We start from the raw sequence: 72,089 nt of genomic DNA on the forward strand, positions 1-72,089 counted from the left end.
GATGTCACCAAATTCTACACACTGAACCTTAAAAATTGTATCGAATTTGGCTGCAACACTGTTCACCCCTTAAACACTTCACCCACCCTTCCAGATAATGAGTGAATTCTTATTTTTGGTTGAAATATCCCTTTAAGTAAAAGTACATCGGTATTAACAACAAAACATCAAAACTAAAACTGCTACCCTTTTCTTACAGAATGGCCCCTAATGACCAGCAGCATTTAAATATCTCAAATCACTCCAGCTGTTTTAGTTTGGCTACTATAGATCTTAAACTGGGCTCAAGCTGTCAACTGCTGTTGTGCAAAAAGTACAATATGTGTCCCTGATTAGATAAAAGAATATAGCAAGTTGTGTAAAAGTATGAGAACTGAAGGATAAAGTAAACTTTTACTTTCCACCACTGCTCATTAGACTGTAATTGAAGGATTTATCTTGAAGTGTGTTTACATGGTCAGTGTATCTGCAGTGTGAGGACACTAGGGCCGCACGGACACCAGCTCTGCAGGCTGCTGCTCCGAGGTTATGTAGTTCAGGGGCCGACGTCTCACTAACTACACACCGCTCGGTACCTGTGGGACCCCATGTTAACCGGCTGCTATTATTGTCTCTACCATGAGGTCTACATATGTATTTACATTCTGCACATAGACTTAGACTTCACGTCGTGGCTTTGAGACATGAGTGGACTGACAGCAGTGGAAAGTGCTTCATTTCCAAACGGGCCACAAAAGGTAAGAACTTTCACTGAAGTTTTCAAAAGACATCTTGCTTCGTGTTTCAAGTGGGAAAACCACAAAAATCGAATTCGTCTATTTTCTGAATCCTTAAATTAATGTTCATCCTCTTTATGGGTCAAAACATAAAAGTAAACAAACTAATAGATAACAGTTAAATACAACTGAAGACCGTGATGGGGATTTAAAGAAGAGTACGTGGTCGAGAGTGTCGTAATGTGTCATGAAAAATATATTATATCTTACTGCATGACTATAAGCAAAGTTGTCCTTCACACACACACACACTTTATGTATCTATATATATATTACTACTATATCCTACCTTCTAAAAATAGCACATTGAAGTCTTTAGACTGAGAGAAATGTCAAAACTTTAGAAAAAAAGCACTTGTTTTCTGCAGCTAGGTGAGTGTAGGCTTTACTTTTTATATGACAATAAAAAACAAATATAGTTATTGACAGCAGTAAACTGTGTATGTGAAGTCTTCCAGGCTGACAACTAAGATGGGTGCAGTGGCCTATAAATAAAGCCTATAGAATGATGTGGCGATAACTGAACAGCTGTGGTGGTGAACTCTGACATGTATGAGGGCGTTCTCGCTTGAAAATGCTGCTTTAATGGGGTGCTGCTGAGCACCAGATAGTGTGTGAAGCCGGCCACCAGGGGGCTGTAGTCTCAACAGGTGATCATAAGTGCTGAGCATGTTGATATAATATCTAATGTACACACTGCTCTCAGACATGAACAACCACACTGACAATAGTTTGTGCATAACCGAAGTGTTGGAGAAAAGTTAATATACTCATCTTTTAAAAATACACAAGTATTATTCGTAAAATGTATTTGTAGTGTAAAAAGAAGGGTACTCGCTTCAGAAAAAGGCCCCTGTCAGTGTTATACTAGTATAAATCACACTGACGGATTCATACTACTAAAGTGTGAGTGTGTGCATAGCATTTTAATGATAAAGAGATGGAGCTATTTTAACGTTGTACATTGGATTCACCTGTAACAATGACTTCTGTTTTATAAGTGAATAGTAATAACAACTAATAACGAATCCCTGCAGCTTTCAAATTAATGTAATGTACTAAATAAGTGCTTTTCCCTCCAAAAGTTGTATAAGTATAGCAGACAATGTATATGCTTAAGTAAAGATGTCAGAATTGTGTTGGAGTAACTTCTTTAGGGATATTTTTCCTTTAAACACGTGGCTCCTATTGTGACTTTTTTCTCCTTTGTAGTGTTCATCAGTTATAGAAAATATTGGGAAAACTTTTCCAGCTCTTACGCTCCAGATATCGCACTTGTATTGCTATGTGGTTAATGTGGCCAAACTATGAAGTGAAGTAGTTTTTTCAGTGTTACTCATGAAATGCTTTGTGAACATCACAGCCACAGTCAGGCCTGCCCAGATATGTATTATGTTAAAACTGCTTCTCTTAACTTCATGGCAGAAAACAAAATGAGCATGTTTAAAGACACATTCTTTAATTTCCTGTCTATCTGTTCCAAGTCATATTTTCCGTTGGTGATTCATCCCAGTAATGTGCAGAGGACATATTTATTAGCTTCAAATTATTCAATCACTCAGGCATCACTTTTTAATAAAGCCTAATGTTTTATACTTGATTACTAAGTTTAGTAATGGTCAATAAATCATTTTAATGAATAATAAGCAAGAAATTAGCCAAAATGTTAAGTGTTTGTGTTAAAGTGTGTGAAATCAATTTGGTTAGTGTAGATCCTCCCTTTATTCACAACTTTCTTACATTTGCAACTGCACATGTGATGGCTTATTAGAAAGTCAGGAACCCATGGCCTGTTTTTAGGAAATTATTTATTTACCCATTATACAAAATGTTTTTTACAATACTCATGTACCTAAACTAACAGAACTAAAATGTTTAAGTATAGATAGGTCAAATCCTGCATTTTCAGTTCTAGTGCAGAGTCTAAACCTGCCTGTGTTAATGCTCTGGAGCTGCTTCACAATTATTCCTTGTCATTAGTGAATCCTCCTCAAACAGATGATATACTGTCACTTTTTAATGTTTGCATGCCGGCCACTGTGTGCAGAACTTTTTTTTATTCAATCTATAGTGCAGTGTAAAGTTAGAAAAAAACTAGGATGTGGTCATCCTGGTTCATCTGCATTTACAATGGTGAAGTCAGACTTTTGTTACTCTTCACTTATTAATAATGATTTACTTGACTGCTGATTTACTTGACTGCTTTAGTTTTTCATATGTTGCATGTCGAATATTTCAGAGCTTTGTTGAATAATTGGCACAATCTTCAGACCCAAGTTCACAACTTTTCTAAATAAAAGCTCTGTAATCCAGCTTGATGTAAAGCATTGCAGTAACATAGCAAATGCTGTGATTGTACTTTGAAGACTAATTGCCAAACAGGAAGTTTTATGCCTGGTGTATCTACGGTAGAGAGAGAAAGAAAGAAAGACAGACAGACAGACAGACAGGCAAGCAGGCAGGCAGGCAGACAGACAGACAGAAAGAAAGACACACAGACAGAAAGAAAGAAAGAATGACAGACAGTAAGAAAGAAAGACAGACAGACGGACAGACAGACAGGCAGACAGGCAGGCAAACAGGCAGGCAGACAGAAAGAAAGAAAGACAGACAGAAAGAAAGAAAGACAGACAGACAGAAAGACAGACAGACAGACAGATCTGCATTTTGTAGGGGTCATTTTTTAGAAACATTATTTGTTTTCAGATCCTCAGATGAGAGCATTTGCTGCTTTTCTTCATCATGTATCACAGTCAAGTCAAAGTGAGTGACTTTGCATGTTGGACCACTGGTCATACGAAACCAGCAACTTACAGATGTTAGCTTGGACCTTTCGGAATTGTGGTGATTATAATTTTTTCTGACATTTATAGACCAAATAATTGATGAATGGAGAAAATAATCATTGGATCAATCAATAACAAAAGCAATCCTGAGTTGCAAAGGGCAGATGTCAAAGGTCAGACTGAATTGCTTTGTGACCCTTCCCACAGACATTTGCAGTTTATGGGAAATTCAAGACGCACAAGATCATGACAATAAATCTACTAAGAGGGGGGGGGGGGGGGGGGGGGGGGGGTGATTCAGGCTGTGAGTGAATTTTGATCAAGCCTCCATTATTCGACAGGTGTAATTCAGAATAGCGAGACCTCTGGAGTCTGGGAAGGTCCTCTGGGGAGATCAGAGGGTCATGATGGAGAGATAGAGGTGATATGACGTAAGTGTGATGGAGAGAGAGAGAGGGAGAGAGAGAGAGATATGGACCGTGGCCAATGATCAGCAGGCAGAACAACTAAAGTAGAGACACAGAAGAAGAGATGTCTTTAGTCTTCTGCAGGCCTGAAACGCGAGCATGTCACATGGGATGATACACAGCCGGATATGAAGCAAAGGATGATGATGAGCAGCAGCCAGGTGCTTCAGTCCATTTATTCATTTCATTCATTAGTCCGGGTCATTCCATAGATGCGGGCGATACAGAAGGGTCCAGACTATATCCTGAAACACGCTCCAGTCTTAAACATGATGCCGAATGCCACGATCGCACACTAGCGGAGGCTGAGGAGGACGCATGAATTAAAGCATCACCCGCGCCGCACGTTTCCCTCCCTTGATGTGCTCTAACGGAGGTGAGCGGAGGACAGAGCGATTCCAGCCCGCAGCCGATGCCCGGAGCAAACAGCGGCCGCGGTCGACAGGAAGGTGGTACCCCGGCGTCGGTGTTCATTACCACGGATCCGACTCCGGAGGCGCGTCGCTCGCTGAGGCATGGGCTGCGCTCCCAGTATCCACGTCTCTCAGAGCGGGGTGATCTACTGCCGAGACTCGGACGAATCCAACTCGCCGCACCAGACCACCACCATCTCTCAGGGCACCGCGGCCACGCTGCACGGGCTCTTCATCAAGACCGATGCGGCCGAGACCATCCCCTCCGTCATCACCTACCAGAGCCGCCACTCGCGCAACAACTCGTGCCGGGAGCGCAAGGAGAACAGCGGCGGACACATCCGCATCGAGGCCGAGACGCAGACCAGCCACGCCAGCGTCAAGGTACAAGTAGCGCGGGGCTCAGCATCATCCGCATACATGATAGAAATCCCACGTGAGGAGGCCTCGTGTGTTTGTTTGTGTGTCTGATCGTTGTTACCTGTGGAGGCCCGAGCCCGCTGCTCTAAATCCATAGGTGTTCATTCAGTCTCATCTCATTCATGCCTTTATTCCTGCAGCCATCAGTGTGCAAGAGGGATCCCATTGTAGCCGCAGTGGCTGTGGCAGTTTATCTGGCACATGCTTCCATACATCGCCCAAACGTGCATGTGATGAATGACAGGTTGTCTGTCAGATTCAGTGCTTCATTAATAAAAGGACTCTGCAGCAAGGCATGGATCTCATTCCTCTTATTTAGCATCTATAAGCATGAGCTCTATAACTCTGTGATGTGTCTGTCTGTGGACGCACATATAAGTGCATTTGAAGTGTGTATTAATGCACAGCATTTGTCAACAATCAGAATTTCTCTCATTAAGACATATTTCATTATAACTGTGTTTTATTGTATATTCATTCATTATCAGTTTATGGCAAAACCTCAAGTATGAGTGACCAAGAGGGGTCATATTGACAAATACATTCATTAACACAAAATAAACACTATCTATTTAGCAAGTGCATTATAATGCGTGAGATAAATGCTAAGCGAGTGATGTTGTAATGTTCCCGTCAAGACTTGTTGCATATACAACAACGCAGACATGAGAAGTGTTGCTGAAGTTTTGATTTCCCTTCCGCATGCACCGTAGAAGGACAAGTTGTCCCCCAAGAAATCCCTTCTTTACATTTCTCTCTCAGACAAATGAGCAAAAATGTGCATCCAATTGGTTAGTTCTTAAGCAAAGGAGCAAAGAAAGTGTGCGTCAAAGTGCCAAGAGACGGTCTCCTCTGTAGTTTTAGAACGTGGGTTCATCCACAGGACAGTGTAACTGAAAAATTATAAGAAAGAAGAGTTTTTACTCTTTTGTGTGTCGACACAAAGTTTGATTTAAAGTTAAAACTTGACAAACAGAGAGGTATTATCAAATTCAGTCTGGGAGACAGTCGGTAACAACCTTATTAATCTAAGTCGGTAAAAAGTAAAAATGAAGTTAGCAGCTCATTATATCCATAGCGGTTGATGACTTAAAACTTTATGATTCACATGCTTTGAGGCTAAAATCTACTGGTTTGAAGACAAAGAAACTCACAGGGTTAGGGGTCCCTAGGGTTACGGTTAGGGTTAGCTAACCCTAAGTGTTTAAACTTGTGGACTTGTGTAGACGTCTTTTCATATTAATTGCGTGCTTTTTTTTACTGGCTGATGGATCCCTCTCATGAGGGAGCATGTGAACAGATACTTCCTTATATTTATGATCGAACCCCAGAGGATATGGCTGTGTTTTGGTAAGACGCAGTGCAGCAGATGATCGTGCCATCAGAGCCTCAGAATAGATTAACCCATTCAAGTCTGGATGGACAACTTTAACAAACAAAAAAGACACTTTCGAATAAAAAGCTTTTTTTCTACATTTGATTTGGGTAAGCTACACTTTCTGGACCTGGGGTTTAAAAGCTGCGGTTATTTGATGTTTGTTGATCTGTTTTTTTGTTGAACTAATGTAATTCTGAGTCTTTATAGAGTCCAAGTTCATTGCTATTTCATTCTCACTATTTATACATTTTTACACATTTGCCTTGTCTTAATATGGAGGAAAACTGGCCCAGTATGAGCTGAACTGAACTGAATGAAAATATTTAGTCGTCCAAACGATTCCAACATTGGAATATACCTTTTATAGATTTGTGTCATGAGTTTAGGGAGACACTAAATGTGTGTGTGTGTGTTGGTTTGTCAGCTGTTCCTCTGCTCTCCCTCAGTTCCCCTCAGTCTCTGAGGACTGAGCGAGGATCAATGATACCATTTATTATTAAAACAATCTGCCTTTCCCTGCAGGATCTTGATAATCTGCCATGGTTGATCACACTCCCATGTGTGTGTGCGCGTGTGTATGTGTGTGTGTGTGCGCATGTTTTTGTGCACAAGTCATTTGTTTACCCCTCTGGTCAGTACGGCCGGGGTGTGAAGAGTCACATGTGGAGGAGCTGATGCTGGTGGCCTGTACAGAGATCCCCCCGGGGCCTCTCACACAGTCACTGACTTAGAATATACAGAGAAGAGCAGTTTCTCAGCATCACGGCAAGCAGCTCTCGTTCAGATGTCCAAAAGTTCAGTGAACAACAGGTTCTTCGATCAGAGCATGAAAATACACCAACACCACACTAAACCAATCTAATGAACACAGCCCTCCTAACCTGTTGCCCTGACTGTATTTACGGGAACTAGTTTCAATACTTATCTTTATTTGCTTATATATTTGCAAACTGAAGTACATTATTGAGACTATAGAAATGGAATCATAACACAAAAAGGATGCAGGTGAGATTTCAGTGACAAACTCTTTATTACACATTATTTGTGACTAAAACATCAGATGCTCTGATCTTAAATCCCTCCGTCCTTGTTGCATAACTGTCCAGGTTTTAATTGTGGTTGACACATCACAATCATGTGACTGTATAAGCTGCAGCGCCCCTATCCTTTGTGTTGTCTCAAAAAACAAGGTCAGCGCAGTACAGACTATAAACATGTATATAATCCTCTGCACTGTGCAGTAACATCATTAGTGAGTTGTGTATACATACAACAATGGTACCATGAAAAACAATACAGTATGGATTTTTTTCTCGCGGATGGATTTTTACGTGAGAAAAACTGCTCAGATACCTACATGTATGTACAATCCATCAAAGCTGTAAGGTGAGGAAGACCTTTCTGCTCTGTGAGCATCATTTCAATTGTCAGTGTTGAGAAATCCTGTATCCTGAGGTGTGTGAGATTCAACCTCAACCTAACAAGACCCACCTGAACTGGTACCAGACAGAGCTCAGCCCTTTTTCCTTTGTTGCTCCTGTAGAAGCTTCTCTTCCTGGTGGTGTCAGTCGATATATGACAAAATATTTTACCTTAAACCTTCAAAATCATCAGTATAGGATTTATCAAATTATAGAGAATTCCAGAAAATAAGCAGCTATAGAAGAGCTGGTGGAATGGCTCGTTTTTGTTCAGAAGGTTTAACCAGCCCAAAGAAACTGTGGATGAGGGGGACGTCCACTGTAACGAGATGGTCAGCAGTTAAATCCCCATCTTCCCCGTTCTACATGTCTTTCGGCAAGATACTGAACCCCAGTGCCTTTCAGTGTGGTGTGTGAGTGATATGTGATAGAGAAGGTGCTGCGAATAGATGCACATGTGTGTGAATGGGTGAATGGCAAAGCTTTGAGTGGCCATCGACAAAAGCTGCTCCGTAACTACAGCTCATTTACCATTTAAGAAATTCAATTTCCTCCACTTAGTGTTGCAGATCACACAATTGAGCAGTCGGTATCTTTGTATTTTAAATAGTTTCTTGGAATATCATGATCATAAAATAGCAAATACCAGTTACACTAGTCACCATTAAATATTTGAGCTGCAGAAATCAATGAACAGGTAAATGAGACCACTTTGAGTTTGAGTGCGATCCACAGCTATAAGTAAGTGGTGAGGGAGAGCAGCAGGGTTTGTAATGGGACACGAGACATGTTGCAGTGTGGACAGAACTTGATCAGTGAGGGATGCACGTTGTTTTAAATGGTGTCTCGAGATTTAGCGGACTGACTGCGGATGTAGTCTGGGCCTGGATGGAAGAGGGGGTGTGTGAGAGCAGGAATGTCATGCAGGCTGTGAAGTGGAACATAGTTTGGATGTCATTCTGAGGAAACTGTTTACATGCAGGGAAGTTCCCGTAGGTGTGTGTTTCCATGCGTATTATCTCATTGGAGCACAGAATGAGTTTGAATCTTTTCATGTTTCCATGTTTTTTTCTAGTTTTTAAGAGATTTGTGCTGTTCAAATTGTGGATTTGATTTTTAGATTAGAAATCTGATCAGTGCTGAATATAACATCTGGATTGAAATTTCAGCCTTGAGCCTTGTTCAGATGCTGCAGAAGTTGGGGGGGAATCTACTCACCTCTGTTAGTGAGTAAATGCATCAGTCTTAACAAAACCATTTCATTTTACATGCCAGTGTATCCTAACATATCTTGGGCAAAATGAATAGAATTAACCAGACACTTTCATGACCTTACTGAAGCTCATAATACACTGATACTTTGGGCAAATTACACCGTCCAGTGTATTTAGTTTCTATCGTTATTATAGGAGGTTATGTGTTTGTCTGTGTTTGTTTGTTTGTCTGTTAATCAGCAGGATTATGCAAAAATCAACTGAATGGATTGCCACAAAACTGGGTGGAAGGATGCAGTATACAGGCCAGGGACAAATCCATTACAATTTGTAGCTACTTTCTTTAACATTGCAAGATTTAAAAAAATTATTTTGTAGATTTCAGAGAATAATTCATGCACCTTGTTGAATGAAATCCAACATATTTAGGGGACGGATATATGAGTGTTTGCAGATGTAGGGAATTTAAATGTGGTTTCATTAGACCGATGGGCCTTGGTGGAGGTACAAGCTCTATTAATGCCATTTTTGAATTTTTAGAATTACATGTAGTCTCGAACAAAGTGGTGGACTGACTGAACAGTGTGGCCAAACCAAGACCAAAACCAAGGCCAAACTCCCAGTGGATATTTGTGTTCTGACTGACTGATTGATCAGTGTTGGCAGGTAAAGGGATATTTCACAGAAAAATGAAAATTCACACTTCATCTACTCACCACTATGCCGACGGACGGGTGGGTGAAGTGTTTGAGTCCACAAAACACACAGGAGTGTCAGGGGTAAACTCTGTTGCAGTAGAATCCAATACCATTGAAGTAACTTCAAAGTATTGTGGACTCAAACACTTCACCCACCCCTCCATCAGCATAGCGGTGAGTAGATAGTTTTCATTTTTCGGTGAACTATGCCTTTAACATTGTTCAATATAAGTAAGAGTGTTAGTCTCTAGAATCATTTTCTACAGCCAATTCAACATAGGCATCAGAGGAAGGAAGATTTTATCCATAGCTTCTGTTCCATTAGCTTTGCCCTGTAATGTCCTCTGCGATGGGCTATTATTGGGAGCATGATCATCAAATTCGAAGGTTGCAGTCAAGTAGCCTGCTCACATGACAAAGTGTGCCCATGTCAAAATATCAGTTGATCAGTGAGAGCTTATCGTGTCTAAAGGATAAGAAAGATGATAAGTGTAGCGGTGTGTGCAGACTGAGCCTGACCTCAAGTCCATGGAGGCGCTACAGAAGGCCGCATGCACTGCAGATAAGCGGAGGCCTTGTTGCAAGGACTGTGGTTCACGTAAACACCAAGGCCCGCAATGATGAGTAATATAATACGATGAAAGCCAACTGCCTGGTATTTATCTGGCATTGTCCGCAATAAATCAACTGTCAAGTAACGTTTGACTGGTCGGCTCAGATACAGATGAAGGTGACATAATGCACAGGATCAGGAGAAGATTTAGCTCGGCTCTGAAGGGCCTCAGTAACGTCACAGTGTGTCAGTCTGCAGAGTTTCAAAGAAAGAAGCACAAGGTCAAGTCTCGATGAGAAGTGCACCCCCCCCTCTGTCACTTACTCAAAATGATTAGACGTTGGCCTGCGAGTGTAAACAGCTCTTTCTGTTCTCCAGCCATGATGTAAACCAACTTCTCATCTTTATTATCGGCAGTCATTGTAAACCGTGAGTCCACCTTCAAAAGAATACGTTAAACATATCGTAACTTTGTTAGCTTTATTGCCCTCTGAAGAACAAACCGCACAGTTATATGTGCAATGAAATGGAGCATTGTTTAATTTGTGTCCTCACAGTGTCTGTACATGTATATGTGATGACATGATGTACCTGGGCCCCAGTAAGTAAGTAAGGGTTTATTTATACAGAACCATTTAAAGCTAACATTCCAAAGTGCTTCATTAAAACGGACTAAAACAATCTAATTTCTAATTTCAGTCTAATTTGCTGAAATGAGGAAGGCAGCTGCACAGCAAAAAAGGTTGCACTGAAATTAAGATTTAATTCTGTGGTTTTCAAATAGTGGGGAGTGCCTTTGGTTTGCGGAGCGCAGAGGGAGAGATGTTCTGACAAAGAGAGATGTACTGACTGTTTTTTGATATTTTTTAATCAGGCAATTTCAGAGACTGATTTCTGTAAAGCTCCTTTCAGACATGTACTGAACTTCAGATAATCGGACATTCCGTGGAAGGGCTCTATGTGAGAAATGTCTCTAATGTCTCTCATGTCTGAATGAGCTCTTATGAGAACATAGCTGGAGATCCTCTGGAGGATTCACTACAAGCAAGTAGGAGAGTTGATGACATTGATGCAAAAATGAAGAGAACTAACAAAAAGAAAACAAATATCTAAGGATGAAAACGTGACGCCACACGTAGAAAATACAGACGAAGATGTCTAGAGAGTTTTTGGTGATAAGAGCAAAACTGCAGCAAAGAAAAACACATGATCTCTGCAGCAGAATTATTTTTATATCCTTCCTCTGTCTGCTGCACCACTCCTCATCTGAACGCTCTACAGATTTCTGTGTTGTTGTGAACGATTAGAGAATCTGCTTCTGCATTGTTCATGAGTGAAAGACAAACTCTGGAGAAAGTCTGGAGCCATTTGTGCGGACATCCTCCCGAGTTCATGACTGAAAACTGCTGCAGTGTATGCAACATTGGTGCAGCCTGATTGAATTTATGGGGCCTTGGCGGAGGTATCTGCTGAATTCTAGTTGTGTCTGCGTATCCATGGGTAAATTGCTAACAGGGACAACTAATTCTAATGGTGGCAAACTATAAACAAAGATTTGTTCTTAAAAATCGGAGCAATGAAGTCACAGCTAACTCAAAACAACATACATTCTGTTAGCACCCCTCACATGATGATATGAAGGTGTTGATGGGGGCAGGGTGGATTTTCCGCATATCCTCTCTCTTTATAATCAGAGAAAGTTAGTTTTTTCTTCATCACTTTCAGAACATCTCTGACTTCTTTGCTGTATTTCCCTCCTTTTCTGAATCCTTATGAATCAAGTGCCGACTTCTCCTTCTTCTCCTCATCCATCCATCTTTCTGCGACCACTCCATTACCTCTCCAAGGCCTTTGTCTGTTTACTCTATCCTGTATCCTCCTTCACTTCCTTCCCCCTCCTGTCTTTCCATAAGGATTTTGTCAGCCACCACCAACACTTCCTCCATCATCTTCTAACTCCGCCGGCGGATCTCTCTCCGTGTCCCTGTTACTATCACTTTACCTTCCTGCTCTGTTTCACATCTAGCTGTGTTTTAAATAAAACAAGATTGCTCATTTTCTCTCACGAAGCCAACCCTCAAGGACACAGAAATATTACTAACTGTTCTCACTGACACTCAGAGAGGATTCATTGCCTCGGCCCTACCAGACCAGACGCTCCTCATCTTTCTGACTGACTTGATGTGTCTGTAGCTCCTTTGGGCTGTATCTTTATTTGATTTACCTAATTTCTCTGACCTCACAATTAAAATGACATGAAAGTGATTTCTGCTCAGCTTTGCAATAATCCCTATGTTCACGGAGACAAACAGCTGTGATGTCAGGTCCCAATGACAACACATATATACTCTGATCAACAAACTAACGTGTAGGTCTGTAACAGGTTTAACCCCTGTTCTTGGTATTGACGTATGGGAGCATGCCTACTACCTTCAGTACAAAAGTGTGTGGCTGGACTATGTTAAGTTGATCTGGAGCATAATCAACTGGGAGAACGTGATTGAGCGTCTTCAGATCGCCATAAAGTATTTCTATATTCTATATTTCTATCTATATCTATATATATATATAGAAAGAGAGAGAGAGATTAGATTACACTTTATTGTCAGAATCTCTTCTGAAATTTGCTACATTGTTAAAGTAGTTGAGTATCAACAATTTGACCTTTTAATCAAAGCAAAATGCACTGATTGACAAAATGATGAAATTATTATATTTGGAAAAAGATATTAAGTTAACCATAATGATAATGCATTGATAATATCATTGTAATATGCGGTTGTAAGACCTGACGACCATATATTTATTCATTGTGCGTGCTGCAGCTAAAAATATCAATTCTCTATTGTTATATGCTTTTAAGTATGTAACACCAATTAAACATGTGTTAGTATTTATCAAAACTAAGTGTCAGACTATTTTCAGTATGTATATGTGCTATGTGTGTACTTCCCCATGCTGTGACTTTGACCTTTGGCAGATTTGAACAGCGCAGGTCCTGAACCTACCTCCCAACCAAGTTCCAAATTTAATGCAAATTGGATTAAATCTTCCTGAGTTATCACTTTGACAGACAGACAAACGCCACCAATTGCAATACACCTGCCTGCTACTACATAGCAGGTGTAATAAAAGCTGTTTCTGATCATTCTTACAGTTTGGTTTAGATACAAAAATGACTTTGTTGAGATTAAACTATGTAGTTATGGTTTAGGAAAACTCTTCTAACCCTAACCCACCCAACCACCCTGACCAGCTGACCTGCCTTTATAACGTCTTACTACTTCCTTCATACAGCCATTTGAGGACTTTGTCAGCAGAACATAAACATATCATTTTTAAATGTTAGCTGTTTTTTTGGGGAGGACAGTCTCCATATAAAGCTCCCATAAGTCACTTACCACCTTTGTTCAGCTCTTTAACAGTTAAAGACATGATCATTGTTTACATTTGGGAATTATTCATGTGAAGCAGCTCCAGGAAGTGTTTTGTTTGCATTAACAGCATATAAACATCACAGACAGCCTTCCCACACCTACTTCCTGATAACGGTTACTGTCGCGCTTCAGCGGCGCTGGCTGTGTCCACATGATTCATTTTGTTTATGTCAGTAAGAAATTCAGGCAGGCCTGTGTTTGATTTGGATTTGCTGACAAAAAAAAGAATCTCTGCACAGGAAATAAGACACACAGTCGTATTGGGCACATTCTGCCATGTAAAGGTCATGAACATTTATTTTCTCAATCAGCTTATTACTATGAGTTCCACAGACAATTTTCTGTCACTGTCAATCCATAATCACCCTGAAAGTCCTGCAGATTGAGTTTTTATGGATTCAACTGGATATAAACTAAGGATGTGTTTCATAACCAACAATGTTCACTTTGCATCTCCCTGTTTGGAATGGGCTGTTCTCTTGGCCTGTGTTAATTCTCCAGAGCTACAGTACTTCAGAATTATTCCCTGTCATTAGTGATTCCTCCTCGAACAGTTTCAATGTGGTTTTTATTTGTCATGTGCAAGTTAACACAGGGTCAACAGTATGATGAAAGGTGTTGGACGAGAAGAAGGTCAGCTCAGCAGTCCAATAGTTAAATTAAAATGAAGAGCAAAGGTACAAAGAGCTTAATATAAAAAAAGTCAAATGCAAAACATTGCACAATATACATTCAAAGGTGCAGTGTGACATTCAAGGATGCAAATGTAGAGACGTTAACTGTATGGAATATGAATGTAAAAGTTATTGCACATTTTCCAGAGGTGAGTTGAAAAAAACTGCAAACAGGCAAGTTAACAGATACACAGTGGGTTGTTGGATAAGAATAATAAAGATATTGTCACTTTGTATTGTCTGCAGAGTAAAGTTAGAAACCTTTGTGTCCATCCTACCTGCCCTATATGAGTTTCAATGATTTACTGAATGCTTTTATTTTTTCGGCCATTTCAGAGGTCTGTTAAGCAAGAGACACAATCTTCAGACCCAAGTTCACAACAAAATAAAAGCTCTGTAATTCCACTCAATATAAAGCATAGCAGCAACAAAACAAATGCTGTGCTTTTACTTTGAAGACAACCTGCTAAAGAGGAAGTGATTTTATGAATGTTGTTGCCATGATGTAGATCAACACCCGTGAAAGTCTTTGTCAGTCTGATATGGTGAAATACAAATTATGTGACTATCAAAATGCAGGTCAGATATTATTGCCAGCTCACAATCACTGCTCTACTTTGTCAAATCCAACTCGGCCCGCAGACCTGACCTTTAACATGTCAAACTGAATTTTGAAAAGGTCCTAAACAAAGTTTATTATTATTATTGTTCAGTTTTTAATCATATCAAACATACCGCGTGTTCTGGGCATTTAATAATACACCAAGTGTGAAGCTAAAAGATGAACGGTTTGCGTGATATGTCTTTCTCCTATTGACAGATGTTTTCGGAATAAATCGGTGAATATTGCTGCATGAGTTCATTCATACACTTGAAGAAACATGCTTGATACCACAAATTAGCCTCTTGAGGTTTCTTGCGTAGCTCCCAAAGGCTCTTGATGACGTGAGTAGTTTGACGGTGGTTGGTAGTGACCAGTTGAGACTAGATGTGGGTTGAGGTACGGCCACCTTTAAGCCCTAATTACCACTGACAAATGCGACTGTAATGATGAGTCCTTGAGTCACCAGCTCCTGTCTACCTCACACAACTCCTCTTTGTGCGTAGAATGCATTATCCGAAGAATGAACTGAAATCCCCCTCCCAGTTTTTTTCTCATCTCTCCGTGTGAATACCTCACAGATATTTCTCTTCTGCTGCATAGAGACCTTAATCTGGAGGATTCCCCTCTGGATGTGTTATGAGTGTGTATTTTATGAATATTTTACCTGGAAAAACACAACAAAACTCTTTCAATGAGTAAAGTGATTCACTGCTCAACACAGAAATACAAAACTGATGGCTAATACCCAGGAATAATACAAAGCTGATGATGCACCCACTATGATACAGTGTGTTCTGAGACACAGCTGATTCACTGTGTGGTGTAAGCATGTGTGTGCAAGCATATGCTCAATGGTGGCACGTGTAGCACAGTGTTCAGTGCTCCTACAGTAGGATTATGCAAGTAAACCTGTGACTTCAGTCTGTGGCTGGCTGCTAATACCTTCTAAAGAGGGTTTGCAGTGGGAAGCTCCATTCTGGGCGCTAATACCACATGTAACTACCCATGTCTGCAGTGATGCGATCACAAAACCTGCAGGGAAAAAAACGTATGCAGGGATATTTATTGTTTTGAAGGATATTACTGTCTCGTGTTACTCCTGACATCTGGCTCATGAGAGGAAGTACTGTCTTGTTGCTCTGTGAAGTCTTCAAACTATAGGAGGTGAGGGGGAAGATTAAACGTGGTGAAGTGAGACAGGGACAGACGGGTCGTGCAAGGAAAACCAATATGTCAATATGTTCCTGGATATCAATGGTAAAATGGTAAGAAATGTTCACATGGTTGTTTTGTTGTTGTTTTGTGAGTGTGTGTGTTTTATGTTTTTGGATTGTTACTCACACATCCTCATCTGTTGCCTGCAGGTTTCAGCTACAGAGGAATGTGTGGGACCGATGAGACTGACCCAAGAGCCAATTCAGGTAAGAATGAATCATTTTATTCACCGACTGTGTTTCATGGGATGTCTGATGTTAACAGATTAGGTTTTGAATTGCAGATGATGCAGAAAATGACCACTTAATTCTACCTGTAGAAAACAGAAGAACATACATTTCAGAAATGACATACATTTTAAATCTTGGAGCTAACCTGTGTTATACTTCTTGAAATGGTTATTTTGGTTATTGTCAACCTTGCTCAGATTTCTGGTTTTTTTTTTAATCCATCCATTTGTTTGTTTGATTGTTTGTTTACAAGATTAAACAAAAACAACTGAACAGATTTTCACAAAACCTGCTAGAAGGATGTGGTATGAGCCAAGGAAGAACCAATTACATTTTGGTGGATGCGGATCATGAGATTTTCAACATTTTCACTGTTTTCCCAAAGAAAAAAATCTGACCTATTTACTTGACTCAGAATGAGTGTGTGAATGTGGTGCAGTTGGATTCAATTTAAATGGACTGAGTCCCATTACAGTTGTTTTTTTGGGTTTGTGCTCCTTTCTGCATTGGATGCAATGACAAAGATAAATACAAGTAGCAACAAGTGAATGAAATCACCTAGATTAGTATTCTAATGCTATGTACAGGTCACATTGGCATTTATGCTGTTTTGTTCCACGTTGAAACCAGTGACCCTATCTTGTTAGTGGTAAATACAGCAGGCTGAACGTTGGAACTTGTTTTCATAACCTTTAAACGGTCTGATGCTCATGAGGAAACAGGTTTTGCTTGCTATAATCTTTCCTCCTGTTCAGACTGGCCATATAGAAATCTCAGTGTTGGAGGTGTGTGTGTGTGTGTGTGTGTGTGTGTGTGGTGGGTAAAGTTTATGTGATATTGTTTGTCCAGTTTTTCATTCAAAACCCATTCTCAGTCTATTCTTTAAACAGTAACTCGTATAGTTTGTTTTAGTTGATTTGAAAATGTAGAAAGACGAGTTATGTATAGATGGATGGATGGATGGATGGATGGATTGTGTATCACCAGTTTGCAGATCTTACTTTCATTAGTTGTGTCATGGTTGTGGGAGGATGCTGTATGTGTGTGATGGTTGAGGGTTGGCCTCAGGCAGACCTGGCAGTCGTCCTCTGGTGTCAGCCCTGCCATGCTCATGTGGCCTGTCTATAGAACAGGAGAACTGAATATTTCAAGGTGAGGCGGAGTTGAGTCAGGGATTGTCTGCGCTCATCCTTCTCTGGTCAGGGATTAGGATGTTCCAGTCAGATTTGGCCTTATGTAACAAAGAAAGTAAGAGCTCCTGTCGAGTTAGCTGGTCGAGGTGCAGGTACGGCAAAGCATTTCTCTTTTCTGGCTGCTCCTACGTCAGGAATCAGCTACTTTATTAGGTGCTTGTTTATCGCTTTGATTTAATTTGCTGCTTGTTGAGCTGCGCTGGTTTGACCGATTTCCAGCGGTTTCTGAGTTCAGCTCAGTTCTCTCTCCAGTGCAGTGATGTGAGAGTCCAGGCATGCCACTCATGTTCATACTGAGCTACAGAATCCTGCTCTATTCCCTCCTCCTCCTCCTCCTTATTCACTGCAAATAACATCTCACCAGGGATCTCTGGCAGCAGGCAGGTGAAGGGACCTGCAGGGGGCTTTATTAAAAAGACGTCTTAAGACCTCGTCTCATGCCCCATAAAACCCTTAAACTGATCTCCCAGAGCAGCACACTTCTTCTAGATCCACGACCCAACCTGACCCTCTCCTCCTTCGCTCCTTCCACTGGAACGGAGAGATGAAAAGAGTGAGATAAAATGCTCTGTGGGAGAGAGTTATATTGTGAGTTTTCCTTGACATTTACTGTTAACTGCCTCACAGCCCTGGAGAGCTTCAACCTCTTCCAGATACCTCCCTCCTGCAGCTTATCTAATGATTCATGTCTTAGAGCAGCACACATGTTGTATAATTCCCATGCACGCTCCTGCTGTGTCTATATATCTTGTTGAAAACTACAAATTTTGTCATTCTGCTTTATTGTTTTTTGTATACGCATTGTGGTTTCCATTGCAGGATGCCAGGAAAAGACCAAATTAATGGAAATTAATAAGAAATTGATAAAACCTTTTGTCAATCAATCGAATAGATCCACAAAAATGTATTGGCAAACAATCCGAATTGTTTGATAGTCATTTTTTAAACCTTTTTTTTCGTTGATGGGACTAAACAAACAATTTAAATATGTGTTTTAGGTTTTTTTCCCCTTGGGTTTAAAAGACTCAGAGGGAAATTTAAAACTTTATTTTAAAAATGTCTCAAATTCATTGAGGGTTGAGTGAAACAAAGATGAATTTACTGATACGACACAATAATCAGAATGTTAATGTCTACATACTGCAATGAATAAATATTTTCAGTAATTTTATCTGACAATCTCTTTCTATTTTAATCTTTCATTTCATGAACTAAGAGTGCTTGAGGGGTTGCAGGAGGTCCCTGGCAAAAAGGGGAATGATTTATTTTCACTGTATTTTCATCCGTATCTAACACGCTGACAGAATCTTGGTCCACATTCCAACTACTGTTTCATCCAACAACGATTAGAGAAACCCAGCAAACGGTCTACTGGGAAGCATGAGTGAGTGAGGGTGTGTTTATTTCTGTTTAAAGAAAGACACAGAAATGCTGCTGAGTCAGCTAATTCATAAAACCCATAGTTTCAACTAGATTTAGGGGAAATTGCTCAGCTGATATAGAGTTAAGATTTTACAATTACCACAAATCCTTGTTTCAGCAAGTCTTTGTTATGGGAGCATCACATTAAAATCTCATCGGGGGAAAAGACCCTGCACTCACACTGTCACTGTAACCTTAGCTGACTTTATCACGATTGGCTGCTTTGACTTTCATGAAGTAAAATATAGAAAAACTGAAAGATGTGACTTGGCCTCCTCTCCCTTCATGCACTATCTTTACTATCTGTGACCGGCTCAGACTATGTTACGCTCCCATACAGATAAAGCGCTCAGATCTAGTTAGCTCATTACACCTCTCTGCGTTTGGGAGTCTCCCAGCGTTGGATGGCATCTGGCCTGGGTGTGCAAACATGGCGGATTAACCTCTGAACTTTGAAAATGTGAGTCAGCTCGCAGCAGAAGTCAGCCGTAATCCACTGCGCCAACTGAACGCCAAGCAACTGTGCGCTGTTTTTAAATCATGGGGCCAAGTAGTCACACTCTTTTGTGTAGTCAAATATAATAAAAAGTGTATTTACCTTGAGGATGCTCTAACCGAGTAATTATGCAAACATAAGTTCATCTGTGTACAATTAACTTTAATCTTTAATTAAACACAAATGGGTGTATGTGTGTGTGTGTGTGTGTGTGTGTTTGTGATTCCACGACAGACATGATGGAGTGCAGCCATGTGTCTGTTTGACCGGGTGTACATATGATGGGGTATTAAGACCAACGGCGCCTCCTACCAGGCTTGTTGCTGGTGACATATTTGGGTGGCGGGTCGGAGACGTGTGCGGTCGGCGTCGTCCCAGGGTCGACTGGGTCCTCTGTGTGTGGAATTTCACATGCTAGCACCATGGTTACACAAAGCAGCGCCATGGTTACACAAGCCAGCACGGGATCAAAGACTGTGGACCTTTCACAGGCACTCACCAATGCTAGCTCATTTTCTCTCTCTATCCTCCTCCTCCCCTTCTTCTTCTTCTTCTTTTTCTTCTCCCTCTTCTTCTTCTTCACCTCCTGCCATTCTCACCTGTTCTTTTACATATTCTACTTTCTGTCAGCCTTATCTCCAGGTGTGAAGGACTTCATGGCTCAATATCACACTGCTCTACCTGTGCAGAAATTGGGAGTCATGAATTGGGCTCGCTCTCTTTCCTTCTCTCTCTCTCTCTCTCTTTCTGCTGACCCTCCATGCTCTCTGTCTGTCACTCTATCCTTTGTTGTCCTTTGAGGGAGTCAGGAGGTGATGCTGCTGCGAGGCAGAGCTGAGTACTGTTGGTTCTGGCTGCAGCCCAGCTGCCTGTGTGTGTGTATGTGTGTGTGTGTGTGTGTGTGTGTCTACTGTATGTGTCTCTTGCAGTCTTGTATTTCCTCACCACTGTACCAAAGGTGGCTGGTGTGCTCGTGGTCAAAACACAGTGTGGGATCAAAAACAAGGGCTCTGCAGGCTTCATGTCCGCTGGTGTGAAATCCAGAATTCACATTGAAATACTCAGCTCAGGGGTATTGACATGAAGTTTACATGATGTTGTCTGTCCAGCTGTACCATCCATCCGGCTTAAATACCCCTATTCATGATCATTGAGGAGGCTGGAGTCTATCCCAGCATGCACTGAGCAAAAGAAAGAGCAGCAACCTGCACATGTGCACGGGGAAAACAAGCAAAGAGGAACCCACAGTAATAGACAATATATACTGTAATCATCTATTCTCCGAAGAGGTGCATAAGATGATATAACTAAGAGGTGTAATGCCACTCATCAGTCACCCACTTGATATTGACAAAACAAAATGTTCCACCACTGCTGACTCTGACCTGTTTAAAGATAAGGTTTGTTTTTATTCCATAATGCACACACCCTTTGCAATAACCATACAGCACCCTGGATTAAATTATTCAAATTTCCCTCAGTTTGAAATGTTAGGAGACAAGAAATCCTTTAAATTGTTTTGAAATTCCACATTATTTTATAGATTTTAATATGCACAATCCATACAGACTTTTAAGGTAAATGATGTGGTTCTGTTCTCTATATTGGAAATATTGTTGTTGCTGCAGCTGATGCCAGTTGACATTTTAATCTGGCAGAACAGCCATATAATACAACTTTATTTTTAAAGATATTGAAAGGGTTTAACAGTCATGTATGCAGTCTCATGACAGCTGAGGTCTGCAGCTCTGGATGTCCTGTCTGAAGTGTAAATGTAGTGTAGACATGCTCACCTACAGTAGATATTCTGCGAGTATCACCAGTAGCATCCCTCCCTGACCTTCCCTTCTGTCTCCTCAGGTCCTGCTGGTGTTCGCCAAGGAGGACAGCCAAAGCGATGCCTTCTGGTGGGCCTGCGACCGCGCCGGGTTCAGATGTAACATCGCACGGACGCCGGAGTCTGCCGTCGAGTGTTTCCTGGACAAGCACCATGAGATTATAGTCATCGATGGACGCCACTCACGCTACTTTGAGCCTGAAGCTGTCTGCCGGTGAGCCTGAACTTTGTGACCTGGCGCAAATGGTTGCCCTCACTTTAACCGACTGACATTAGAAGAAATTGGAACTTCTAACAAATTTTCTAGGGCCAAAATAAACATTCTGCCATAATATGATAATCTGGGACAGGTCACTTAAGTATAATAAGTATTTAAACAAGCAATCTATCACATTTTTTAAAAATAATCTCAAAATGCATTTAAAAAACAGTCCTTGCAGGTGAGAGACCATCATAAAACCTGAAATCAGCAATATACAAGGACTTTCATGTATCAAAGCAGTTACAGTGATGTGAACTGTGGTGGAGGGCTTGTTTGTGCCATCTAGTGTTCACTTGTAGAACCACAGGTGTAGGTAGCATATGGAGCTGCACACAGACTGACAGCTGGAGGTCTCCTTGTTGCTAAATTCTGTGTTTTGCACTAAAACGAAACAGCATTGGATAAAACTGCAGGTCACACGTTATAGGTCACTGCTGAAACACGCAGGCATTTGATTGAGCTTCAACTGCAGACTGAGAGTTTTTGACTTGGAAGTTGTTCGGTTGTAGATGGATGTATTAATGCCTATGTGAATGCCATCTATGTGTCATTACAAGGATATCAGTAATGAGGATAAAAATTCATTTCAAAACACAGTTACAAGTTAAAAATGAAAAATGAAATGCAAACAACAAGGGACACTTGAAGATCACACAGCAATAGAGCACAAATTACAAAAATAAAAATGTGGCAGATGAAAATCGAGTAAAAAAATACATAATAAATCATTATAAAATTGAAGAGATCAGGGCGAGGAGAGAGGACACCTTTAAAGATATACAGTATCTTTAAAAGAGGAGGAGTTTGCCAGACAGATCTCCCTGTGGAAATGAAATGTTAATGTAACGTAAAGATTTTGTTTCTGCCTAAACTCCCTCACCGTGGTATTAAGGTGAAATAGTCGTATTCCTCATTATCTTCAGTGAAGACTACTTCTGCGGTCATGATTCCTGCAGGCTGTAGTTATTGTTAGAGACTGCACTGGTTACACTAAAAGCCACCACTGTGTATTTTGTAGAGGGATTTATTGTAAGTGCTTCATTATTCCTCCAAATAAAGGAGCAGACACATTCGTCTCTGCTGTTACCACCATTTGGCCACTCCTCCCTGTTTGTCCTTCAGTCCTTTCCTTTCTCTCCCACCCTTGTCCCACCCACGAGGATCTCTGCCATCATCCGTTCCCTCTCTTCCTCCTTTTCATCCCCCATCACTGTCACCCTGTTCCAGTGGTTGGGCTCTGCGGTCAAACCTCTGAGGCAGATGTGTTGGTGTTTCTGTGTTCAGCACAGGAATGTTCCGCCCATCTTTTGTGGCCATGACATCACCCCCAAGCTCGGCCACAGTGTTTACCCTGTACCTGAGCGCGAGCCACTTCTCATGAGCTCACAGTGTGGATGAAACGAACTCCTGTTGTCACTCCAGACTTTTAATCCTCGTCTGTTTTCTCTCCAGGTTGATTCGTGCCACAAAACCCTCAGAAAACACAGTTATTCTTGCCGTTGTGCCACAAAAGTGAGTTCGATTTCTTTAGCTTTCCACATACTGTTGGTGTGGAGCAATACATGCATGTTTCTGAAAAAATGGCCGTGGTTGCAGATGGTAATAATTCTTTCCTTTCATTGTATAGACCGCCTGACCAGGACGAGCCATCTGTTCTTCCTCTCCTCTGCGCTGGATTTAGCAGAGTACGTCCGACAACTTGCTATGGCTTGTGACTGTGTGTTTGTAAGAGACAAACGTAGGCCTCAGTGTGTTGCTCTTGATTCTCATAGAAGCTTTTCAACAGGCACCTAAGTGAACTCAGGCTACTAAAATAGCAGCATGTTGCCAGTATTGAAAGAAGCACTTATTGTCAGCTGTCTTTGATGGTGTGAAAATGACGTAGGAGGCTGCAAAACAAGTCGCCACCGAGTGAATCGTTACTCATTCAATTTTCCACTTGTCTCTCTCCCTCCCCTTCAAACGCTGTTTAACCTGGTTTGTTCTCCAGAGGTTTGTGGAGAACAGCAGTGTGTCAGCCTGCTACAATGAGCTCATACAGATGGAGCATGGAGAGGTGCGCTGCCAGTTCAAACTCAGGTACAGCAGAAGACAAACACCTCCACCCCACACGTACATTGTGCATGGATATAAAAGGTCGTGTTTGCAGTAAAATTCCTGAGTTGCTGTGGTTTTATTCGTCCTCAGGGCTTGTAACTCCATCTTCACTGCTTTGGAACATTGTCAAGAGGCTGTGGAGATCACCAATGAGGACCATATCATACAGGTAGAGACAACACACAAGGAGGACAACATTAAATCTGTCCTCTAGCATGAGGACATTATTCTCTCTGGTTTTTTTCATAACAAATCCACAAAAGGGTGTCGGCCTGTCTATCGATCGGGACTCAGGCACATTTGTTCCTCCTGATGACGTAAATCTCTCAAAGAGCTCTAGTTATTTCAACTCACGTGAGCTTTGTGTTTGCTGGGGACTATTTTTAGCTGTGGATTTGATGCAGTCATGAGTCTTTACAACAACAGGACATTGTGGAATCAGTATGAAAGAAACTACATCGCTCAAGCGTTTCCTAACGCTCCACCTCCACCAAGGCAGTTCTCTATATCATTGTGAATTATTGTGGGAAATCAACAGAAATGTTGAAAAACGGCAGATGTTGCAATGTTGAAAAAGTGAAATGAAGAAGAAATTCCTGGATCCGGCCCCTGATCCACATCTGCACCAAAGTGGGTGCTCTGACCCATACCTCATCCTTCCACCACGTTTTGTGTAAATCTGTCCTGTAGTTTTTGTGTAATCCTGCGAACTAACAAACAACAAATAAAGATTCACTGATGCACCCCCCCTTTGGAGGAGTAAAATATTAGGCTTCCATTTTTGTAACCTTTAACACCTTTATTGTTTTCTCCCAGTATGTGAACCCAGCGTTTGAGCGGATGATGGGCTACCACAAGGGGGAGCTGATCGGGAAAGAACTGACTGAACTCCCCAAGAGCGACAAGAACAGAGCCGACCTGCTGGAAACCATCAACACCTGCATCAAAAAAGGAAAGGTCGGTAACACATCCATCCATCCACCCATCCATCTATCCTCCCATGTATCCATCCAACTATCCACCCATCCATTCATCCATCTGTCCGTCCACCCATCCATCCGTCTGTCTCTCAGGCCATCCGTCCATCCATCCATTCATCTGTGAAATATGAGCTCTCTGTTACATTCCTGACTCTTTCTGTTGTCTCTTAAGGAATGGCAGGGTATCTACTATGCCAGAAAGAAATTAGGCGACAGTATACAACAGCATGTGAAGATAACACCCGTCATTGGCCAAGGAGGGTAAGAGGACATGAATCAAAGTGATCACATACTGTTGATGTCGTTGAGCAATCATCACTGACACATTCTTCTCTCACTCTCTACAGTAAAATCCGACATTTTGTAGCCATCAAAAGACCTCACGTAGACAACAACAATCAGGTGAGTCAAATAATACCCCAATGAATTTCTGAGTTTTCTTTCTGTCGCTGGGCCTCATGATTTAAGTCGTCACAAACTGTTTAGCTACACTCTCCCTGAGATCAATAGGAGTTCCTACCAGAAGTCAAACAAGAGCTGTTAAACAAAGCAGTAAACATCTCAGTCGTTCGGATAAAGGCTTATCCAAGTACCCGAGGCAAGAATTCAAACTTGAAACACTTTTTCCTTGCCTGCCCTCCAGCCCATAATAAATAGCACCTGCACATTAGCAGCACTTTGAAAGCTGAAACCACATACTCTGAAATCTGTCCAAACTGCAGATTTGCAGGCTCAGATGATAAATCTTTAGCTTACAAGCCTTACTTGCAGCTGTTTGGTGAAGGAAAATGCTTAGACACAATTTGATTTACAAATGAGCCCACTTTTGAGGCTGAAAGGTTTTGCTGTCGTGTACCTTAAGTAAATGTCGGTCCGTCAGCAGTTTTAATGCTACAGTACAACTTGGCCCAATCAAGCCGGGTGGAGAAGTGAATGACTGAGGCCAATCTGGACGTGAGCATTGATTGAAAACTCTGCTGGCACCAAGTTTTACATTAATACTTGAAATGAACTGTGGGCTCAGGTGTCAGATTCAAATACTCCATTGGGGCATGTAGCCTCTCAGGCTGCCAGCTCTGCTGAGGAGTGTGCACACATACTCTGAAGCAGGTGAGTCGCTGCTCTCAGCTGGCTTCCAGGCCAATAACGTCATACTATGCTAAGCTACGGCTAAGCACCAGGATCCCCCGGCTAAGGCCTGGGAGGACCATCAGCCAGGCGCCAGGGCTATTTATACCTCAGGCAAAGCTGCACAGGGACTATAGCTTTAGCTCATTGCTCTCTTTCATCGTGTGCACATAAGGTGAGTCAGCCGTTGGCATCTGCCTGCCAAAGCCAAATAGCATTCATTCCCGTTTGTTGGGATTGGAAAACCTCAGACATGGCAGTGACTGATCCCGTTCCCGAAATCAGGGAAGTCATCCACCACAACCTGAATTGTGCGCTGTCAAACTGAATGGTATTATCAGGGTGTCGTCATCATGGATGGGAAGTGATGCAAAGAGAAAAGTTAAATAGTCAGTGTAATTTTAAAGTAAATCATGTCGAGAACATGTACCACACTGACACCTTTATCCATTTAAGAAGCCAGGGCCACAGAGGTCCTCTCAGGATACTACTCATCTGATTCTTGGGACATTCTCCTCTGAGCACTAACAGTCTCACATTATTCCTCATCTTTTCCCACCCAGATGTTTGGCGGAACACCACGGTTTCCATTTCATTGTGTTGTTTAGTCACTAGTATTTGTCTAAGCAATCCAGACTTACAGCAGCTTTAGGGTCAATGTTGTTTGTCTTTCCCTCTCAATTAAAGCTCATCATAATCTCAACTATTCCCCAGCTTCAGTGAAGTTCAATCAAAATATGTTTAAAAAAAAAAAAAAGTTCATGTCTGTTTGTGCTTTGCAGCCCAAGAAGCCCATTAAAATGCAGCCAGCTAAATCTGGCAACCTTGTATGTCATTAGAAGTGTTTATACTGTCTTAATCCTATTTACTCTGTATGGGACGCACTGGAGACCTGAGAGCAAGCAACTTAGATAGTTAGAAAGGAAAAAGAGAAAATAAGCAACAGTGTGACAGTGACATGGATCCTGAACATGATATTTGATACACGGACAATTCAGGAACCACATCAAAATAATATTTCTTACGATTTCTTCTTTTTCATTAGAATGAATTAATACATTTCATTTTTTATGTAAGCGTTGATCATCTCATGAATGTGCATGAAGCAGTGTCAGGAATATGTTAAGGTGCAATGAAATCTTCTGTAACCGGATTGGAGACTGCAAATATCAACACATCCTGAGTGTGACTAACAGGATGTTCTGTACACGTTGTCACCTGCATGGAAATATATTATTATGGACCTGGGAAAATGTGCTGAGGGGTTCAAAGTGGCAAATGCAGCTCAGAAACACTTTCAAATGTCAGCTTATATATCTTGTATTATTAGACTCTTGTGAAACTAAATATGCTATTTAATATTGTATTTTTCTTTTAAAAAATGAGATAGTAATATATAATTTGACCTCCTCACGTCAAGCTGCTTCTGTGCGCACATGAAACGTCTGCTCTCTGATTTGTCCATGAAACAAGTCTGTTCAAATTCCCCAACCAATAGAGTGCTAGGTAAATTGATGACCAAAGAAATGTCCTCACCCTCGTTTTTGTTGCCTTTGCTGCTGGTTCTGTTCCCATAAAATACTAGGTGTAAAGACACAGGGTGGTGTCTATTTTATCCTTTTAGTTGCTAGCAACAGTCTTCCCATAATGTAAAAAAAACTTCCTTGATTTTGCTGTCCCATGTTGACCAGCAGTCTACTGGACAGGAGACAGGAACCTAACACATCCACAACAGGAGCAGGACATCTTTACTTGTTAAACACTACACCTGGTTTTCTATTGGCTGGGGGGGTTTGATCTGTGGAACAAATCTTTGTTGAGCTAAAACAATATGATTGCAGAAGAAAAAATCTGAGAGCAGAGGTTTCACACAGATGGAGGAGAGGAGCTAAAGCTGGAAAGCAGGAAATGTGAGCACAAGCTGGTGTGAGCTCAGGGTTTTGAGTGAGAGCATCACGGAAAAGCAACGTGAAATCAATAAGTCCTGCTGTCAAAGTGAAGGACCACGCTCCGGGATAAAGAGGGGATAAAACTGCCAAAGATTCTAAACACTGGAACAGACCACAACGACTCATAACATGACACTGCATCCTGTCTTTGGCTGATCTTCAGCAAATGTAAAGAGATCATTCAGTACATACACAAAGGCTGTTCTTTCAACTTTCTTGTCCATTCATAGTATTTTATTTTTGGGGGAAAATAAATGTTGATATATATGACTGGGTAAAAATAGCTGTAACTTACAACCACAGGCTAGTGTGTTGGTTACCTTGGTACTGTGGTAGTCATGTACTGTAGATTTGAGATGTTTACACATATATTACACATTTTTATGGAGTAATATTTTTAGACAGAACCACTGATTTTAAAAATATATATTCTGGTCTTTGTCTTTGTAGGGGAGTGATGTTTGTATCTGTTGCCAGCTTCGCAGGTCTTCAGAGAATCCTTGAAATTAAAACATCTCACTGCTTTCAGATTGTGCACAAACATGCAAACACAGTATTCAGTGTAATACAAAATGTATGCACTTTTTGCAGTTCAACTCAAACACATCAATACACTGAGCTGTACTTGTAAATTCCACTCAGCTGTTGAGGTAAGATGAAAAGATGAAAATATAAAGTGCATCAAATCGCTGACTCACATCAACAGAATAATAATCCTGCCAGCATGTTGCTTTGAAGGAGCAAAAAAAATCAGTCATATTCCTCACAGAGGAGGAGAAGTAGCAGCGACTCTTGGTCACAGTCCAGGCTTTGACTTTAATCTGCTGCTGCTCTCTGTCCCACAGATCCACAAGTTCAACAAGGAGGAGCGCTGCAGTGGGGAACATTCTCAGTCAGGTAACTTATCGCATCATGTTTTTAATGTTAACAGGGTCTCTTCATTTGTATGTGTTGGTATTTAACACTGACTGTAAAGATGATTATAAAGCAGCGTGGTTTAGATCCGTTCTGTGACTCTACATGTGAGTTTCAGGTCTAACGTTCGGAGTTCCCAAACTGACGATATGTAGTGATTTAAAAAATTCATATCTGCATGCATCAAATCATAATACTTTTAGTTAATATTTATAATAGAGTGCACATATAAATCTTGTTTTAAAAAAAGCAAAACTAATTGTTATTAAATATATTGTTACTGATATATGGTCAACTTTTTTTTTTTAATATAATATCTGATTTGTCTGACCATCTGTTTCTCCTTAAAGAGAAAATAACATGAGATATTTTAGAGAACTTTTCTTGTGGTATTTTCAGAATTGTCAGACTCTTCTAACCACCTGGAAGTAACAAAATCACATCTGCTGCACTTGAGAGATTTTTCTTTCTTTTTTTTATATTTGTAAATCTTTTCCAATCCAAACAAACGTGGTAGCCAGAAGTTTATTTCTTCTTTATTTGCTCAATTGGTAAACATCTAAAAGAAAACATTATCATGTATAATTCTCTATATTTATTGTACTTGGCTATTATATATACAGTATTTATATGAGTTTAATACTTTTACATTTTTCACTGGTTAAAGGTTTCTCCTATTTCTTTCAAGGAAATGCCTGTGAATGAAAGAATAATGTCATAAATAATGTTTTCTGAATTACCTTTTATTTATTTCTACTATTTCTATACCTTTTATTTATTTATCAGAAAAAGAAACATAATTAATTATAAAACATAAGAGGCACAAACCCAAGCAACACTTAGACGTGTTATATCAGCAAAATGTGATATCTTCAAAATAAACCAGCGAACTGAGGGCCACCTACATCCGTCTAATCATTCAGTGTACGTGTAATATCCATCACTTCCCTCTACCTCTCCACAGAGTGCCATTCTCTACGTCACCGGGACCGAAGGAAAGACTCCATTGATGCCAGGTCGCTCAGCTCTCGCGGCAGTGACGGTGAGTCCTTTCAAAGTGCGGTTTGATAAGGGAAGACGAGCAGGAGAGGCAGAGAAAGAAAGCGTGAAGATGATGAGGGGGATGAAATTAGTACGTAGTGGGAAGTCAAACGACAAAGGCGGGAACACAAAGGAAGAGACGCAAAGATAGAGATGAAGAATGGAACAGGAGACGAGGAATTGGAGAATGAGTCAGACTGTGTAATGGGAGGTACTTGAGCTGAAGAGATCTTTAAAGAGATGTTGTGAGCTGATGACATCACGAACGTCCCTCCTCAACTCACTTTGACGCAGCTGCTCCTATTTTCAGCCGAGTGCTGCTTCTGTAATCAAAACCTAACTCTTCTAATCCTAACATCCTTTTATTTACACGTTTTATATTTACACTTCCTCTCTCTTTGTGCATTTTCCATAGAATCGTCCCTTTTATTCACAAGCCTTTCTAAGTTTGGATTGGCTAACAATCAGTGAGGCATGATTACCATTATCAAATCATTCTTTTCTGAATTACAGCTCCCAGTTTACAGAATCGAAGATACTCCTCCGTCGCCAGGATTCACTCTATGACCATTGAGGCTCCCATCACCAAGGTATGCTGCTCAGAATAAAATAATAATAATAAAATAATTTGTTTTCAACACTTTCAACTCATAATGTTGGGGCTTTTTTTGTACATAATTCCTTTTTTCTATTTACATATGTATGATTTATTTTATTTTGAGCTTCCAGCAAATATAACATAAAATATTATAATACAATATTTTTTTTCTCTCTCTATTTTAGTGTAATTTAAGACCATATTTTTTTGGGGACATGAGGAATTAGCAAAATTTGACCATTTAGTTTAGTTAGTCTTTTTATCCATGGAGCAATGCTTTATAATTATTAAGGTAAGAAAAGTATTTTCTACTTCAGTATTGAAAAAAGTTGCAGCACCCGCAGTGACTTGAGTTGTCCATCTCCACATCTGTTTTTGCTCAAATTGGCTTTGTTTAACCATTATTAGCTTTATAACACTGGATTTATCAATTTAAAATATCTGAAAAACTATATTGATGGAACAATTTTCTAGAGATAATTACTTTTATCATTAATGGAGATCACAACTGATTAGAGTCTGATTTTCTGATCATTCTGATCAATACACTCTCTGAACACACACATATTTGCACTAGTGATGGCTCCGTTCAGATTGTGCAGTAAACCTTGCTGCAGAGGTGTTATTCTTCCAATGAACACTTTCATAAGGAATCTTTTTAACGCAAGTTCGTGCATTCAGCACTTTAAAAGTCAAATGTTTCTCCCAGTAAGGAGAAATCACTCGGCGCTCATTCCTCCACCAGCAATCTGCAGGTTTCATCGTTGATTTTTAAGAATGTAGTCACGTTACCAGCTTCTATTCACAGGAAAATGCACAGGGTTTCTCTGCAGCCCCTCCATTCAGACATGAGATCTGTTTGCTCTACTCCTGGCACTTTGAAGCATTTGAGTCCATTACCCCAACACCACAAAGCCATTCAGTGTCCATTAGAGCTGTCCTCACTGCCTTAATGTTGTTGGACTGAGACAATAATGGAGGCTTCACCTCTCACAATTGCTAATAGGACATAACATTTGGCTCAGAAAAGGCTTGTAACAGACACAACAACTAATATGATTTCCTGTTAGTGAGATGTGTCACAGCCTCTTTTTCCTCAACTTATATTTAAAGGTCCAGTGTGTGAGATTCAGGTGAAAGGGAACTATTGGCAGAAATTTAATGTAGAATAATTCTCATGATGTTTTCACTAGTTTGTTTCATCTAAATTGTATGAATTGTAGTTTTCTTTACCCCAGAAAAGACCCTTTATATTTACATCGAGGGGGTCCTCTCTAAGGAGGCCATGTTTTTTACAGTAGCCCAGACTGGACAAACTAAACACCTTTTGAGTTTTTATGACAACTGAAGCTACCACAGGTTCTTTTTCATGTTTGGAAGGAGAGGGTGAGGTGAGGGGTGTTCAGCTGTGACATGCAACTTCAACACTAGATATCACAAAATTCTACACACTGAACCTTTAAACTTTCTTACCGCTGACTAGACTGTGGAAATCTTATCTTACTTGGAAATATTTTGAGAATTCCTTCTAATCGGAGATTGTAGTAAACAGATAAGCAAAAACATGACCCCCCCACACAACCCTGGGCTTTGTTTCTGGGTGAGATGGTTGGTTTCAGGACATTGTACAGTCCCGAGAAGACACATTTCTCAGAATTGATTACACAATAAGAAACATTGCTGTGAAAGAGCATGACGTTTCTTGGATTCATTATTCCACACCAACTCTCCATGGTTGACGTTGGGATTTTTTTTTTGTGCGTGTGGTGACGGGTGTGTTTTTATGATCAGTGTTCGCGGAATCTTCCGTAACCTGCTGTCATGATGTTCAGAGCCCCGGGAGCAGACGCTGTGAGCAGGAATAAACCGGAGTTCAGCTGTAGGCTGGGTCATGATTTTATGATATACAGTGTTCAATATGTCAGACTGTCTCGCTCTGCCTCCTGCTGCATGTCCTGTGATTCTCTTGTGTGTTCGAGACAAGGCTTTTTTTAGCTGTTTTGCCCCAGTCTTCTGCATCACATGCACATCACCATGACACATGCACGAAGAAAGGAGCGCTCTGTTACAGAAGGCTCTTTATGCATTTGTTTGTATGTAGCGTATCTTTTGCAACAGCATGTTTATTTATTCCCCCCTCCCCAGGTAATAAACATCATCAATGCAGCGCAGGAGAGCAGTCCGGTGACAGTAGCCGAGGCTCTGGATCGCGTGTTGGAGATCCTGAGGACCACCGAGCTCTACTCCCCTCAGCTCGCCTCCAAAGAGGATGACCCCCACACCAATGACCTAGTTGGGGGGCTCATGAGTGTAAGAGTGTGTGTTGATACTTCCTGTGTGCTCTTTCAGTCTTAGTCTGATTTATAAAGAAAGGTTAGAGCCAGACTTCTTGTAAAAACCTTCTTACCTCACGCACGTGACATCGAAGGTGCATTATTTATGAACTAAGAAAGTTTTGTATTTTTGGGGTGCCACCTGAGTCTTTGTTTATTTCAAGATTTCCTTTAACTTTATGAGGTGAGTCTCTGCAGGCAGATGTTTTCTAGATCTGTCAGTCGAGTGCAGCAACATCCAGCAATGATATTGTTTTGAGTCTGTTTCAAAGATAAGTCTGGTGATATATTTTATTCATCACATTAATATTATTACAAACATATACTGTATTATCTGTTTATCCAAAGCATGTGTCTCATTTATCTGTGTCTTTTCAATTTGTTGATCATTTTTTTGTTCACATATAATTGTTTTATAGTCTCAAACAAATTCACCATTTACCCCAGTTTAAGTCGTGTTTGTTAGAAACCACGCTGCCCAGTTGTTTTATGATATTACTGAGCCATAAAAAAATACACTTGCACATGTGAGTTTTCTAAGCGGAGTAAAGCTTTGGGGCTGAGAACCACAGAAAGATCGGGGAAGTGATAATGTAAAATTAGAGATGGACTAAATTTGTTGGTTTTAGTCATTATTGGATATTTTTACTTTCGAAAAAAACAAAAACATTCTTTATTCTCCCATTCCTAAATATCTGTCTTTGGCTGGAATGTTGTGAATGGAGCTAATATGTGTAATTCATTGAACTGTTTTTGTTTCTGCAGGACGGGTTGCGAAGACTCTCCGGAAATGAATATGTTTTCAGCAAAAGTACGTTTTCAAGAACCAAAGACTTATCACAATATGCCACTGAGCATATATCATTATCATTATAAAACAACATAATACAATAAGATTACCTAGGCTACATCCATACTAATGCAAACACCATTTTCGAACTAAACTGATCTTGACACAAGCGTCTTGGCTCCCTATTTGTTTTAAAATGGGGCAGGCAGTGTTTCCAAACCTCTCGATTTTAGCAGTTCTAAAACTCCAGAGTAGATGCATTGTCAAAGGAAAGCATCATAATGTGGATGTAACCTCGGCCTTGCACACTACAACATGCGTTTTCACTTATTGTGGCTGTTTATAGCTATAGTCAGAGCTTGTCAGAGATTTACTATGTTACCTAACATACCATATAAGTACTATGCACCAATAAAAGGGGCAAGTGGTCCAGCTGCAAGCAGGTGCAATGAAACGAACAGGAAAGTGAGGATGATGTCATTCAAACTCTGAGTACTGAGAAGAATGATGTAAAAAGGATTTATTATGCTCTTTGAACAGGCTGAACTTCAGCAGCACTCCTGACTCACATTTCTTCACATTAGAGCTAAGAGCAGGTAGAGGTGCAGACATTTCAGCCTGTGGCCCTCATCCTCACAGGGATCATGGAGCTTGAGGTCTGCTGCCTGGAGTGAATCTCATGCTGAAAGCTGCACAATGTTCTGATGAATTCTTCCATCTGAGTTTATTATGTAACCCCATTATGATGATTAAAGTCACAAGAGCACTTAACTGAGAGAAGATCTAACTCAAGAGTCTGTTTTCCAAGAAACTGTCTTCTTTTTCATCAAGTTAAGGACGGTTTTCGGCTCTCGTCGCTTTTTTCGAAACAATCTAATCACACACCATCTTTCTGCCACAGTCTCAAAGGAGCAGATTTACAACGTGAGACACCTAAGCAGTATGTCTGCACATGTGTATGGATATTAGAGAGAGAGACAAGTTTTGTACACTCACTGTAGTATTTATCCATTAAATCTCAATCTCTCTGCTTGGTTTGCCCCCTTTTATGGTCAAATCACCTTGAATAATGTGTGTCTGTGTGTGTGTGTGTGTCTATCTGATAGATATGAGCCAGAGCCAGCTGGCCCTACCAGTCACTCTGAATGACGTGCCTCCCTCCATCGCTGAGATGCTGAATGATGAGGAGTGCTGGGAGTTCAACATCCTGGCGCTGGAGGCAGCTACGCACAAAAGGTACAAAAAAGAGAAACTAAATGAAGCAACCAAAAAAGAGGAGGAAGACTGACAATTTCTTACGTCAAAAAGCAGCTGATTACATGAAAATCATTGTCTAAATTGGAATTTCATCTTTCTGCCTTCCACAAAAGTGAGTACTCATCGAGTATTCTATTAAAAATAAAATACATAGCAATGATTTGAGAGAAAGAAAAACCCACTGTAAATCCTCTATATGCTTCGTTTTTCCAGCTGTTTCCCCTTTTTCAAGGCAAAAGTATATGACACCCAAAGAAAGTCAGCTTTACTCATGTTCTCAACTGTATACATTCTGTTTATATATATATATATATATGTAAAAAAGAAACATTGAACTAGATGAGTGTCCAATGAACACAAGATAAAATTTGATGTATCACAAAGACTAGAATACAGAGGTATTGGGTAAAGTTTGGAAAACACTGATTTGCTGTCCATTCAACTTTCCACCGTCTGACCCCCCTGCAGGCCGCTTACTTACCTCGGTCTGAAGATCTTCACGAGCTTCGGAGTGTGCGAGTTCCTGAACTGCTCCGAGGCCATGCTTCGCTCCTGGCTGCAGCTCATTGAGGCCAGCTACCACTCCTCCAACTCTTACCACAACTCCACGCACGCCGCAGACGTGCTGCACGCTACTGCCTACTTCCTACGCAAGGAGAGAGTCAAGGTTAGTGGAAAAACACGCACATTGGAGAAAGCAACATCTGAACAAAGTTTCATACCAAGGTATATTCTATATGAGAACATGTTGAGATACAAAAATAATTCTCCTTCATGTCGATTTAGGTCATATAGCCTCACAGCTATTGTTACAAAAGATGATGCATCCATTTATTCGATTGAGCTGTTGCAAAATGTCAAGGATGTAATAACCACTACATAGATTATGAGCAAGCTGGTTTTAGCTTGCTTTGCATCGAGGCTACGTTATTGGCACTGCCGTCCAGAACAGGCCCAACAATGAGTCAAGCTGACGTCCCCCTTTGCTCTGCTGTCTCATTCAGAGCAGTCTGGACCAGCTGGATGAGGTGGCCGCGTTGATAGCAGCCACAGTGCACGATGTGGACCACCCGGGCAGGACCAACTCCTTCCTGTGTAACGCCGGCAGTGAACTGGCCATCCTCTACAACGACACCGCCGTGCTCGAGAGCCACCACGCAGCCCTCGCCTTCCAGCTCACCGTCCGGGACAGCAAGAGCAACATCTTTAAGAACATCGACAGGTCTGTGGTCGCAGTCTGTTGTGGCGGTAATATTTTCCCTATGCTAAGCTGCAGGCATCCATCCGTGTAAAACTATTAACACTGACCCAAATCCTTCTTTATCCCCTTCATGCTCTTCACTGGTGGCAGGAATCAGTTCCGAACACTGCGGCAGGCCATCATCGACATGGTGCTGGCCACAGAGATGACGCGGCACTTTGAGCATGTCAGCAAGTTCGTCAACAGCATCAACAAGCCAATGGCTGCAATAGAAGAGACCAGCACAAGTGTAAGTGTGGGTGGGCTTTGTTTGTCACAATGTAAGATTCAGTATTTCCTAGGAAGACAGATATATCTGTGATTAGTCATTAATAATTAGTTCATCAAGTCACATTCTTGCATGTTAAGCTGACCCACTTCTAAACAATTAGTATTACAGTATTATTACAGTCTGTGTGTCTCTGCCAACAGCGTGCATTGAATGCTGTGTAAGTGTGATTTTTTTCTGTGTGCAGATGCTTATGTCTTTCATGTCTTTCCAACAGAGCATAAACAGTGACTGTGAGGGTCAGGCGAACATCAGGAACTCTCCAGAGAACCGTCTGCTGATAAAGAGGATGTTGATCAAATGTGCAGATGTGGCCAACCCCTGCAGACCGCTCCAGCTCTGCATTGAATGGGCAGGACGGATCTCTGAGGAGTACTTTGCACAGGTGGGTGGACACCATCAATACAGCTTAGTAACACGCAGTTCAAATCTGATCTCATATCTAATTTAACGTCTTCTGAGTATGCATTTGTCTTCACTTGTGATCTCTCTGTGTGTTTCCCTTCAGACAGATGAGGAGAAGAGACAAGGGCTGCCAGTGGTGATGCCAGTGTTTGACAGGAACACCTGCAGCGTGCCCAAATCTCAGATCTCCTTTATAGACTACTTCATCACCGATATGTTCGACGCCTGGGATGGTAAGACCAACATATTCTGTGGTGCAGTCTGGATGTGGAGGGTTTTTAGATGCCATGTCCTGTTCCACTTCAGTTTCAAGTAGGCTACGTACTCAGAATAAAGTCACATACTTGACACTTTGATTTGGCCTTTAGTTATTTCTTCATTTTTGTTTTTCAAAACAGATAGCAGGATAGGAAATCACAGGAACAGGTTAAGGAGGAGGAGGAGGAGGAGGAAGAGGACAAGTCAAGGGAAACACTTGTAGCTCCTCATTCCCACTGAATTTCCTTTTTAGTTTAGTCTTCCCAAGAGGGAACTTGTTTACTGTCAACACTGCTCTGATGTCACGGAAAGATTCCAAATGCCAGTGGGACGGAGAGAAGCTGCGAGGGCGTCAGGGGAAGGGAAGTTGGGAAAATAGTAAAGGGGATGGGGGTTTACGATCTGTGGGTTGGGGAGAGCAGAACTCCGCTCACGTATAAACACAAAAACACACATGCAGCCGATTTTCAATCCACCAGGGTCACTGTCAGGCCACAGCGGAGTCGCTGTTGGTTCCCGAGACGCAGAGTGGGCCATCAACAAGGAGATCAGGATGTTAATAACACATTCTGAGGGGGTCACGCACACACACTCTTGAGAACACACACTCTGCAAACCAAAATCTGTGTGTATGAGAGAGAGAGAGAGAGAGAGAGGCAGAGAGACCTCTCACCCAAGCAGCCCTTTTATGTGGGAGCCACATTACAAAGTCTACACAACATAAGCCAGTTTACATGAACTAACCACACACACACACAAACATAGATTTTCATGCTTAATAGCTCGTGTGGAATGATAACAGGAAGCGGCTGATGGCAGGTGTGTGGAGTCAGTGCAGGCCTTTCACTGTAGGTGTTTGTGTTTGTCTCTGGTTTCCTGGAAGATTCATATTTAACTCGCCCTGAGGCGCCCGCTTCATAATGTTATTTGTGTGGAGGGGATGGAAGACGAGACAGTCGTCTTTGCACAGTTATATTATACGGTTATATTATGTCCCCAAGTTATTGTCTTTCCGTTACAAAATTATGCATCAATTGATAATTAATCAAATTTCTGCAGTGAGTATCACAAGTACTCACTGTAACATTGCATTCTTTAAACATGAATGGATTCATGATCATTCCTGAACAGTCACTTTAACAAAGATCTGAGGCATTGCAGCAGAACCAGGGATTTAGCTTTGTCTCAATTCAGGGGCTGCATCCTTCAGATGCTGCATTTTAAGACCATATGCGTAAGAGTGGCACGACTAGGCCGTCAAATTTCAAAGGTTCCTTCAAACGTGGCTGACAAACGCATCCTTTCCACCCCTGAGAAACGAGAGCTCCAACCGGTGGATCCCTCCCAGAATTCATTGCACCTCAGTGATGAACCATTTTGGAAAGATGTGAAGGCGCCGGCAAGCGAAACAAAGACATCCAATGCTCGAGTACCGTGCTTCCACTTTACCAAACAGTGAAAGATACATATGTTAATAAAAACAAGAGGTGTTAAACCTTTCTCAGCATGAACAACTGCAGCTCTGTTGCTAGGCAACGGCAATAAGGGGAGGGGAAGCAAGTGACGCAGATCACGGAAATGCTATGTCGACCAAACTGTCTGATTTCGGTTTTTGGCCTTCATGGTCTACGCGGCCCCATGAAGGAGGTGGTCGTCATCAGCTGAGTAGACTCTGTCCTCCAAAGAATGCAACCCCTGAATTGAGACACATCTGTTGTCTCTTTTTTCTATGTATTCTTCTTCCTTATCAAAACCTGGTGCCAAAATTGCCCACAATGCAACTTGACCATCAACACTTTCCTCAGAGATTTTGGTTTGTCAAGCTCTTAGCAGCTGTAGCCTTAAGCTGCCCACCTCAAACAGCTGGTGAATTGGCCGTAGAGGTTTAGTAAACTCACTTTATACACTGCGATTGTTCTACTTTTAAAACTTTTCAAACAACACAGACTCCAGTGACCTCACCTCAGGCAAAGGGTCATACAGCTGCTTCTCGAGACGCTCCAGCTTTGTGCAACTTCTTCACACATATAATAATACTACCGAAGGCCTATGAGCAGACTTCAAATCAGTTGACTTCCTCTTTAACTTTTACTGAACTTTAGAACATATTTCTGCATTGCACAGGCAAACTGGACAGACGGGATTATTACATCCAAAAGTGAAAGTGAAAAACTGACCGTAAACCTCTTAATCACCTAAAATCAACCGAAGCATTATTGTTTGTGTCTGTTGTTTTTTTGCACTCTCTTCAACCCGCTTCGTCTTTTTTGGCATCCCCTTGCAGCCTTTGCCAGCCTGCCTGGTCTCATGGAGCACCTGTCAGAAAACTACAAGTACTGGAAGGGCTTGGATGAGATGAAGTGCAAGAGCCTGCGCCCTCCCCCTCCTTCTTGACCAATCCCTCATCGCCTTCTCGCACCCATCACTCTGAGCTTGGTGGGACAGCGGACACGGCCCTGTGGTGGAACAGTTCGTCTCATCTTGGCCCTGGTGAAGCCGAGACGCCGTTTCCATCTCAAATCACAGCCTCTTTTCTTGTGTGGTTGGAGTCCAAGGTGGCGTTCTGCCAGTGGAGAACAGGTTGTCATTTGAGGCCCGTGTTGTAGTACTCCTAATAGCAACTCTATGAAACTGTGTGGACCTCACAGCTCACCTGACAATCTGTACCATACAGTGTAACACACCAGAAACCTGCACTTTAGCTGATCAGGACTTTTTCATTTTGCTTAATGGGCTTTTCACCATTTTCTTTCCCTAAGTTTGAAAGTTTCTTAAACCAAATCCTTCCGTTCTGCATCTGTTTATTGCTGTTAACGAATCAAAGTTAATAAGATGGCGACCAAAGCACCAAAGCTGCAGGTACTGACTGAAAATAAGGACCTAAAGAGATTTCTTCTTTTCTGCTGGTGAATGTGCGTGTACTCAAAAAGTTCATTTTCAAATTGCCGACCTGTGAAGGTGCTCAGCTGGATTGATCAACTTTAACAAAGCTGTGGCGTGGCCTGCAGTATGAGACACAGTTTGACTCGTGTCAGGGGCCAATTTCTTACCAGTCAGACATCCCCTGGGTCCTACAACTTGTGGGAAGTGAAAGACCCAGAGACAGTTAGTCCGATGTTCCAGTCGGGAGGAGCGAATCACCCAGCACACAGGCTTCCTAAATGTCCAGCCCCATAATCAGAGGTGGCACCAAACACGATCCGTTTCTGTTATCATGTCTGGATTTAAAGTTCGTGTAGTCACATGGCGGTGAGCTTTCTCACCCAAATATCTGCTGTTAAAGTCATTTTCCTTTACATCATGGTCCTGCGGGCAATGTGAACGCTGCCAGTGATGATCTGCGTCAAATAAAGTGAGACGTGTGTGTATCAGAACAAATGGAGGAATTGAATTGCACTGTATCCGAGCTGTTTAAGTCTGAGGCATCAGATGTTACATACCTAGCTCTGCGACACTCACTGTAGACGCCTGTACCCAAAAACAGTTGAATCAAATCTGAATTGTGACAATATGTGACTGTTGTGTGGTGCACAAATCTGTAGTGTTTTTACACACTTGTATTTATGAGGCAGAAATGGACCTTGCATCAGCTGGGCAGATGTGTGGAGGAGCAGCAGATCCATGTTCAGGCCAGGGTCCATTCAGCTCTGCCCCTCACATGCTTTCTGTTCAACTGATTTTTTGTTGTATTTTAAATTTTTCACCTTGGCTCTTTTTCTTTGGGAGGGGAATTATTGTTGCATATGATTTTTCCTACAAAGGCCCTCAGATCTCATGAGGTTTCTATGATGTGTCTGCCCTCTGGTGGCCAAACGGGGGAGTTGCATAAATATATATACATGTATGTCAGTGCAACGTTTGAGGGAGCATGAGAAGTCGGATCAGATCCACAGGAAGTATGTTTTTACCCCACAGATAAATGGAATGAGCATTTATACACCAATTATCAGCTTTAATATTTGAGAGCTGAAGCAGGTACACGTGTTTTAATACTTTTGATTAATTCCTGTATTTTTCAGAGCATTCTTGCTTCACATGAAGGTGAGAAAAGCACTTCCACCACATGGGGAACCATTTTGAATCAATTTAGAAATTGATAAAATAGGATTTGCAGATATCAATAAAATACCACTGCTGCTGTTTCAGTGGAGCGACCTCCATTACCAGTTGTTGTTCCAAGGTTGCATTTGAATGAAGTAGGACATGCAGCTTCGTGTGTGTTTACATCATGAGTGTCAAACCGGGAAGACGCACATTACAGTATATTAACCAAAGGCACAGAGAGCTCTTGACAGGTGCCTTATTCTTTGGTCATCTTTTCAGAAACAAGTCGGTTTTTGGTTGAAATAGTTCCTGTTCTTAAAAACAACACAAGAAAAAGCCATACAAGTTTTAGATATTTAAAAACAAAAGACTTTGGGTGCGTTGTGCTGAAGCTTTGAGTTGACTTGGCGAGTCAGTGTTCACAGTTCCGTCCCGATGCTCCTGACGTTCTTTCATTTCTTTTGCACAGCTGAGGCTTTTACACGTGTACGACACAAACCGAATCAGGTGCAGTTGGCTCCGATGTGAATTTCACAGTTGTTTCGTCAGCTTTCACTTCAGCTCATTTTTTGGGGAAGAGACAGAACCGGTCACGTCCATGTTCAATGTGTTCACCATGATGTAGTATTTGATTGTTGATCGAGGTCTTAATCAACGCCTTAATCTTGTTTCAGTGTTTAGGTCTGCTCATGTTGCAATACACTGTAAAGCACCTGATGGAACTGCTGTTCTTGTAAATACTCAAGCCATTATATCACTTTTTGCTTTGCATTCTAAGAGATTTGCGTATGTAACTCGTGTTGAGGCTGTTATATGTTGCAGGGTTGACTTCCTCACATCTCTAAAACAAGATTTTTTTATTATTATTATTTCGAGTGACTTTAAATGTGGCTCCAGCTCTGAATGTTTGTATGTTTCATGACTGCTCTCACTGACCACAAGAAGATATTTTTGCTAGATTTCTATTCACAAAGACAATTTTAAACTATTTCAGACTCGGACAAACTTGCCTTTTGCTGTGTAGAGCAGTGACTGGAATGTAACCATGTGAATGAGATCTGATTACAGCCAGTCGCTTGAAGCCTGGCTCTGAGTGTCCTGAGGCCGAACAGATTGTAGAACTGCTTGTTATGTAATAAGCCTTCATCACTTCCAGTGATTTCTATATATATATATATATATATACGCTCGTTCATCTTCGACACTGATGGCCGTGGCTGCGACAACGGGCCGATCCTGTGTTGTTTTATATCATTCATAAACAGAACAATAATTAGATGGTGATAATGTTATATACAAATTATTTTTCAAAGAAGAAAATGCATCATCATCCTCAATGAGAACTGTACTGTGTGTTTGAAAGATTTTACTGCCTCATGCATAGTAGTGACACAAGCTTTCCGTCAGTCACTTTCAAATCTACCATGTCTGTTTGAAAAATGTAATGTATTTTGCTCTCTCTGGATTATGAGGTTTTATTTTGATGTTCCCTGTCAAACACAAATGTATTGTGAGAGACAATTAAAGCATTCTTTAAATATGAGCCTGTTACATGAATGGCAGCAGCGTGTTTAGAAGAATCTGACATTTTTTCCCCACTCATGCCAAGAATTAGATGAGGAAACTGATACAATTCTTATAGAGGAAATATTATGGTTACAACGCACAGTGTTTGATATTAAGAACAAAAAAAAGGGATAAATAACTGTGCCAGGCTCTGTCCAGAGGCAAAAACAAAACGACAACCTGCCAACACAGTAAAGCACACTATTAATTATATATTTTAGTTTAATCCTTAATGGTTTAATGGTGGGTTTGTGCTGTACGTATCGAAAAATGATATTCAGGGCTGGACAGAGCCAGGCTGGCCATTTCCACTGTTACAGTGCTTGTTCCAAGTGAAACTAAGTGCAGGAGAACAGGTGGTCTCAGATCACAATGGGGCTTTTGGTCAAAAAGATGATGGGCAAGAAAAATCTCTACAGAGACAGATGTGAAACATCAAACACCAAGACGAGAAGCAGCAGCCAATGATATTCACTCAGTGGAAACTTTATTATGTACACTCTAATGCAACCCAGTACAACTGCTATGTCATCGAGTCATCTTGTATGACGACTGAAATATTCATTTTTGTCACCAGGCATCAATTCCAATATGTTTTAGCAGAGCTCATAGCTAATGATGGAGTAGTTCTGCTTCAGTCTCACTTGTGTAGGAAAATATAATAAACGCAAAGAAGTGGCACAATCTTAAACTATGGCTCCAGTAATAAACTTATCACATTGTTCATAAAAACTGAGTTTGATAAAGGAGGAATTTATGATGAAATTGTTGTATTTATAGAGATCGTACAGGTGTACCTAACAATATGGCCACAGCCCAGCATCACGGCACTTAAAACACACAAGGCTGAAAGTAAAAATATTATAATTTGTTTCTGAGATGAGGTATTTAATGAGTTTTTCAAATTTAAGTTAAATACTGGTTTTCAGTCAAAAGGCAAACAACTGTTACAAGAAAATACAAACAACAATCAATACACTGAACTTGAATTACTTTTTCACCCACATCAACCATCGACGTCCCACCTCTCCTTGTAAAGGCAGGGAGTCAAAGGTTAAAGGTCAGAGTCCTCCATTCTCCTCCAGTTTTTGAAAAAGTGCCAGGCTGCGGAGGTGCATCTGCCTCTCTCCGTTCTTCCACAGAATCAGCAGGTGGTCCGTCGAGCACGTGACCAAACCGTTCTCCTTGAAGCTCACAAACATCTGAACAGAATGCAGAAGGATTTTTGTTTTTAAATGCTACAGTCACACCATACCGAAGCGAGACATACTGTATGTTTGCACTTCATGACTGGCATCGTACCTGCACTGCCCCGGAGTGTCCAATCAGGTCTCCTGTCAGCTCCAGAGTCCTGATGTTGGGGACATCCATGATCTTCTTTGTCGGAGGACCGGTCTGTTTGTTTGAACGGCCAAAAGTCCACATCCCAAAGAACCCTGAGGCGTAGAATATTGAATGAAACTATTACTGTTACTACTGAAGAGAACATCAGCCTTTTACCAGTGATTGAGCCTCTGAATTTAAAGCTGCTTTATTAATATTGAAAATGTATCAAATGGTGACATGTGTTGTAGAAGACATGTTAACTTGTGCTTTTAGCCATCATGGCTATTAAAGCTACTTTCAACACTTCATTTTAGTCAGACTGCTTTGAATTGATATGGTTTATATGTAAATCTGTGGGAGGCTCATGCAGATAACCCAAATATTCACTATCTACACAAGTCATTTCCCTACATTTCTACAACAGAGGTTTTAAATGCTAATTTATCAATTTCCATAGAGTCACAATGACCACATTAAGGAGAAATACGGCAGGTTTAAACATGCCAGAATTTTCCTTAAACCAGCAAATGCTATGCTTTAGGGAAATGGAATGAAAAACTCATAATCTCAAAATATTTGGTTATTTACACATCCAGCTATTAAAGAGAAAGATGATCATTTAGATTTGAGTTTGTGTTCAGCTGATGAACAGAAGTCCAGTATCCCCTTTCCTTTAGCTCTGTTTTAGGAATCTACCTACTCCAGGAGAAATATCTGTGTAATGAGGCTGAAAACCAAAGCAAAGAAATACAAGGTGCTAAAAAGCTGCATAGAGCTGAGAGGAATTGCGGAGGTTGGTGAAAGTTCTTTGTGTGATTTGCCCCTTTCACATAACGGTGTTGTTTTGTCGTCATTGCCAAGTGTAATTGTTGAAATGGCCACATTCGTGTGAAACACGCAAGATTGAAACATACCAACTTTTTTCTTTAAAGACCACAGGAGATGTATTTAATTGGTTTCTGGTTTGCTACAGAGACATAAACCAAACAACAGGCCTTTGGTGATGATCCAGCCAAGATCTATTCAGAATCGGCACAGCCCTGCACTGACTATAAGCAGCCAGACCATCAAAGACAAAATGTACGCACAGACAAACACTCAAGTTAAGACCACCGCACTCAAGTACAACACACTGCCTCTCTGAGTGCCAGGAGAGAACCCTTTTCCTTTGATAAACACGACAGCACATCTGGACTGCATTAGTGCACCTCCACACATCAAAACTCTCCACTGTAAACACACATATGAGTTGAGTGGAGGCAATTTTTCCTCAGTCTTTGAACTTTCTGATTCATACTTAGGTATGTGATCAATCACTGGGATTGAAATCCAGTGTTTTTAACAACACAAATCCACAGGAATAAAACCGGACGATGGATTACTACTTGATACGTCTGTATGTCCGCATCAGCAGTGTGAGGTCAGACGTGAAATTGTTTGTGTTTTCTTGTTGTGTCCGAATATTAGAACGCTCCACAGGACCATCATGCTGATGACATGTTGAAGATACAAAAATAAAAAACATAAGAATTTAAATATCCCAGGATGGAAAAGAGGAATGAGACATGTAGAAGACACAGACAAAGATGTCCAGAGTTTTTGGGGATAAGGGCCGTCACAGGTGTCAATGTATTGTTAACAAAAATGAGATCTCTGTCTCTGCCTGCTGCTCCACCCCTCACCTGAATCCAGAGAAAGTCTAGACCCAATTGTGTGGACATTCTCCAGAGTTCATGTCTGAAAATGTGTGTATACTACGTGTGTGTGTGTGTGTGTGTGTCACCTGGAGAGGCAGGTTCCCCAGGCAGAGGTAGGTCCTGGATCTCCCACATCCTCACGCTGCCGTCTTCAGAGCAGGACATCAACTCGCTAAAACAGAGATAGAGTCAGAGCTTGAATGTGAATCACAAGCTGTTCTATTTCTGGTTATTCTTTCTGTTAGGACACAGACATGCACTGTGTTGTACACAGGCTGCCACTTCTGCAGGCATCATTATGTACTGTATGTTTGTATTGTTGAGGATATCTGTCATAAACCAAAGCTGAGAAATTACTCTGAAATCAAAGACGTTTTCAACACAACATTTAATTTACAGAGAGACTAGAGGTTCCTGTGTTCCAGGTTAAGACTGTCATCTGAGACAGAGGCAGATACAAAATAAAGGCAATCATGACGAGCAGCGTTTGTGTTTTTTGTTGACGGTGAATTTCATTATTAGTTTCATTGCTCCATGTAAAGTAAACTAAAGAAAACACGTGACGGCAGTGGCGGCAGAACCAGAGGACTCTTGTTTCTGACTGTAAATCTAAATCACTACATCTCATGAAAGGTTATCTTGTTGACCTCTGAACCAATTTCCAATGTGATCATTTTGTCAGTTGCTGCTGTCTAGTGTTTTGTCAGTTCAAACAATCTGGACATCATCTGATGAAAGACACTAATATATACCAATCAATCAATATATTCTTATTGTGTTATTTATTTTCTTTTTTTCATTAAAAAAATTAATTGATTACAGGAAAAATCTGGAAAAAATGTATCTTTGGTCAGCTGCATCTGTTGACTTTCATTTTTAAGCAACACATATTCTGACAGGTGCATTAGAGGCCTAGATGACATAAACTCAAATAAACATGATCAAATATATATCAAATATAAATAAACCATAAAACATAGTAAACTTACTGAGCGTTTATTTGATAAAGTGATTTTTCAGAGAAGTTATTTTCAAACTATTAAAGGACCGTTGCATTTTACAAGAAGCTTTGACATGAAGCTTCCTTAAAGCATCTTCGAAATAACAAGGGCGGTGGCACACTGATGTGCATGAAAACCAGAGTGCATGTTTGTTTCACTCTTCAGTCTAGATAAGTCTGAGGCGTTTAATATTCTACTAAAAAGGAAGAACATCTGTCTTTGGCTGAACTGGCCACGGAAAGAGGTTACAGGAAGGAGTTTTATGGTATAAAAAGGGTCACAAATCACACAGCAAATATTTATTAAAATAAAATACTTTGAAGGCAGGGACAGGAAACGATGAGAAGAATGTACGATGTGTTACCTGTCCGACAGCAGCATGGTGTGTAAGACATTTGAGTCATGGGCAACCTTCCTGTAGGCCACCACTGATTTGGTCCGAATGCTATAGACATACAGACCACTGCCCACCGCTGCCAGGATGAGCTACAATACACACAAACATTATCTACTTAGTTTTTGTATCACAACAACAAAACATCATGTCATTTTCTGAAGACAGAAAACTACATCCACTTCTTCACCTTCCCATTGGTGGTTAGATGCTGAATGGACATCTCGCTGGGTTTGGGAGCCCCCAGTCGTATTTCAGCCTGAGCGCAGGTTTGCGACTCCTCCCACAGGATGTGCTCGTAGGCCAGAATGTTCCAATCGATCGCATCCCATAAGATCAACTCGCCCGCATGGGAACCGCTCACAAAGAGCCCATCTGAGGGAGACATGGTAGCAAACAAAGCAACACATAAAGTTGTATGTAAAAAGTCAGAGTCACTTTAAATACCTCTGCCAAGGAGATTATGCTTTCATGAACGATTTTTTGTTTGTTTGATTATTGGCAGGATTACGCAAAAGCTACTGAAGCGATTTCAATTCAATTCAAGGGGTGGGCATGACCCGAGGAGGAGCCCATTCAATTTTGGTGCGTATCTGGATGAATGGGCTGATCCAGGGTGAGATAGGGTATAAGCGCACTCCAAGTACCCTTCAAGTTTTCAATAATGTTTCCCAGAGGACACTGACCATTGACGTTGATAAGAGCTCGGATCTGGTCCTGGTGGTCGGACAGACAGCGGATTTCAGCCACTGACAAGGAGGAATCAGTAGAAAATGTCAGCCTGTAGATCACTGCGAAAAGAGGGAGGAATGCAAATTCTTTTAAGCCACGTGCTTTTCCTCTATACATGCATGATATACCGTTAGTATCAAACAACCCTGTCAGAGGAAATCATTACAATCTTTCTCTTACTTATTTCTTTATCCATAGCAGCAGCTATGCAGTTCTTGGGCAGTTCTATCAAAGCAGTTATTCCTGAAACATTTTAAAATGTGACAACACCAGTAATTAGCATGTGTGCAAACAGCAGTGTCAGAGGTGAGCTCAGTCGGTGCAACGAACGACAAACGAAAGCTGTTCTGTGACAGTTTCTCTTGGTTTTCTCCTCACCAGTGTCGCTGTGGTTCTGTCTGTGACACTGCAGCTGAAAGTCTTTGTTCCACACACACAGCTCCTCCCCACCGGAGAACCACACACACAGCCGCTCCAGCACCAACAAGCACTGAGAGAAAGACACACACACACACACACAGCTGGGTGAAATAAAGATGTGCTATTTTTAAATTGAACACACACACACACACACACACACACACACACACACACACACACACACACACACACACACACACACAAACACACACACACACACACACACACACACACACACACACACACACACACAAATCCAATGAAGAAAAAATCAAATAGCAGCAACCAACAATTAAGTCTGTAGAGGAGGAGGAGTAGATGCCATGACATATACAAGACAATCTAATGTGAAGCACCAGGATGTAATTCACATTTCCTGCCTCATACTTTCAATTTTGTATTCATTTAATACAGTTTACAGAAATATAGATATCTTTGTATAAAGCTTTGGATAGTGATGGTGAACACGGAAAGCAGACGCACCTTAAAGCCTTACATTTCAAAAAGATTAGATTACTAATTAATCAGAATGGAAACTTCGGTTTATGTATCATTTAGACATCGCATAAAGAATTTATATATATTATATATTTTACTGCTTCTGAGATAAAACTGATATTTACATAAAAAAGTAAATACACATTTTGATATTGTAAATGTTAATTATCGTTTTGCTTCTGTTTACAATCGAACTGATAACTAGTGAGCAAAGTATTGTCATGGATTTCATATTATGACAAATTTCCGAACAGTTGGCTCATCTCGAGAACGACGTCGTGTCTTAGACTGACACATTTTTAAATAAACATCCCAGTGACTAATAATAAACCTGCGAGATACATTATCTTAATTACTTGATGTATATCAACACAAACTGTTTTATGACATGTTAGATTATAAAACATGCAGACAACCTCTACTCACAGTAGATGTTACCTTTGTGGAACTGTAGTTTCGACAAAATCCTGACGAAGGACCAAAATGTTCCAAATGAATATATCACTGCAAGTAAGGCTGCGTGCAGGAGTGTTTCAATAACGTTTGGTCCACTTACAGTTTTTCCACATAGTTTAATTTCAGTTACTTTTTTGTATGTGTGCATTAGGGATGATAGTTAGGGGGTGAAGTTTATTTTGTGTTCCTAATAAGGCATTATAAGACATGAGTTTGATTCACCTCTGTTAGTGTTTTATCAAGGGCTGCTGCTGCCTTCACCTTAATCTGAAAGTGGTCACTTCAGACATGTGTTGGAAGGTTTGGGGGCGAGTTACTACGCCGAGACAACAGCGATTATCCAGACACGAGACCAATAAGCAAAACAATATTCACATTTATGTAATGAATTCTATGTCTTGACAGGAGTTTATCACATTACCTTCACAGATGACTGAAGATCTGAAATGGTCTGAACCCTGTTGCCTGTATCAGGGTCCCATAACTGAAAAATTCAGGATTAAGGAAAATCGAATTTGAATGACAAACACAACAGTTACATGTGGATGAATCTCATGTAATGGTGTTTAGTGTGAGGATACACTGAGACTTCTGTCTGAGGAGGCCGTGATGAGGGAGGTGTGCGATGTGAGTCCATTATTACAGGTGAAGGTTGTTATGGCTGTTATTTGCTGGGAATGGCCCCTCAGCTCCTGCAGCCTCTCCCCTGTCTAACATCCAAGCAAAAACATTATTTTGAAATCCGTTCAGCCATGTTTGTAACATTAAACAAGGATAATAAACTCGCAACATATTACCTCAACATTCCAAACCAAAACAAGGCCGTCGTCCCCAGCTGAGGCACATCTGAAAAAGATTACATGGAAGGTATGAGTTGCTTCTTGAAACCAGACTCGTGTGACTTATATATCTCAGAGAGATGTCTGCAGTTTTCATCTTCAGCAGGTTGACTAGTCAAACACTGCAAGAAAATCTCTATTTCAGTGAGGAATCATTTCCTGTGAGTCCATCTCCGCCTGGGGAATCTTAAAAAACATCTGTCCGGGGGCTTACCACCTTCATTTGCCCTTTGACCCCTGAGCATCCACACTACCTGTTCCCAAAATCAACAGACAGGATAAGTGGATGAAAAAAGAGAGATAACATGAGAAGAGAAGGAACTGTCGAGGATACGTTTTCAGATTTCAAAAGCAATCCGGAGAGAATTTTCTGGCCTTTGCCCCCGACTGTGGACCTGTGTGTGAGGAGAGGACACGACCCAGAGGAGGGGGTTATTATTGGAGGAGGCCAGGCGTGAAGCACCCCCCACCTCCTGACACACACACACACGTACTTAGTTATGTTATAAATCCCAATCTGACCACTTATGCAGACCCACTGTACCATGTCACTGTGCAGCATGCTTCCACAAAGCATCGCAGGGAAAATAGCAGGTGCAAAATCCTTATATGTGTGCGTGCATGTGTGTACGGAGCACAATAACAGGCTTTGGTTACACTGTACTGTGCACACACAATCACACAGTGGTGATGATTGGGCTCTTGTCATGCTCTGTAAGTTTGCTGTAGGTGAGGATCTCCTGTCAATCACAGGGGGATCGAGGCCAGCCAAGGGTAGAGAGGAGAGAGGTTAGAGCAAGGGAGGGGATTGGGGGGGGGGGGTTGTGGTCTGCTTACCTGAAGTCATCAATCTGCACCAGAAATCGAACAATGTCAAAATGTCCTTTCAGCACCTGCAGCTCAGTGAAGCAGTTTTTGGGCTGTTCCTCACCAATGCACAACACCAGGCTTTTCTGCAGACGTAAGAGGGAAAGTGGTGAGACAAACAGGCTGAGGTGTAGGGCTGCACAGAAGAAGTGTGTGTGGTGGTGGAAAGTATCTCGAAGTACTTCAACTCTATTTTTACTTTTGCTGCGTAACATTATTCTGACAGATTTAATTCATTTAAAATGTATTATTTTCACAGCTTGAAACATGTTTTATCATCACAGGTTCATCTAGATTATTTATCGATAAACTGATTCATCATTTAGTCTCTGAAATATTTAGCAATGGTGAATAAGTGCCCGTCACGACGTCCCAGAGCCAAAGTCTGTTTTTAAATGTCTAATTTTGTTCAACCAAGAGTACATAACCAAAATAAAAGCAGCAAAGAGAAGCTGGAATAAACACATATTTCACATTTTTCTTCAGAAATGTACCAATAGCCACCATGTTTTCTTGTTTGCTGTTCAACTAATGAAGGTTTTATGTTAAACAATATAACATATCTAAACAACAGAAAGATTAAACCATTAAGTTATGTGAAAACTGACTTTCTGACAGTGATGACGGTGATAAGAAAAAGAGTGAAATCTTAGAAAGGCAAAATAAGGAGCAGGTCTGATTGAAAAAATGTGTATAGAAAAATGGCACAAGATGTTCTTTGGCACAGTGATGGTGAATTTGATGCAGTAAAAAAGTGTCTGACATTTTAAACTGCCTCTGCTGGGAACCACCTGTCTGGACTAGTGAACAAACATAGTTTTGTATTGTTGTAGCTGAGGTGGTGCTTGTTTCATATACCTTACATACAGTAAACCTGTGTACTCGGACTAGTCAGACCTCCAACAGGTCACTGGATAAATCAGAATCTTCCTGAGATAATTATTGGGAGAAGTAAGGAAAAAAAAAACACACATCTGATGCACAAGTTTTGAGATATTTCCCTCATCTTTGATTTCTGGGATCATTTTATCTTCCTGAGCCTCAACAAATTAAAAAAATTTTTCACCGGCTGATTGACATTTGTGGGCAGTAAGATCCTTTTAGCTCTTGACCCCAAATATCAGCACAGAATTCGTATCATATGACATTTCACCCTGAGCAGCTCATATGAATTAAGGGAAGGTGAATACTAACAAACTAGTAAACATGTGGATCCTGTTGATTTTTATATTGCAATACTATCTGTACTGTGTGTGTCATATTATTCTATGGAGCAGCTGGTGTTGTTAGCCTCTGAGATGCTGTGGGGCAGAGATATGAGCTAAGCTAACATTTGCAGGACAGCTCACCTCCACGGAGCTCTGAGCCTCACGACCACCGAGAATCCAGCGCAGCATCGTTTGTTAGCAGCTAGCGTTAGCTGGAGACACGGCATGGAGGCAGGTTATACACACACATGTTTGTTTCAAGCAGTAACTTAAGTACAACAAGTGATGAAACGCCCATGAACAGCCTCAGGATTCAAGCTAACGCGACAGACGGGAGGTTTCCTACCAGTCATTAGCGTCAACAGAGCCTGGCACCCGATGACCTGTCGTCCTGTTTATCGACAGTGAGGCAACATGTTGACCCCGAGTGAAACCGGATGATTAGCCCCAACCTGACGAATGTAAAGTTAATGTTGTGACGTCTGATCTGCGAGAGACAGAAGCAGAGTTTCACAACCACAACAAATCATTCATGTGACTGAGGCTACGGAAGCTGCCGAAGGACAAGTTTCACTCAGGTCGAGGAACGTGTGGGGAAGTGCAGCATTTCATTTTCATGTATTCTGTTTTCACTATCAGTATGTTTTAGTAATACTAATACTGCTTTATAATAATGAAGCTATTAGTATTCAAAGAGCTAACTTATATACCAATACAACAGTAATACTCCATCATTCACAATCTTATCTAGGTTAAAGTACAAGCCCTGTTGAAAATTGTACAACCATATACTCTTTTATATTGCATTATTAAAAATATTACCAATGAAATGCATTCAAGTGTACTCTTTATATTTGTGTGCCATATTATTCTTAATTGTTTCTGCAAAAGCAAATTGAAAATTCATAAACACAGCACTCAAAATGAGTGTGAAGATTTTTCAACTGTGCCACAAAAAGTCCCCACAGTCACATGATAAACTAAAGATCACATTAACCGTTATGATTATTATCGTAATTATGATTATTGTGATGATGATGATGATAATAATACACTATTTATATAGCACTTTTAAAAAACAGAGTTTAAAAAGTGCTTTGGCAACAAAGCAAGAAAAGTGAATTAAAAACTTGAACATGTAAAAGCAGTAAAATGACAATTACAAAGTTGTGATTTACATTATGTTATGTTTATGTTTTGGTACATGATGCATTTTTGGGTGAAGGAGGGACCTCATAGGTTGATCAGGAAACTGATTCAGAATGCTCACATCTCCCACAAGCTTCCAGCTGATCTCCCTTTTGTCTGTGCCCTTCCATTTCATCCACTGCCTCTGTCTCGCTTGTATGTGTGACGGCATTAACACATCTTGCTGCCTCCTCCTGACGCCAGACTTCCAGGACGACCAACTTTCACTGTTCTGATGGAGTCGCCTTGTTCCACAAAGGTCTACTCTGACCAAGGCAGTGGAGAAAAAGCTTCCCTCTGAAATGTCAGAGAGTAGAAGTATAAAGAAGCATGAAATGGAAAAAATACTGCATGTGGTGAAGGTACTGTACCTTAGTACAACAACAAGGGAGTACATTTACTTTTTTCACCCAATACAAAATTCAATAATTATTAAAATGTCATCTATAAAAAGTAGCCCAAATTATCACAACCCACCTAAAACATTTTAACCAGCCCAATTAAATAGAAATTTGTGTTGCTGGTCACATCATGTTTGATTCTTCACAAATCTATTCTCAGCATATGTGTCCTGGAGGTTTCACGTTTCCACATCACACTTGTATAAATTGCATACTGGACCTGATGGGTTTCCATATTGGTTGGAATGTCACAAAATCAGAAATTGAGATTTTTAGATGGGAAAATGAGAAACTTTGCCCTTTCAATGAATGTAAAACCTGAGCCTAATTTATCAGATGAACTAACAATGAGAAAATTAGAACATAAATTCAAGGTATGGTACTTTACAGAGTCAGCTGTGTATCCTGTTTAAATCAGTGTCGTTCACCTTCTTACAACTAGATGGCAGTGTGTAACAATCCCATGAGATCACACAAGGCTCAAACCCCTGTTAGCCAAACATAACCGAATACTTTTGCCATTTGCTTCCTCTTGTATTTATCTAAGATGCATTAATATTTGTCTAAATTAAAAATACAAAACCATTTATTTAAAATTTTTAACAATCTGCACCTGCAGTTTTTATCTGCTCCCCTTCTGTCATCTCTTCCCTTCCCATGACTTTATGCATTATTGTTGACCTGCTCTCCCTCCACATCCTCTTCTTCCACTCTGCATTCTCTCCTCTCCATGTCTCCCCGGTTAACACACACACACACACACACATACACACACACACACCAGACACACGGTCACACATCACCCTCGCTGTATCTACTCCTGCTCCCCCGATTGAGACGACAAGCAGTGTAGGGCCTGTGACCTTCATGGTGGCTCAGATCTGCGGCTGGCACTGATTTCTGATTTAGTGTCGATCCGCCGCGCTTGTCAGGGGCTGCGAGGTGCTTTCCATGTGGTAATAGAAAAGCTCAAGGGCAGCTGGAGAAAGGAGGAGGATTAGGGAGAGGGATTGGCTGAGGTGGAGGGAATGGGTTTTAGATGTGAGGATGGGTGATGCTCTGTTTGTTTAACTGCCTGTCAGATATCTGAATGAATGGGTCAAATATGTAGACTGTAGAAGGAGTGTTTTGAGACACTATGCTGTATAATTAAGTTAAAAGATAAGGGAATGTGATGCTCGGTGAGGCTGCAGACACAGCTGAGCTCTGAGCTACATGCAAACATTAGTTTATTAACGTGTCACAATGCATACGGAATAACATTTGTGTCAAACTCATATGTTGCTATAGGAAAAGTCAGAGGTTCGCCAAGGTCATTAAGAAACATAGTGTGTACAGTGTGATGGAGTGTAAAGTTGATCTGATGCACGTTGAGCTATTTTCACGGACTGAATGAAAATTTTGACTCTCTGGTGGCATCAGATGAAATATCATGTCAATCAGGATTTATCCTTTGGACACCACATGCAAAATATTTCACTGAAAAATAAAAATGATAACCTCACACTGCCTTTGTGTTGTGGTATGAATGTATTTTGTTTTCATGAAATACCTCCAGATATGATTTATGATCCAAATAAATACTAAACTGTAGTTTTACATTCAAGAGTATTGACAGGAACATATTAAAGTACAAGTACAACTTACGTTGATTGTCTTTATCAAAATCACTATTAGGTGCATTTAGGTGTACTGATTATATTTTTGTTGCATATTATTTTTAATACTTTCCATAAAGGGAATGATAGTAATTATTTACATGATGATTTATTGCTGTAGAGGAAAAGTCAGATTATCACCAAAGTCAGTGGAGTTCACCCTCTGATGATCATGAAGTCTGTCACATCAGTCCAGCTGTAGAGGTAGAGGTTGACCGGCATTGACCAACATTTCCATCCCCAAGATGGCGTCAAGAAATCCATTGGTAAAATGAATATGATAATTAACACATTATAAGGAGACGACGAGAGAAAAGATGTAGAACAAATTCAATTCAAATCTGAAGGGTAGATGAAGAACGATGATATAAACCTGATGAGAAAAGAAGGGGCAGGTAACAGGAAGAAATGCAGGGAGAAAAAAAAAAGTGGTTCCTGAGTGCAGCGGCCTCGGTGTGGAGTAGACAAGGTGTCAAATATGACCAATGGCAGGAATCAGCTAAGAGGTGAAGTCATGATGCGATGGCCACCAAAGCACTCACAGCACTAAAGAGCCACCCAGAATCAGAGCAAAGAGAAAAGTCCGCCCGCTCCCTCTTCCCGACGCTGCGGTGCCTGAACGCATCGGCCCCTATCTCCAGCCTGTAAGGAAAACAAATGGTTATGATGATGGAAAAGGAATTAAGCTGTAATTTAACAATGGGCCAACAACTGCATTCAATAACGGGGCCCCCACCCTCCCTCGCTGCTCGGAGGGGTCTTGTAGAAGAGAGAGGCTCATTCCTGACCAACACACTTCACTGTCCCTCTTCATCAGGATTTCACTGTGTTCTGCTTTAGCACTCTGGCCTCTGCCTCCACATCAGATCTGCACTAACACCTCAACATGTGGCAGCACCTCCTCCAGTCAGATGTGTCCATATCAAAGACCTGACTTCCATTTCTGTGTCTAGAGAACAAACTTTCCTTTCATTAAGCCTAAATGCTGCAACATCATCATTTAAAAACAAGGTTGGTGGTATACAATATACACATACTGTTTATCATATGTCAAAAAAATCACATGGCAAAACTGAAACCAAGTCTGTATTTTCTTACTTCTCACTCTGCTGAGCCCAAAATCAGTTTGATCCTTACTTACTATCTATCTATCTATCTATCTATCTATCTATCTATCTATCTATCTATCTATCTATCTATCTATCTATCTATCTATCTATCTATCTATCTATCTATCTGTCTATCTATCTATCTATCTATCTATCTATCTATCTATCTATCTATCTATCTATCTATCTATCTATCTATCTATCTATCTATCTGTCTGTCTGTCTGTCTGTCTGTCTGTCTGTCTGTCTATCTGTCTATCTATCTATCTAATTATCTATCTATCTATCTATCTATCTATCTATCTATCTATCTATCTGTCTATCTATCTATCTATCTATCTATCTATCTATCTATCTATCTATCTATCTATCTATCTATCTATCTATCCACCACCCTTGTTCAGATTGAAGGATACAGTAGGTTGAAGTGTTGTCAGTACATGGAAACAGTTATTTTTTGCAGGCCAACACAAGAGATGTTGTGAGTTCCCCTGTGAAGATGTGGCACTTCAGATGTCGGAGTCACACAAAATAAATGTGTATTTTCACAGTTAGAGATTCTTCAGTTCAACATTCCCTGACCAAAATAGTCTGAAGGTCTCAGTTTGCTTACAACACACCAGCCCACCCGACACGCAAAGACACACAAACACACACACCTACACAAGTGTTCATGCCTGTTCAGAATGACCACACTCGAAGGAGAGTCAACAACAAAGCTGCCAACATGGAGCAGGGTGAGATGCAACAGTGGTTCAACTGTCAGGCTGTTTCTCCTCTTTCATGGTTGTTCACACTCAAAGTAATGGAACTGGTTCTGCAACGAATTTAACAAATAAAATACAAAAAACAATACAGTTCAAAAAGGAATTCATTTCTCATCATTTCACAGCAGCGCAATCTGTGTGTGAAGTCAATTCAGCTGCTGGATTGTTGGTTTTAAACACTAGTAGTAGCATGATCTGATGTGGGAAAAGAGTATTTTTTTTCTTTCTCTCTTTCTTTCTCTGTTACTTTCTTTATTTCAGAATGACTATTGCTTCGAAATAGGCATCTCAGGTTAGTACATTTGTAAAGTGGAGTTAATAAATCACAGGATTAGAACCTATAAAGCTAGTAAATAACAGGATTAGAAACTTACCCAACTGTTTAATAAGAAATGGAAGACGATACAGAAAACAAACAAATACTGTACAGAAATAAAACTCTACTTTAGGGTCCTCCCTGAGACAAACCGAATATTTGTATGTTATCATTCTGTCTCTCTTCTTGTTTCATCTTGGTCAATTACTATTATCACTGTTAAATAATTTCATTATTTTGTGTTCAGGTTAACTTAATTTCTTATTTCAGATTTATTTTTTATTTTATTTTTTTTTCATTTGTCATCAATCTGGGACGTTGGGCCTGTGGGTGGAAGTGACTGTTCAAATCAAAGAATCAAAGAAATTGAGCACAAGAAATTATTTTAAAAAATGCAATGAAACCTGTGTGTATGTTTTTAAACGTGTCTGATGTTCCTCTTGCCCTGAAGAAAACAAATGAGATGTGTATGATTAGAATATATATGACACAGAATCCAGAGGATGATGGTTATACAGCTGACCAGGGAGGAGGTCTGAGTGTATTCAAGCTTCTGTCACTTTGATTTGTCACGTGAGTGTGACTGTAATCGCAGTGTTTCACTCATCAAAGATTAATTATCAACCTTGACCTATTACACACACACATACAGACCCTCACGCAGTTCAGACATGCGGAAGGATTGTTTTTTTTTAAGTACGATCCCTAAAGTTAGGAGCCACTCCAGGACCGCAATGTAAACCTGCCACTTCTCCTCTCCTCTATATCTTCCTCCTCTCCGTCTGACTGATCATCACTGTCTGTCTCTCCATCCTCCTCTCCCTCCTCCTCCACCCTCCCTCATTTGGTGACCCACTAATGTTCTGTTCATTTTCTCTTATGAATAGATAATGGGCAAAAATCAAATCTCTTCATTTGCATGTAATACAATTAAGACCTTTTCAAACAATGACAAATGGAGGGAGCAGCGAGGTGTCAGTCAGCCTCGACAGTGAGACGGCAAAGACAGCATCGGCGAACCTCCTCCATTCTTTAACGAAAATTAATAAAACCTTCAAATGGGATTTTCTCGCCGCCATCTGGAATAACAATCACCGGGGACACTCCTAGACTCTGCCTGTCAAATAAAATTAAAGCTCTCATGAATTTGGATTCATAATGTGGATGTGGAGCCACTAACATGTCTTTACCCGAAAAAGCCGGAGGATTAGATTTTTTCCCCATTGGTAATAATGGAATGTGTTGCCCAAACTGATCAATGTCTTAGAGAGACACTGGAAACGTAAACTTTGGATACCAAGTGTTGAAAGTGTTGGTGACCTATGTCCCCATGTTCATTTAACAACTCATACCTGTGAGCTGTCAAAGAGCAGGTTCACTTTTCTGTGAACCAACGGCAGCAAACTCCACAGGCAAATTCAGTCTGAGTGCACCAAATTAAATGATATGAAATTCCTTCTTTATTTGTGTCCCAATGGATGGATGGATGATAGATGGATAGATGGATGGATAAATAGACGGATGGATGGATTGATAGATAGATGCATGGATGGATGGATGATGGATGCATGGATGGATAGATGGATGGATGATGGATGCATGGATGGATGATGGATGACGGATGGATGGACGATGCATGGATGTTTCTCTAACATTATTGCTGAATGTAATAAATAAAAAAACTGATTTTGTACAAATTAAACAAATGAGATATATCATGTTAAGTGGTGAACTTTAGAAGTGCTGTTAGATGCATTTCATCACTTTTGGACAGAGATGGTCAGTTAACCAGCTGCTGGCTGTAATTTCACAGGGAGACGTGAGGGTGGATTTCCCAAATGTCGAAGTGTTATTGTCATTTTGTTAAGATAATCACAAATATAGGGACCAAGTTGCAGTTGGTTTGATTAGAATGCAGAAGCCTAATTAATATTCATAAATATAAATTCACATTATTTCATTCAGATATTTTTCTCTCATAAAAAATCTGTTATAAAACAAATTCACACTATACGCACACACCAATGCAAGAATTAGAACACACAAATTCTCTCCTTCTCTCTCTCTCTCTCTCTCTCTCTCTCTCTCTCTTTCACAAACACACACAACCACACACACACACACACACACAGAGGGAAATTAATGAGCTCTCATTCATAATCCCAGACAGAGAAAGCCATATTCACCCTTGGATGGTTTATTGACTGATTTCATTTATTTGTGTGGAATAAATAGGAGGTAAACATTGGCTCGCTCTCACATTTTCCGCGACACACTCGCTGCACAGCATTCTGGGAGAATGATCCCACCAACAGCAGGGTCACTGATTGGCTACCTCGTCAGCGTGTGACAAATTACCCAATGAGAAATAGGTTGCCCATTTTCACAAACTAATTAACCTGGGTGATAGTGAAACAAATTATTACATTTATGTAATATTATTTCACATCTGTCGCTAGACTACAAAAATCTTTATCCCCGTGCTTCCCCACCCCCTGATCGCCTCCTCTTGATTATAAACACATCCAGGCGTTGGGAACCCCCTTCACTCTACTGTATCTACTGCATTCAAGAATTCAGATTATTTTTAAATAACTTATTCCAAACTTGAATAAACCTGACACTAGTTTAACGTTTAACCTTCTTTTAACAAATACATTATTTTAAAAAGCACCTCAGCCGGAATTTTTAAGCAGGGAGATCTTGAAGGGTCACAAAATAAATCTGAGGGTTCATGAGAAGCTCAAAAAGGAAAGAAGAAAAATATTTCTGGAACATAAATTATCTTTAGGCTTTTTCAAATATTCAATAGATTTACCGCCACAGGCCTCTGAGAAATACTCAAATGTAAAGGGCACATGACTCTTTGGTTCAAGTCTGGTTTCATCCGGAAAACATTATTAATGGGAGGGCGACAAGACAAGTGTGGCACAGATAGTGTCAACAGTCACAACAATTCTTATTAAAATATCATTTAACATGTGGCACCCTGAGAGGGATGATTTGACAGTCATTGTGAGACAGAACCAGTTGCCTTGTTACAAATATTAGTACTTATTTTATATGTTCCTATTCTTTGTCCTATTGCCTTGTTGTTGAAATTTACCATACAAATAAACTTACCTTGCCAGTAATAAAACAAACCCAAGACAACTTGTGTATGATACAATACAAAATGACAAGATAATGATACAATACAATAAAATAATCCTTTATTATTTTTCTAAATATGTAAGTTAGTGGAAGATTGATGAGGCTTTCCTGATGCCCCCCCCCCCCCCTCCCCTTTTATAAAAAAAAAAGACACATTACCCGACAAGATCTATCCAAGGAAAATGAAACACCTCCACTGCGCTGATAAAAAAAATACACCTGACAAAGAAAATATGCACAATAAAGATTATCACCCTCTGCAGCTAACTGGTTGTTTGACCACTGAGCCGTAAAATCTAGTTTATCTTGTACATCTGGTCTAATTTTCCTCATAAAAACAAAATCTGCTCCCTGTCTGTTCCTGTATGACCATTTGACAAGAGTGGGTTGAGATGCAGCTTCAAGACCATATATTGGGTTGTTGAGGTTCCTCTTAATTAAAACGCAGGCTGACACAGAGAGAGAGAACCAGACACTGAATTAACAAATGAAATCATGAGGGTCAGATCTACTTCTTCACTTTTAGTAACACTAGTTTCTGGAGCTCTGTCTTTTGCACTGTAACTATTCTTGTTTGAAAAGAGAATTCCACACACACACACACACACACATATATATATATAGTGATGTGAAATAAGAGAAAGCTTTGATTTCTATTACACCCTGATGCCAAACTGCAAAGATGCCCTGACTGTGGAATTAGAGAAAATAAAGGTTTCCATCACAAACCTCTCACTGTTTGTATCTTCCTAATGGCCACAGCTGATGGAGCTTTCATAGCAATGAATACATCCCCTCATACAGCCCAGAAGAGGATGTGTCAGTATTTAAACCACGGCCATGTCTCTCCTTCCTCATAATTATCATCATATAATTACATCATTACTTTCACATTATTTGGGCAGGAGCAGCTGAGCAGAGGGAGAGTGGGGTTTGAGGATTCAAAAAGTGCAGCACATTTCATCGTGGATCGGCTTCGATGATTTTAAAGTAAGTGACGCACTAACCTGTGGGACGCACAAAAGAGATGAATCAATGTAAATGGACGCCCGCACACAAACTCTGTGCAGCGCCTCAGCAACAGAAAACTGTCAAGTTGAGAGAATCATAAAAATCTGAAAAACAAAACCATGACGCGACAGATTCATTTACTAATCAGAGCTTTATTAATGGAGGGTAAAAACTTGTTTACCTGTTTTTGCTTTCTGACTGAAAGTCTACACAAGTGGTCTGTATGGAGCAATCTTGATTACCACTCAAGCACTTGACTGTACAGTTCTTCCATTCACCCATCCACACACAGCCAGGTACACAGGATGGACTTCTGGTTAGTGGACCACCCGCTCTACCCCCTGATCCACAGCATTTCTTTGGAGAATTAAGAATTCTCTGAGTCTACAGTCCACATGATTGTAGATGTGACACCTACATGTCTGTTTGTCATTGTTTCATTATTAATTAATGAGCTGTGGACAAGTCATTAAGACCTTTTCTGTCCATTGTTTTAGGAGATTAAACAGTTACACTTGTAATATTTAAGTCCCCCTCCTCACACTTAAGCAGGAAAGTGATTCAATATATTACTACACATTATGATGGGATTGTAAGCAGATATAAGTGTTTATTTCTAGTCTATACTTGTATATTACTCCTCCTTATGTGGGTACTCATACATGGAGACTACACTGATTCAATTTCAATTCAGTAAAACAGAGGTATATTAATGCAAAATGTTTTACATTAATTCACAGCTATATCTTCATACGACTTTGTTAAAATGTGTCAAAATATTTATTCACTGCTTTTAAATGTTAATCAGGGGACTGTGAGTGTAAAGCAGAGTTATGTAAGGTTCAGTCACTGGATTTTCATCCTGTTTTAGGCTTTTGGCAAATATGAGACCTTTGGCTAACCTCTGCTTATTTGTCACTTTGGTCCTGATTGACTTTGACAAATCTGTCATAAGGGATTGAATGTTTTTGTGAGAAGGTGCTCCAGTGATGATCCGTTTTTTACTTCTGGTACGATCATACTCTTTGTCAGGATGAGTAATTTTCATACTGGAACTGAGTAGCAGACCACTGTAAGTGTTAACAAGGCTGATCAAGGACTATTTCCTCAAAAAGGACCAGTTATGGACCCAGACCCATGAGCTGAAAGCAGATTCCTATGTAAAAGTATAAAACACCATAAAACTGCTCCATTGCAAGTAGACCCTGTGTTTAAAACTAAAGTGTATAACAGCAAAATGTACTTACAGCATCAATAGTATACTCACAATGCAAAAAGAAGCCTTTCAGATTATTATATTCTTATATTTATTGATGCATTAACATGGAAGCAGCATTGTTTATGTTGTAGTTGAGGTGGGGCTTGTTTTTGGATGTTAAATTTCAAACAGTAAATTGTGCATCTGCCAATTAACTGCAGTCAGATAAATGTTGAGTAAGAATGTGAAACTACTTCCCTCTGAAATGTAACAAAGGTTAATTATTAAAATACTAAGAAATACAATTGTAGGTAAAGGTACCTTTACTGTCCAGAGAATTGTATTTCATGCTTACACACAGACATGATGTTCTTTTGTAATGCTCAAAATTCACAGTATTTGTTTGATGCTACATGTGCATTTGTAGCATGGAAAATAAAATGGCTTCACACCACCTTCACCATGTTCTGACTGATATTGTAGAAGATCATCTTACACATGATGCCACATGACTACAGAGAAGATTGTTTGATGGTGAACTCCATGGTGGAGGTGAACCACTGAAATTGGAAAGAGATTCATTATTTAGTTTGAAATGGAGCTTTAACTGGATTAAAGCCACAAACATCTGATTTTGTTTCTCTTCTGGTGGATTAATTGCTCCATATAACGGGCTGAATAAACTCACTTTCACCAAAATGTCTACAGGTCCATGGGCTTTAAATTTCTTTCAAGAAAGGAGGTTTGATTCACGGTGTGACATAATCGAAAATGATTTTTATTTGATCATTTACATTGAATTGATATAAACATGTCCATGAAACAAAATGGTTCAAACATTTAAGAAAGTCATATTTGATAATAAGCACAGACATAACTCTTGGAAACATAAGTTATCACAAACTGACCAAATGGGAACGAGAGTGCTTCCCCTACACAAAACATCCTATATAACAGATTATAGTTAGAGTCAGTTTCCATTTGTAGTATGTCCCTTCATTTTGTATTTGTTTATTTACTTATTTATTTTTGCCCTGGACAGCACATGCAGTCAAGTCCTTTTCCATGTTGTCCTGATTCCTGTCAAACCACCACAACCTCATCCCTCCCTCTCTTCTTTTTGTCTGGTGAATCTTTCATGTGCTCATGCTGTTAAACTTCCTCCTTGTTTCTGCACGTCCACCGTGCACGCCTTTGGCCCTTCACAGTTGCATGCTGTGCAGCAGGTTTGGAGAAAAAAACAAAGGGGAAATGTGTCACCTACAGTTTTGTATTTCAAGGTATATCCTCAGAATTTGTCTTCAAAAACCAGTCTGTCACCGAGAGCCCCTCAACAACAGGCGAGGGCTGTGCCAAATAAATATATAGTGAGCGAACCAATAAGTTAAATTTAAATAGACAAATAAATAGTCGTCATAGGCTACATGCGAAATAATAAATTATAGCTTTAAACAGAACCAGCCCTATGCTCGATAGAGGCCAGATAGAGGCCTGATAAATAGCTTCAGTTCTCCCTGTGGTCTGTGATTGGGGAGAGAAACAAACTGCCAGGTGTACAGCTCTGCTCTTTGTGGTGTGAACAAGTATCCTGCTTGTATTTTTCCCGGTCGATGGATGAATAAGAACTAAACGCAGAGGAAAAGCTCTTCGTACTAGGTGAAGCTCATGGATACTGTGTGCTCCAGCGCTTTGCGGCGCAGCGACGCGATGCTTGTCCCTCTCCAGACGTCACTGTCCGGGGAGCTACACAGCTGAGGCGAGCCGGTCACGTTGGTCTGGCCGGATAAGGACGCAGGTACCATCCCGGGGAACGTGGGCTGGTAGAGGTGTGACTGCAGCCCGGCGTTGGACGACATGTTGGATAGACCCATGGAGTTGTGCGGCGGCCCGGCGCCGAGGCTGCACTGAGACAGGGACTGCGCCATGGCCTGCTGGCGACCCAGAGACGGCGGGAGCTGCAGCTGAGACACGCCGGGCATCCCTGCCGTGGCCCAGCGGGTGTCGTTGGCGTGGAAGGAGCAGAGGCTGTCGCCCATGGCCGCTGCCGCCGCCGCTGCGGACGGGAACTGGGGCAGGCCGTGGTGCGTCGGCAGGAGAGTGCCCGGAGAGCGGAACACGTTGGTGGTCTTCTTGCGCTTCTTCCACTTGGCGCGTCGGTTCTGAAACCAGACCTGCGGACAGAGAGGAGGACACGGTCAGAGGAGGCGGCTGTGATGGCTGCTGGGCCACTGACAGGTCATGTTATCAGAGCATAAAGGAGGTTATGACATCAGCCCGTGATCATCATGATAATGTGAACAACCGACAATAAATCAGCTCCTGGAACACACAGATTTATGTTTAGGTGTTTTTTTCCAGGGTCCCATCAGTTTACATCAAGGAGCCAGAGGTGCCATCACTGCTCAGGTCTCTAAATGTTCCCCATCAACAATACAAATATAAATAATTTTTAAAATGAACTCAATTAATTGGTTATTGCTCCAAAAATGGTCAGATTTTGTTAAAACAGATTTTAACTCTCAATAAATATTATTTTTTAATGTAGCATTTGTAGAATTTTAGAACTTTTGTGATTTTGTAAATGATAATTATTTTTTTTTTAAACATGCCACATTAATATTCGTGTGCAATATTCCAACATGGAAGAGATGGTGAGTTGTTTTTCTTTTAATTGATAACGGTTAAAACATTTTCAGGGTGCAAAACTCATATTTCTATTTGTATAAGATCATGTGTCCGCTCCTCAGTGGTTTTGCAGTTTACCTGGGAGCCAGTGAAGGAGCAGGCAGTCAGATAATAAAGATAATCTTATCGCTGTGACAAATGGCCCTCGCTGGAGAACGGACTTTATTCGCCCGGGTCCTTGAGCTGCTGCTGGTTTTGCTTGTGAGCGGGCGTCTATGATTAATGTGGAGATTTGCTTGAGAAAAGTGGGGCTCGGTAATAAGAGAGGGACAATCTCACTCTTATTCCAGCTCGCGTAGCCAGCCGTGAAACCCGGCCCGAGAAACATGACACTTCAGGAGAAAAGAAAACCACAATTTCTCATTCTGTTTAAAAATAGAGACAGGAGCGCGCTCTGTGCGCGTCCGGCACGGAGACAGGCGCATTGGCTAAAACTGACTCAGGACCTGCGTCTTCTTCTCATCCCTCTAATAACAACAGATGAGCGTCATTACACTAATTCGTATTTTATGTAAATTGTATGTAGAAAGTGAAGTGACTCTTATAATAACGGTTATTACGGTATTATTTCGCATGTGAGCAGCCCCAGTGCATGTGGCATGTGGTTAATAAGGCGGTGCAGCTATCATTCCATAATGTGGCTCATATTTTAAGAATTATTTTTACAGTGTGCAAACTGGAAGACACCGAAGATAACGCACAGTATTATGGGATGTAGTCACGGTGCTGACTTACACTCATGACCACAAGGTTAAATGTATGTTAAGGTTGATAACAGCCAGAGACAGTTTTATCTGAGGCGATTAAACGAGTGTAATAAAGATCATCATCTGGTTCCCTCTAATTAGAGGAAATGACATGGGAGCAAGATGTGGAGCAGTTTTAAAAATCAGTCAGAAAATAAGAGGCTGTGGTTTAGTCATTAGAAAAACACACAGAACTGGATCTGAAACAAATAAACTTAAAATATTGGAAAAATTAAAATTAAAGTTTTACATCATACAATGTTTGTATTGTCATTCACTGGTCTCAAATAAATTAGATGAACGGATGAAAAATAATCTCAACCTGTAATATCTTGTGTCAGGCTTGTTATGTCTAGTAATAATACCCAAGGTTGCTGGTTCAAATCCGAGAGAGGCTCTCAAGCATGGGCTGCTATTGGGCAAGGCAGTGAACCAAAATAAAACACAACCTGTGTGTTGTTGTCTTTATTTTCAGTAGCTATTATATTGTGACCTAAAACCATTACACTTGTTCCAGCTGTTTGTCACACTTTGTGAATAATAAAATACATTTAATTTATATAGTGAAATCATTATAATGTGTATCTTGCTTAGCATTTTACTGTAAATAATAATTATTTTAGTGTAACAGAAATTTAAATTACGATGAAAAATAAGAAGTGCTTTTGTTATTTGGGGATATGATTGAAATAAAAACTATTTACCAATATCAGATAATTGAACATTTTAGAAAGGGAATTAGTTTCAGTTTCTCCAGAATACAGACGGTTTGGGTCAGAAACTTTTTTGATCCCTGAAAAATGCAGTTTTGTTCAAGAAAATGCATTTGAATATAAGTTGAAGGGACTTTTCTTTCGATTACGCTTTAGAAATAATATATCGAAATTAATTTCACACATCTCCTGCAATCCAAAGATTGAACACAATAAACTGGAATTGTTCAGTCACAAATGGAGATTAAAAATCTGATGTTAGGAGAATTTCATTTCATTTATAATCTGGTTCCTGCATGTTCGTTACTTGGCAACACTGATCAGATTTGGTTTTATTTTTTGAGCTGGTGGAGACTTAATTGTAATAAAAGTCTAATGTTTCTTTATATCTTGTATGTAATAATTCACATGTGAATTAATTCTGTCCTGCACATGCAGTTTGTTGCAGCTTTACGCACATGTGAAGCGCAACATGGGTCATTGTTTGTCGTTTTGTGTTTTGTTTTAACCTTTCAAAATGACCCACTGTTGAGGAATGAATTAAAACTACAGGCGGTGCCTCCAGGCGTCCTACCTGCACTCTGGACTCCGTCAGACCGATCCTCAGAGCCAGCTCCTCCCGCATGAAGATGTCTGGGTAGTGCGTTTTGGCGAAGCTCCTCTCCAGCTCGTTGAGCTGCGCCGGGGTGAAGCGGGTCCGGTGCCGCTTCTGTTTCTGGGACTGCTGTCCTCCGGACTGGTTCGGATTGTTGCTGTTCTGCTGCTGTTGCTGCTGCTGCTGCTTGTCCTGCTCTTTGTTATTCACCTGCACCGGGTTGGATCCTCCGCCTCCGCCGCTGATATCGTCACCGGGGAGCATCGTGGAGCCCTCCACGCCGTCCGGGCCCGGGCCGAGCTCGCCGGAGTGGCCAGGGTCGGGTCCCCCTCCGCCGAGCCTGCACTTCAGAGCCTCCCTGTGGCCCAGGAGCTCCGCCGCGGCATCCTTCATCCCTGCACAGACAAGGAGAGCTGGTGAGATTTGAACAGTGAACACCTTCTCTACAGGAGGGAGACACATGGTTAGGCATTTTAAACTGCACACAGTATACATGGAAGAAATCAGGAATAGTTGAAGCAAATTTTCTGTGCCAGTAGAAAATGATGCTGCACATGCATTAAAGCATCCAGGTTTAAAAATGAAACACAAAAGCAGGGATAAAAAAAGCATATGATCGCAGCTTATTGACAGAGACAACTACAGCATGCACACATTACAATCTGCTCCTTAAATACTCTTAATTCAATTCGTTCACACCGATATCTCAGAAAATGGTTAAATCAAATTACGCAGTAATATGATAATAATAATAATTACTTTTCCAATGAATTAAGCGAGTTTAGTTCACTTCAGCCACATTAAGATGATGTAAGAAGCAAATTGACAATTTTCTGAGCTTGATTTAAGATTAAAAGTGCCTCCAGCTTACAGTAGAGTTGAAGACCGGAGTTTGGTGATGATAACTCACCGAGGCGAGCATCCAGGAGGTCGGCATGAGATAGCATTGCGCACCGCTCCAGGGCGAAATGCTATTCCCACCAACAACAAAAAAAAATCTCTATGACTTTAACCTATTTAAGAAATATATATCGCCTAAATGAAAGCAAATTCGGTTTGTGGTTAAAAGGGAGGTTGGTTGCATTATAATGTAGTTTAGAGGAACGGGGAGGCGCTTAACGGCGGAATGAACCCATGAGCTGCTCCAAACGAGGACCAATCAGAGCTGAAGCCTGAGGTATGTCAGCCTCAGCCCGAGACCCCAGCGTCCCCCATCCCTCCTCCCTCCCTCCTCCTCCCCTCCTCCTCCCCTCCATCCTCTCACATCCACAAGTTCATTCCTCCTCATTCCTGTAATTGGCTTTGATTTCTCCTCCAAATTACATCCAATAAAATAACCCGATCTAATATCTGTGTGAGGGCTTCGACCCGTTCGAGAAATGTTGGATCACCACAATATTTGTTTAATTGTGCGTGCTGCTCTGCGGCCTGCGTGCGCGCAAGAATTGGGATTTATTCATATGATGACTATAGGCACAGCATGGACAGACAGCACACTGTGGATATCACACTCCATGTAACACCTTGAATACAAGCTCCAACTTGCATTAATTATTTTTATCATTACTCTAATATTTTAGTCTCCTTGACCTCCTCACGACTCTAAATGGCTCCTGGAGACCAGCTTAAATCCACCAGTGCAGCCAGACAACAAACTTTATACCTAATTCTAACCACGGCTCATTTTCAAGGCCATTAGGCTTTTATGTAATCAGTGCCAAATCTATGCGCCTTTATTGCAAATATCAGAGCGAGATCAGTATAAATTAGTGGTAATTTACTAGTATTTAGGGCCCACTGTCAGGAGGGGAGGGCCTCGGTGTAAATGATGTGTGAGCAGATTAATTCGGCGGAAAGTGGAGGGAGTTGGACATGAGCTGTGGACTCATGGCTTTGATAAGAGGACACAGTTACTGTGATGAGATGGCACCTGAAAAGATAAACGCGTAATCACGTGGAGAAACTTGGAAAAGGGATTTATGCGCATTGTTTCATAATAAACTGTCTGAAGTGAGTTTTTTTTTATTTTCCAGTGGGAGGATGAAACGTAAAAAGTATTTTCACTGAAAAAACAATGTGCCAAATATTTAAGGACAAAAATAAATCTGACAGATGTCACGTTAATTTATTATGTGCTTGGGGGAAAAAAAAGAAGTGGCACAAAGGATGCGTCCGAGCGTGAACCCGGTGCTCGTTTGGTCTCTTTTCTCCATCCATCCAGGCTCCAATTGCCTCTGCTCATCTTTTTATTTGTCTGCAATCTGGTGGCACAGACAGGACAGGGAGGGAGGGAGGGATAGATGGAGGGATGCACGGGAGTGGAGTCGTGTGCGGGCGTTTGTTTCGGACGCGTCGCAGGATGAGGAGATCTCGTCTTTGCGTCTTTCTTCAAGAGAGGAAAAGGAGAAGATGCGCAACTGGAGATATTTCGTGTCCTCTGCCCTGTCACGGCTCTTTTTTTAGAGGTATAGACTTAAAGGTTTAAAACTGGAACTGTATGTGTTGTTGAATCAGATCAGGGTATTGGATATTATCGGGGGGATAAAGCCTAGAAACTAGATTAGTGACAATTTAAACAATCGGTTATTTGAATTAATGATGATGCGGAAAATTAAAGTAGTTGCTCTTGTGTTTCCATATTTTATGTTTGCAAACAACCAAAATCGAAAGAGTGCTCGTGTGGTAGACAAACAGAGATGATCATATATTTGTCGAGATATTTATGATAAAGAATGAAGCTAAAGAAATACAAATTCAATATTAATTTGTATTATACACTGTTTACAAGTGTTCTGCCTCGTGTTTCAGTTTAAAAAGAATGTTTGAAACAGATTTTTCGTGATGGATGATTTTATTTCTCAATCAGAATAAATGCGTTTGATTGCTCCCACAAACCCTGAGTGCCTGTAAAACTATTGAACTGGTTCTACATTTAAGAGAGATCATGGTTTATTTGAAACCTTTAATAAAACAAACAGGGTGCCCTAAAGTTATTATTATTATTAGGATTATTATTATTGTGTGTTTTATATGAATCAATTTGCTGTTTGATAAATCTGAATTGTTATTCCTTATACATCCAATGCATTTAGCTCAACTAATTCAAAGGCAACTTTTCACTTAATAGTGCCAATAGATTCTCTCTCTCTCTGCGTGTGTGTGTGTGTGTGTGTGTGTGTGAGAGGCTGTAATTGGGGTAAACAAGGACCAAAGCACAGTTTGCTTCATCTCTCCTCGTGCTCACATCAATCTCATGCATGGTACAAATAAAAATAGACAAACAAATTCGGCCGCTGCAAAGTTAATGCGGCGCATCTGAGTGTAAAGTAGACATTTTCACGCGTTGTGGAGATGAGGATTGACTTTTAATAAAACTGTAAAAAAAATAATGAAATGCAGGTCTAATATTGTAAGCGGCGCACTGGAGCGCCAGCGTGAGGCCGCCTCAGATCCATATGGGATTGTTGCCGGTGGACGCACAGTCGGCGGCTGGCGGGGCTTGAACCAGCGACCTCCTGGTCACATGACGCACCTGGCACATCCAAAGCAACGCGTAGGCCCCCGGTGATTTTGACTCTCTCCCTCTCTCTCTCTCTCTCGCTCTCTCTCGCTCTCCCTCTCCCTCTCTCGCTCAGATCCGTCTGTGCAGTCTGTATTCACTCAGTTAGAGATTTCTGAGGAGAAAAACAATCGATCTTCCATCCGCACAGGCCTCCAGTTTAACAAATTCTTGTTTCACGCAGCTGATTTGGCGACAGTCTGCGGGGATTAGGAGTAATAAGTTACTGTGCGTCGAGAGGAGAGGATGCTGATGCTGCAAGTCACACACACACACACACACACACACACACACACACACACACTTTCTCTCTCTCTCTTCCTCTCTATGCGCACAGTCTGCGGCAAAAGTTTGAAACGGGCTACGTTTGCGGCAAACGCAGCATCATCCCCAACTGTGCTGCTATATGAATGTTGGGCTATATCCCTATAAATCATTGTTCATATAAATTATCTCAATAAACCTAAAAAAAATATTTACACGATCAGCAAAACCAATAGATGTTCTCACATTCTATCTTATAACACTCTCTACTCAAAATTTTAAATAAGTAAAATTACCCATGGCCTTAGTCAGTGTGACATTAAATATAAATTATGTGTATTAGTTATTCATTTTCTGCAGCATGTTAGCATTGAAGCTGGCTGCTGTGAGGCTAAATCCAGGTCCCAGTTTGGTGGTTTGATCTTCAGCCATTTTATAACATATGCTCAATAACCAAGTTTCAAAAACAAAGTGATGGAGTAAAAAAGTACTAAGATTTACTTGATGTTTGACGCACAAGACTGGACTTCACTAACAGCAGTATTTGTATTTGAAAGTATGAATTATTTTCCACAGCTCAGGTCACTATTATATTGGAAAGGGCAGGTTAGTTTGCTCCAGGGTCATATACATTGATTTCAGTGTAATATTAGCTGGCCTAATGTTAGTTTTCATTGATCATTATAATCAAGGATTTTTAAGAAAATGAGATTTTGGTTTAGCTGGTGACTGAGCTGTTGCACAGGAAAAATATCACATCAACCTCAACATAAGTTCTACTTTATTTTGGAGTTATTCTTAAATAATATTGTGGTATTCACAATCAGTTTTTAAAATATGGATTTCAATAGATAAAAGGACCCAAAACAGTTCAACTCTGCCAAAATATTCAATAAAATCCT

At 40.8% G+C, this 72,089-nt stretch overlaps 3 protein-coding genes and 1 long non-coding RNA gene across 7 annotated transcripts; 1 reads left to right on the forward strand and 3 right to left on the reverse strand.

The window, feature by feature from the left end:
- Positions 1–587: 587 nt before the first annotated feature.
- On the forward strand, positions 588–42,363 carry pde8b (phosphodiesterase 8B). Of its 3 annotated transcripts, none has more exons than XM_069513632.1 (22): positions 588–737; positions 16,206–16,262; positions 21,258–21,448; positions 22,949–23,008; positions 23,124–23,181; positions 23,487–23,575; positions 23,684–23,762; positions 24,410–24,550; positions 24,746–24,834; positions 24,921–24,975; positions 28,496–28,547; positions 29,530–29,607; positions 30,120–30,196; positions 32,350–32,514; positions 33,303–33,348; positions 34,434–34,563; positions 35,053–35,251; positions 35,589–35,806; positions 35,936–36,074; positions 36,331–36,498; positions 36,622–36,751; positions 39,061–42,363. In XM_069513632.1, exons 1-22 carry the CDS (start codon positions 684–686, stop codon positions 39,168–39,170), a joined length of 2,385 nt encoding a protein of 794 aa, XP_069369733.1. In that variant the 5' UTR covers positions 588–683; the 3' UTR covers positions 39,171–42,363. The 3 variants fall into 3 exon arrangements, with proteins under 3 accessions (XP_069369733.1, XP_019937192.2, XP_069369734.1); XM_020081633.2 differs by lacking the exon at positions 588–737 and adding an exon at positions 4,048–4,826; XM_069513633.1 differs by lacking the exon at positions 588–737 and adding an exon at positions 15,789–16,106.
- On the reverse strand, positions 33,833–35,201 carry LOC138405389 (uncharacterized). The gene is made up of 2 exons (XR_011239124.1): positions 35,066–35,201; positions 33,833–34,550 (listed from the first exon to the last, which is right to left on the reverse strand). It is a non-coding gene; the product is annotated as an uncharacterized lncRNA (long non-coding RNA).
- Positions 42,364–42,851: 488 nt separating the features above from the next.
- wdr41 (WD repeat domain 41) lies at positions 42,852–52,423 on the reverse strand. The gene is made up of 14 exons (XM_020081582.2): positions 52,171–52,423; positions 51,966–52,036; positions 50,587–50,702; positions 49,708–49,756; positions 49,492–49,620; positions 49,332–49,394; positions 47,915–48,026; positions 47,717–47,779; positions 47,491–47,595; positions 46,995–47,179; positions 46,775–46,896; positions 45,496–45,581; positions 43,689–43,822; positions 42,852–43,588 (listed from the first exon to the last, which is right to left on the reverse strand). Exons 2-14 carry the CDS (start codon positions 52,011–52,013, stop codon positions 43,448–43,450), a joined length of 1,353 nt encoding a protein of 450 aa, XP_019937141.1. The 5' UTR covers positions 52,014–52,036; positions 52,171–52,423; the 3' UTR covers positions 42,852–43,447.
- A 10,958-nt stretch (positions 52,424–63,381) lies between these two features.
- On the reverse strand, positions 63,382–68,443 carry otpa (orthopedia homeobox a). 2 transcript variants are annotated; one of them, XM_020081812.2, is made up of 3 exons: positions 68,236–68,443; positions 67,344–67,759; positions 63,382–64,796 (listed from the first exon to the last, which is right to left on the reverse strand). In XM_020081812.2, exons 1-3 carry the CDS (start codon positions 68,309–68,311, stop codon positions 64,278–64,280), a joined length of 1,011 nt encoding a protein of 336 aa, XP_019937371.1. In that variant the 5' UTR covers positions 68,312–68,443; the 3' UTR covers positions 63,382–64,277. The 2 variants fall into 2 exon arrangements, with proteins under 2 accessions (XP_019937371.1, XP_019937373.1); XM_020081814.2 differs by having other exon boundaries at positions 68,275–68,442.
- Between the last annotated feature and the right edge of the window lie 3,646 nt (positions 68,444–72,089).

The sequence above is a fragment of the Paralichthys olivaceus genome, chromosome 18 (genome assembly GCF_024713975.1).
Source record: "Paralichthys olivaceus isolate ysfri-2021 chromosome 18, ASM2471397v2, whole genome shotgun sequence".
NCBI classification, from domain to species: domain Eukaryota; kingdom Metazoa; phylum Chordata; class Actinopteri; order Pleuronectiformes; family Paralichthyidae; genus Paralichthys; species Paralichthys olivaceus.

Excerpts from the sequence above, each read along its gene's own strand:
- pde8b (XM_020081633.2), top strand. The coding sequence starts at position 4,545 with ATGGGCTGCGCTCCCAGTATCCACGTCTCTCAGAGCGGGGTGATCTAC. Across the intron at positions 36,499-36,621 it reads CTGAGGAGTACTTTGCACAG|ACAGATGAGGAGAAGAGACA; the intron begins GTGGGTGGACAC and ends GTTTCCCTTCAG. Across the intron at positions 36,752-39,060 it reads TATGTTCGACGCCTGGGATG|CCTTTGCCAGCCTGCCTGGT; the intron begins GTAAGACCAACA and ends ATCCCCTTGCAG.
- wdr41 (XM_020081582.2), bottom strand. The coding sequence starts at position 52,013 with ATGCTGCGCTGGATTCTCGGTGGTCGTGAGGCTCAGAGCTCCGTGGAG. Across the intron at positions 49,395-49,491 it reads CCTCAGACAGAAGTCTCAGT|TTATGGGACCCTGATACAGG; the intron begins GTATCCTCACAC and ends TGAATTTTTCAG. Across the intron at positions 43,589-43,688 it reads GACACTCCGGGGCAGTGCAG|ATGTTTGTGAGCTTCAAGGA; the intron begins GTACGATGCCAG and ends CATTCTGTTCAG.
- otpa (XM_020081812.2), bottom strand. The coding sequence starts at position 68,311 with ATGCTATCTCATGCCGACCTCCTGGATGCTCGCCTCGGTGAGTTATCA. Across the intron at positions 67,760-68,235 it reads CTCCGGTCTTCAACTCTACT|GGATGAAGGATGCCGCGGCG; the intron begins GTAAGCTGGAGG and ends TTGTCTGTGCAG. Across the intron at positions 64,797-67,343 it reads TGACGGAGTCCAGAGTGCAG|GTCTGGTTTCAGAACCGACG; the intron begins GTAGGACGCCTG and ends CTCTGTCCGCAG.